General features: G+C 38.2%; 2 protein-coding genes across 7 annotated transcripts; one reads left to right on the forward strand and one right to left on the reverse strand.

Annotated features, from left to right (window-relative positions):
* Positions 1-17,738: 17,738 nt before the first annotated feature.
* On the reverse strand, positions 17,739-43,851 carry LOC114288865 (F-box protein At5g49610). Of its 6 annotated transcripts, none has more exons than XM_082872023.1 (5): positions 43,707-43,851; positions 42,752-43,240; positions 42,497-42,645; positions 37,411-37,501; positions 17,739-19,050 (listed from the first exon to the last, which is right to left on the reverse strand). In XM_082872023.1, exon 5 carries the CDS (start codon positions 19,016-19,018, stop codon positions 17,933-17,935), a length of 1,086 nt encoding a protein of 361 aa, XP_082728149.1. In that variant the 5' UTR covers positions 19,019-19,050; positions 37,411-37,501; positions 42,497-42,645; positions 42,752-43,240; positions 43,707-43,851; the 3' UTR covers positions 17,739-17,932. The 6 variants fall into 6 exon arrangements, with proteins under 6 accessions (XP_082728149.1, XP_028088281.1, XP_082728154.1 ...); XM_028232480.2 differs by lacking the exon at positions 42,752-43,240 and adding an exon at positions 41,367-42,125 and having other exon boundaries at positions 43,707-43,830; XM_082872028.1 differs by having other exon boundaries at positions 43,133-43,240; positions 43,707-43,825.
* On the forward strand, positions 30,423-37,350 carry LOC145790784 (uncharacterized). Its single transcript, XM_082869476.1, has 3 exons — positions 30,423-30,609; positions 30,919-31,909; positions 37,282-37,350. Exons 2-3 carry the CDS (start codon positions 30,929-30,931, stop codon positions 37,348-37,350), a joined length of 1,050 nt encoding a protein of 349 aa, XP_082725602.1. The 5' UTR covers positions 30,423-30,609; positions 30,919-30,928.
* Positions 43,852-72,089: the final 28,238 nt, after the last annotated feature.

Genomic DNA, 72,089 nt, shown 5'->3' on the forward strand with positions numbered 1-72,089 from the left:
GGGCTCTACCGGGGCATCATTAGGATTGGTCGGGGCTTCGGAGAGTAGTAATGGAGGCGGTAGGCGAGCAGTGGTTTGGCGCCAGTGGGTTTTTCCATAAAGTATGGACGGCGGAAGCTAAACCTCATTGGAGTCGAGTGGGTACGTCCCTTGGGCTTTGATGAGGGCGGTGATAAGGTTGGCAAAAGGGAGGGCCCATGTAGAACTGCCCCGGGTGTCGCGCACTTTGACTTCATTAAGGATTCAGTGCATTTTGTTGTAGATCAAAGTAGGGATGTCAACCCAAAACCCGAAGCCAAATCGGTGCAAGGCACAGAGGAAGTCCCCTCGCCGCTCTTCCTTCTGACCAAGAAGGATGACATTCTTTTTCAGTACCACATCAAGGAAGAGAAGGCAGCATGGTAAGTTAGCCTGCCAGATGCTAGTATAGTTGTCATCATCCTGTCGCCCCTCATAAAATTCAATGACCAGTGCCGGAATGGTGAGTTCCCGAGTCAATACCGGGAACTGTTCTGCATTGATAGTGTCCATAGAATAGTGGAGGACCTTGTCGTGTGACGGCTAACTCCACCCCGTCAACAAGGGACAAAAATGCTTCCGGGGCCTCGTCACTGGTGTACATATTTTGATAAAATACTCGCACAATGCGAGCATACGCCGGTTCAGTGACGGTACAGACGCCCAAGAGGCCTCAGTCTTCAAGTTGCCGGACACTCCAAGCAATGGATTGATGGCGTCGGAAGTATTCCACATCAAAGGATGTATCACAGGCAACTGGTTTGTTGGCCCAAGCGTATAGCGATCCCGGGTTTACCCTTGTTGTACAGTGATCCGGACATGTGTCCGTGGGTGTTGGTAGTTGATTAATATCTTGTTTACATCCTTTTTTATTTCGTATTTGTGTTATAGGATGTGTTGGGCAGGTTTGTTACAGGTTGGTTGAGTTTAGAAACCAAAACTAGTTGCCCAGATTTTGACCTGTCCGCTCGAGCGGGGGTTTTGGCACTCGAGCGGGAATTGCACCCATCCAGTATTTCCTGTGCAGTGTTGGACGCTCGAGCGTGGGATTGGCCGCTCGAGCGGGATTGTGTGAGTGACGCTCGAGCGGGGAGTTGGAAGCTCGAGCGGAGACCTGGTTCTGTAAAAGTTCTGGGAGTGTGCATCCGCCGCTCGAGCGGGATGGTTGACGCTCGAGCGGGAGTCTGTGAGTGACGCTCGAGCGGGGTGTTTGACGCTCGAGCGGGGCGACTGGGTTTAAGTTCCGAGTTTTGACTTTTCAAATCACTTTTTCACTTTCTCTTTTCTCTCCTACTTTTCCAAAAACACCATTGTTGAGCCTCTCACTCTAGAACTCTACCTTCTCTCTAGGTTTTGATCTAGTAGGAGTGATTTGCTCATCTTTGGCCTTTACAAAAAAGTTGTTGATCGTCGAGGGCTACATTTTAATCTGAAAATTTCGGGATTTGGAGCGCGTTGGGTTTTGTCATCTTCTCCCTTGGAGCTCTGAATTTGAGGTAGGGATATCCTACTCCTCTCTATGGATTTTGTCTTTAAATTTTGGTATTTTGAGATGTTGGGGTTGGTTTGGTAATTTTTGTGAAAGTTTGGGGCTTTTGTGTTATTTTGCAAAAGTTGGGGGTTTTACTTATAATAAACCTAGATGCATGTTTGGCATAGAGAAATGGAATAAATGTTGAATCATTGATAAAAATGGGACCTAAGGGTTGAGATGTTAATTATGGAAGTTGACCTAATTACATTGTTTGATTAATTGGGATAATTAATTGTGAGAAATGAGGAAATGAAATGGAATTGTTGAGATTGGGAATGCATGGGGTTAAAGGGTGTAGTTGAATTGTTTATCACACACCGAATTGAAATGTTGATTGAATATCCATTTGTGCATTTATTTTCTGTTTAGAAATAATTGTTTTGGGCTATCGGTGGAGGATAGTCGTGATTGTTGTAGACAATGCATGATGATTAGGCAAACTGTAACTAATCACTGGAATGTGTCATTGAGATTGACGATTGAAAGAATACATTAAATTTATGTATTGTGTGATGATGTGTATAATTGTTGTTTATATGCATTGTGTTGTGTTGGAGAAGATAGGAGATGTACTCCACGGTTTAGGGGAAGATAGGGGATGTACCTCTAAACTGGATGTTGTTGGGAGGAGATAGGGGGTGGACTCCGTAGATAGAGCTCATATGCTTATCTAGTAATGTATTGACAGAGCTCATATGCTTGTCATTGGAAGTGTGATAGTGCTCATATGCATATCTGTGGAAGTTATGATATAGCTTGTATGCTTGTCTGTTGTTGTGTGATATAGCTAGTATGCTTATCTAATATGAAATGGGAAGTGTTTGATATGAGTTATTGTCTCATATGAGTTGTTTGGCCAGGTTCTGAGCCATGGTTGTAATTTGAGAATTGAAAAGGAATTGGAAAATGAGTTGTAATATGGACTTGTACATCATGAAAATGTAAAGTGTGATAAGGGAAAGTATCAGTGTCGACCATCTATCAACTGCTAATCTTTTAGTCATTGTTCATATTTGGTTTAGTATGTCTCTACTGGGCTGTGGCTCACCCTATATGGGAATATCATTTTCAGGTACAGGTAGCATGCCACCTCCAAGGACATAGCTTGGGAGGCTAGAGGCGGACACACTTTTGTCGTTTCATTTTGATGTATTACATGTATATTCAAGCCAAGGGCTTAATGTGTAAACGAATTAGCACTCTTTTGTTGTAACCAAGTGTTAACTTGGAAAGCTGTAAGCCCTTAGGGCATTTGCTTTTGTTGTTAACATGTAATACTTTTGTAAGAAACTACTCTGATGAATAGAAGAATGTAGTTATTTCATATGTCAATGAATGTCTTATTTGATGGGTTTAATGTTATTATTTTGAGGGCGTTACAAAGCGTCCGTTGGCACATCCCTATACGCAATGTTGGCATTGCGAGGCCGTTTGGGTGCTCGACGGGATAATGAAGACATATCTATACAAAATAATTCAACCAACACAACCAAAAATGTGAAACCATTATATCAGCACTCATCAAATACACATGTATGCACAAATTACTCAAAACCTCATTGTCATCACACCACCGGAAATTCTTTTTTAAAAAATTATTTATTTATTTATTTATTTATTTATTTATTTATTTATTTATTTTTAGTATGTTATTAAATTAACTACAGAAAATTAACTTACACTAAGTTAGCATGAGGCAAAATTTACAAACACACATATGAACTACAATCAATAAATAATCAGAAAATAAAATAAAATAATTTAAGTTAGTAGAAGTAAATAAAATCAAATCAAATCAAATAAAAATTCAGAAAATAAAAATAAAAATAAAAACTAAACATTTAAACGACAATTAAATCACTAAATAAAAATAAAATTACATCACTAACTAAACAATTAAACAAAAATAAAAATAAAAACAATCCACTACCCAATTAAACAAACAAGAACCACTAACTAAATAATTTAAACCAAACAACTACAGTAAATAAAAATAAATTAAATTATTATTATTATTAGTACCTTTATTTTTGAGTTTTTTTTTTTTGGGGCCGCACGTGCGTCGGAGAGGGCTGCATGTGTGGTGGATCTATTTGTCGCCCAGAATTTTTTTTTTTTTTTTTTTTTAAGGATGAACCATATATCATGATTTGAACAAAAATAAAAAAAAAAAACAAAACTCTACTTATCTACTCCTACACTCACAAATCTAAACAAAAAGGAAAGTTTACCTTGAAAAAGTGGAGAAAGATGGAGAAAGAATGATGATTCACCGGAAAAAATGGTGGTCGCCGGAGATTCGATGAAAGGAGAGGAAATAGGGCGCCGACGATGAGATGGTAGTGAGGACAAATGAGGAAGAAGTTAGGTATGGTGGGGTTGGATGGAGTTGGTGGGTGTGTGGGGTTGAGAGAGATAGAGAAGAAGAAGAAGAAGAAGAAAGGTGGAGATAGAGAGAGAGAATAGTTGGGAAAGTGAGGGGATCAACAAAGGGATGCTAGGGTTTTGTCAATAAAATTATTATTATTATTATTATTATTATTATTATTATTATTATTATTATTATTTATTTTTGAAAATAAACTTACATAACATAAATAAATAAATAAAAATAAAAAAATTGCGAATTTTTTTTAAATTTTTTTTATTTTTTTATATGTAAATAAAAATAAATAAAGAAATAAAATTGTACATTTATTGTTTTTAAATTTTTTTTTTGAAATAAGTAAATAAATAAATAAAACAAAATCTGCAGGATTTTAATTTTTTTTTTTTTTTTTTTTTTTTGGAAACAGGCTGCTCGTGCGCCCATCTGGGCTGCACGAGCGTTGAATTACGGACGCACTAGCTGCAGAATTTGTAGAGACCCTAATTTTTGTAATTACCATTAAATCCCTAACCTTGAGTTTATTTCAATAAAGCCCTTGAATTTTTGCTTAATTGCGTTTTAAACCCTAGAATTGGGAAGCATCGCGGATTAATTTAAGTAAATCCTAATCGATCCCGTAGATTAATAATCACCTTTAAAATCCTATTATTAACTATTAGACCCTATAATTATAGATTAATCACTTCAAAATCTTAATTCCCGGTAATCTCGTTTTTGCTCTATTTCTCGCCTTTGTTTGCGCTTTAATTTAACAGGACCCAAATTTATTCTAACTATTTTCTAATGTTAGTATATTGTATACTAAATATCAAGGTTTTACAAATTTAGACTTGGTCCCTATATACTTCTATTTTATTTCATTCCAAACCTTAATTGTAGTACTTTTTTAATTAATTTACTTATGCCTATTATTTTATGTTTATAAATACAATATCTTATATATATATATATATATATATATTTCTTGGAGCCCCAGTAGTTGGCCATGTGATGGATGAAAGGGCCTTGATGGCAACTTTGACAAATTACACTTATAGAACATGGCCCTAAGAAACCTTCCAATCCTTTCTCTATATATATGCACACTTCTCCCCCTCAATTTAGACATTTTCAGCCATGCACTAGAGGAGTGAGAGAGTGTGATCTTGGAAAAAAAAAATAGAGAGGGAGGGAGAGAGAGAGAGAGAGAGAGAGAAGAGAAGAGAAGAAAAAGAAGAATTGTGTTGAGTCTTGTACAACAAAAGTAAACATACATCACCTCTTCTCTCAAGTTCTTTTACCACTTGTTTTTCCCCTCCTAATACATGCTCTTTGTATATATATGTTGTAGTCTAGGCCTACACTCTTGTATAAATGTGTATTAATCAAGAAATGGTATGCTTCTCTTTCTTTCTTAAATTTTCAACAATAAATCTTTTCCCTCTCTTGAATTTATTTTCCTATCAAAACTCCATAAACTCGAAATCTATTTTTATGGTATAATATTTGGTATGACTAGAGTATGTGATAATTTTGGTAGGACCAAAGGATGTATTTTTATAACCTAAACAATTTTTCTAAGTTTGTTACTCACAGAACCAGAAAAACAGTCAACTTTCTCTATTTTTATAAAATTCCAAAAAAATAATCTTGAGTTCACTTTTATGAAAAAATATTAATCTTGGTGTTATATTTTAACTAAAATTTGTTTGAACTCAAGAGAGTGAGGGGTTCGAGAGAAAAACCGATTTGTGTAACTGTCAATGAATCTGGACAGATCTTGGCAATTCTGAATTATCTTAAAATCTAAAATACCTATCGTACTTTCGTAAATTGATTTTGAAACTAGACTTGTTTATCTACAAACTCACATGAGGCCAAGTACTTAGGGCCAATAAAAGTATTTTTTTCATAATTATTTTCAAACTGGTTCAAATCTGGAAATCTGGAAATTTGTGTTAATATGCTCTTATTTGGTTTGCAACTCTTATATTCTATGCTTCTTGAATGTTGTAGTCTCGATATATAATATATGATAAGTTGTGAATTTGTTTTACTATAAATAAATTGCTTATTGTTTAGATTGGATTCGTAATTATACTGACCATGCTTTGCTATAACTGAGAACATAATGCACTTAATAAAGGGGAAATCAAATGGGATGGTAATGGGTTGCGATCATTGTATTAAATTTTATGAAATAATGAACAATGGATTCAAGATTATGATATAGTGGAATGTGTTCCATTTTTGTGAAGTCTTGCGCAAGTGTGTTTTCGAACCCTAACATGGCACGGGAGGTATTCTGGCTGCTTAACGGAAATGGAAGGCATGAGGGTGGTAGTGAGGTCTCACACAAGGAGAGTATCCTTGGAAGCTCGTTCCCTTAGAGCAGATCGTGATGTCACCACTCGGGTATGTAACCTAGGTGCGTGGGCATCATTGGTAATTGTGCGGTAAGCGACGCACTGGTGGTTATGCGATAAGCGACGCACTGGTATTGTATTAACCAAAAGGGAGTCAGAATTGCCTGTGGCTAGTGTTAGTGGTTGGGTAAGAACGGCATTCCGCGGGGAGTTGCCTAGAACTAACTAAAATTGACTATTATTCATGAGAACTGAAATTTAATTATAAGCTCTGCTTAATTATTGTTTTCGCTGTATGTTATGATCATGCCGTTATGTTACTTGTGTATTTGGAATGGGAAAAGGATCGGGGTGTGTGTGTGTTTACTGGGCATTCCAAGCTCATGGCGTTTTATGCCAGGTGAAGGCGAGTTTTACACGGAGAACAGAACCCCTAAAAGCTTTGCGGAACCATGGCTGCCTTAGAGATTAGATTGTATATTTCCTGTATTTGGGATAATCTTTTTGTACCAAGGAACTAATCTGTATTTAAAGACTTGAAGAATTTTATCTGTAACTATTATTAATATTTTCTCTTAGTGTAATTATTTATATTTTGTGCTAAAAATGATGTGTATCCGCTAGTTAAACCCCAGTGTATCGTTATATTATATTATCAAAATTTCGGACGTCACAGAATTGGGCCGCTCCTGCGGCTCGAAAGCATAATGCTTTTGGGCTTGGCCGCTCATGCGCCCATGCCCTTCCACTCGTGCAGTGTAAATTTTTTTTTTTTTTTTATTAGACTGGACCGCTCATGCGCCATTTGGGCCGTTCGAGCGCCTAATTTTGGGCCACTCCAGCGGCGGAATTCGGCCACTCCTACAGCTCGAAAGCAGTAGCCAATTGGCTTGGGCCGCTCATGCGCCCAGGCACACCGCTCGTGCAGTCCATTTTGGAGGATCCGCTCGTGCGCCCATTTGGGCCGCTCATGCAATCTGTCGCCCTTTTTTTTTGTTTTTTTTTTTAAAGAAGTAGGTACAGCCCAATTTTTTTATTATTATTATTTTTTTATTTTTATTTTAAATAAAAACCCAATCACCATCCAAATAAAAATCTAAACAATTTCTACCTTCAATGCACATTTGAAATAAATAAAAATAATAAAATAAATAATAATAATAATAATAATAAATAAATAAATAAAAATAGAACATCTAAAATATTAAAATGCGCAGCAAAAGTATAATTTTCACGCGAAAACCACAGGTACTACTTTTCTCCCTAACAGTGTGTGTAACTTTCCCTATTCTCCAACAGGGTGACAGACTAGGTTGATTCGGTATCCAGAATCGAGGCACATAGAGCTAACTCGACCTATGGGCTGCCATACAGAGTTCAAGCCGAGGTGGTTTTGAAACAATCTCCACACCCCTGGATATTTAAATCAGACTCTAGTCTCGAAAATTTCAAACCTTTGCGTTCTAAGCTTTGCCATTCGAACTCTAGTTTTCACCGTCTAAGTTGGTCTCCTAGGAACTCACAACAAACATAATTTGGTGGCTATACCAGACCGTCAAATGCCGTTCGAGCACGGCTAACACCAAAGGAATTACACCTTAAGAGGATTTAAACTCTTCCAGACGCAAATAAAGCACGACAAGAATAAAGAAAAATAGAGTAGAGTAGAAGGGAAAGAAAAGAGAACAAGACATCAATCTCTCAATCATAGTAAAAAGGGTCCATCAAAGCAATGGACTCAATCATATCCCCATTCCCAATCCCCTCTATATATGGCTTCAGTCTTTGGCCATTCACTTTGAAAGTGTGGCCATTTTTTGGATCTTGCACCTCAACGGTGCCATGAATAAATGCCTCTACAACCATAAAGGGACCATTCCATCTTGATCTAAGCTAACCCGGAAAGCGTCTCAATTTTGAGTTAAAAAGCCACACTTTTTGGCCGGGTTCAAAGGATTTTCTGTAGGAATGGCAACGGGGCGGGGCGGGGCCGGGGATCACCCTCCCCGTCCCCGATCCCCGATGATGGAAACTCCCCCCCGTCCCCGATCCCGACCCCGACGGGGAGCTCATCACTGCCCCCGCCCCCGCCCCTTAACGGGGATCGGGTTTCCCAGACCCCAAAAAGTCCCCGACCAAAAGAAAAAAAAAATAAAAATAAAAAATTAGTTCCATGATTTCTTCAAACTACAACAACAACAATTAAACAGATCTGTCATCAACAACAACAACAATTATTAACAATGTTGTTCATCACCATTAACAATCTCATGAGCTCAAAAATTTAAGATGTAAAAATGTAAATAAAAAAAAAATTCAGATCTAACAGATCTGTTTTCATCTCCATTAACAATCTGATGAGCTCAAAAAAAAAAATAGATCTAACATATATATATATATATATATTCAGATCAGATCAGATCATATATATATTGTTCATCACCAGATCAGATCACACACACACACACACACACAGATCCAACACACACACACAGATCTAACACTGATCACCGTGGTGGGAGGAGGGAGAAGACGTCGGAGATGGGAGGAGGAAGAAGGCGTCGGAGATAGGAGGAGGAGACCGGAGGAGGGATGGGAGGAGCCGCCGCCGCCACTGCCGACGCCATGACCGTGAGTGAGAAGCACCTGATGGGAGGAGCCGTGATGGGAGATGGGAGGAGGAGATCGTCGTAATGGGAGGAGATCGTCGTGATGGGAGGAGTCGCCGACGCCACTGCCGACGCCATGACCATGAGTAGCACCTGTAGAGAGAGAGAGACAGTTTGTGTATGTGTGTGAGGAGTGTGTTTAGCCAAGCCCTAACACATACACATATATTATATATATAAACGGGGGTAACTTAGTAATTTCCTGTCAGGGGAACCGGGGCCGGGAATCAGGGCCGGGGTCGGGCCGGGTCTGGGACTGAAACATGCATCCCCGTCCCCGGCCCGAATGTCATCGGGGATTAAAATTTTAATACCATCCCCGGCCCGTCGGGGGTATTTTTCAGGAAATAACCATTCAATTCAGGGTCGGGAGATCAGGTCCCCGTCGGGCCGGGTTCCGATTGTCATCTCTAATTTTCTGTTAATGTACTTGTCATGGAATTCCTTAGTCCGAGCTTTAAAAATTCTCGAACTCTCATATGTGTCATTTCGAATTTCCCCCAACTCATTGCAATTTTCAGTTAAGCCCAACCGCGGCCATATCAAAGTTAAACTTCTTTATGGCCCACAATGCTCGATGCCTAAATTCAACTGGGAGATGGCAAACTTTGCCAAACACCGCCCCATATGGTGACATCCCAATGGATGTCTTATAAGCAATGCGGTAGGCCCATAATGCATCAATCAAAGGTTGTGACCAATATTTCCTATCTGGCCTCACCGTTTTCTCTATTATGTGCTTTACCTCCCTATTTGAGACTTCCACTTGGCCACTAGTTTGAGGGTGGTATGGAGTGCCAACTTTATGAATGATAGAGTATTTTTTAACTACCGAGTCAAAGAACCGGTTACAAAAATGTGTACCCTGATCACTTATTATGGCTCTAGGAAACCCAAAATGACTAAAGATGTTTTCACGCAAAAAATTGATTACTACTTTATGATCGTTTGTTCGGGTAGCTATCGTCTCCACCCATTTAGACACATAATCCAATGCCAAGAGAATATACTCAAATCCGAATGACGATGGGAAAGGTCCCATAAAATCAATCCCCCAAACATCAAAGATCTCTACTACAAGAATAAGGGACATTGGCATCATGTCACGCCAAGATATCGAACCAATTTGCTAACAGCACAAACAAGTTCTACAAAATTGATGGGCATCTTTAAAAATTGTAGGCCAATAAAACCCACTTTGTAAAATCTTAGTCGTCGTTTATGCCCACTAAAATGACCGCCACATGTAGAAGAATAACAAAATGTAAGAATGCTATGCACCTCACTTTCAAGCACACACCGTCGAATCACTTGATCGAAGCAATATTTAAACAACTCCGGATCCTCCCAAAAATAATACCTGACCTGTGAAAAGAATCTGTCTTTCTCTTGCTTAGACCAATTTTGAGGAATTTGCCCAATGGCCAAATAATTCACAATATATGCAAACCACGGGGGGCTCGCTCATGACACCACAAGGAGTTGTTCGTCCGGAAACGAATCATGCAAAATAAGGTCACTAGTATACTCAACAAGGATTCAGGAGAGGTGATCTGCCACCACATTCTCAGATCCTTTCTTATCTCGGATCTCTAGGTCAAATTCCTGAAGCAACAAAATCCATCTAATTAACCTAGGTTTGGTCTCTTTCTTTGATAGTTAATACCGCAAAGCGGCATGATCAGTGAAGACTATAATCTTGGAACCTAGGAGATAGGACCGAAATTTATCTAAGGCAAAGACCACAGCTAGCAACTCTTTCTCGGTGCTACTGTAATTCAATTGTGCATCCGAGAGAGTGCGACTAGCATAGTATATAGCATATGGTGCCCCATTGACCCTTTGGCCCAACACAGCCCCGACAGCATAATCTAAGGCATCACACATGATTTCAAAGGGAAGTGACCAATCTGGTGATTTCATGATTGGGGCGGTGGTAAGGGCCATGCTTAGTGTTTCAAAAGCCTTTAAGCATGCCTCATCAAAGATAAAAGGTGTGTCCTTAGTAAGTAAACTGCACAAATGACATGATATTTTACTAAAGTCTTTGATGAACCTACGGTAAAAACCTGCATGCCCTAGAAAAGACCTAATTTGATGCACAGAATTTGGTGGAGAAAAGCTTGCAATGAGGTCAACCTTAGCTTTGTCAACCTCTATGCCTCAAGGGGACACAATGTGTCCCAACACTATACCATCATGAACCATAAAATGGCTCTTTTCCCAACTCAAAATCACACAATGAATAAGGACTTTGGTTAAGTTCTAGAGATATTCCTCGAAAGACGACCTAAGCACAGAGAAGTCATCCATGAAAACCTCTAAAAATTTCTCCACCATGTCAGAGAAAATGGCCATTATACACCGTTGAAAAGTCCCTGGTGCATTACATAGCCCAAAGGGCATACGCCTGTAAGCAAAAGTGCCAAAAGGGCAAGTGAAAGTGGTCTTTTCCTAGTCAGCGGGGTACACTGGGACTTGATTATACCCCGAGTAGCCATCAAGAAAACAATAGAAATTCTGCCCTGCTAACCGCTCTAGGATCTGGTTAATAAAAGGTAAGGGAAAATGACCCTTCCTAGTCGTGAAACTCAGTCTCCTATAATCAATGCACACTCGCCACCCAGTAGTGGTTCGTGTCGAGACTAACTCTCCTCTCTCATTCTCAACAACAGTGATGCCCAATTTCTTGGGCACCACTTGTGTGGGACTTACCTACTTGCTATCCGAGATGGGGTATATAATACTCGCATCTAAGAATTTCAATACCTCTTTTTTCACTACCTCTTTCATATTGAGATTAAGCCTCTGTTGCATTTCACGAGAAGGTTTGATGTCCTCCTCTAGGTGCATATAATGCATGCATACGGAGGGATCTATCCGTTTCAAATCAGCCACCGACCACCCTATAGCACTCCGATGTGCCACGAGAACACTCATTAACTGACTCTCTTGCTCTGCAATCAAGTCAGATGCAATGATGACTGGTAAAGTATCCTAGGGCCCTAAAAATGCATACTTGAGTGTGGCCAAGAGTGACTTCAACTCAAGTGTAGGTGGTGTGACCAAAGATGGTGTGGTAGGCTCTCTCAACAGAGGAGGAAGTGACTCAAACCGGGCTTTCCATGGAAGAAAATTCGGTGTAGAAGAAGCATTAAGTAAAGCGTTCACCTCCTCAACCGACCCGTCGATATCAAAATTCTCAAAACCCAAATGAGCTAAACAAGCCTTTAGACGGTCCTCTACAAGAATGGAGGGTAAAGCTTCCTCCACAATGCCATCCACAACATCCACAAATAAGCACTCTTCTCTCTCATGGGGTTGGTGGGATGCTTGGAAAACATTAAGTTTCACTTGCATGTTCCCAAATGAAACTTCCATAATCCCGGTACAACAATTTATGCACGCATTGGCCGTAGCCAAGAAAGGTCGACCTAAGATCACCGGGATTTGCTTCGTAGAACTAGCTACCGGTTCCATATCTAAGACCAAAAAGTTAACAGGAAAGTAAAACCTATCGACCTTCACTAGCACATCCTCAATCATGCCACGTGGCACTTTGAGGGACCGGTCAGCCAACTGGAGTGTAACAGTAGTGGGCTTTAACTCGCCAAGTCTAAATTCTTCGTTCACTGAGTAAGGCAATAAATTGACACTAGCCCCTAAATCTAATAATGCCCTATCAATGAAATGGTCCCCTATAATGCATGCAATGGTTGGGGCACCTGGGTCTTTAAACTTAGGGGGTGTGTCATTCAACAAGATAGAGCTTTTGCTCTGTAAGTATGACCTTCTAGGACACGTGTGTCGTAGATTTACACTTTTGCGTACAAAGGTCCTTCAGAAATTTAGCATAGGAGGGTACTTGCTTAATCGCCTCCAACAAGGGGAGGTTGATTTTTACCTGTTTAAAGACCTCTATCATTGCTTCTCATGGATACTGCCTTCTTATTGAAAGGGGATGGTGTATCAAGGCATTGGGGAAATGGTGCCTCAGGCTCATGTGAAGTGCTAGGGACTAAGTCATCCCTCTTAGGTGTTTCCCCCTCACCCTTTCTCTCATTGGGTAGACCACTGTGGTCACCATTTTTAACCTTAGTTGTATCAGATGCAACTGGTTGAGGCTCTAACTCCCTCCCAATTCTCAAGGTAATTACCGCTTGCACCTGCTCATGGTGCTTTCCATTCCCACCCTACCCTTTTGCCCTGTATTGACCCTTAGGGTTAGCCACTGTTTGACTTGGTAATTTTCCCTCCCTTTCCTATTCATGTTGTTAGCCATTTGACCTAATGGGGCCTCTAGCTTGGCAATGGAGTGAGTATGGGAGTGAACTACTGGTTCTAACCCCTTAAGTTCTGAGAGAACTTCTAACACTAGAGTCTCAAAGGCAGAGTTGCCTTGAGGAACAGGTGGGGGTTGTGGTTGCCGGTAAGGTTGTGGGGGTCCATAAGGTTGTAGTGGTTGGTAGGAAGATTGGTTGGCAAAATTATTAAAATTCTGCCTTGGTGGTGGAGGGTTGTAAGAAGTGCCTTGTGAAGGAGGTCTCCATGAAAAATTAGGGTGATTTTTCCATCTCGGATTGTATGTGTTGGAGTATGGGTCATTACCCGGGTTGGAGAATCCTTGAGCCGCATTTACATGCTCTTGGACTAACTCTGGAAATTATGATACCGGAGGGCACTCACTCAAGTCATGAGCAAGGCTCGCACAAATAACACATGCCTCGTGAAATTAAGGTTGATCTTGCTGTGTAGGGGCATGTCTCGCAGCTAATAATTAGTCCATTTTGTGGGACAATGCCTCTATTTGTTGGGCTAACTCTAGGTTTTTCCCGACCTCATAAATGCCCCCTCTCTTCGGGGCTCCAACTACTGGTTGCCGGACTTGCCGAGCTACGGAGGCATGGTGAAGGGAATTATCACTTAAGTTCTCAAATAATTGCCATGCCTCGGCATTATTTTTGGACATGAATGTCCCACCACAAGAGGAATCCACCATTTGGCGGTGAGGCTCAGTTAAGCCATAGTAAAAGGTCTGCACAAGTTGCCAATCAGGCATTTGGTTGTGGGGACACTGTTGGAGAAGGTCACGAAGTCTTTCCTACGTCTCATGAAATTGCTCGCCATCAATTTGAGCAAAATTGGTGATGGCTCGCCTAAGTCGGTTAGTTTTACCGATAAGAAAGTACTTCTCCAAGAACCGTTGCTGTAATTGGTCCCAAGTTGTGATTGAATTAGCAGGTAAGGAGTTCAGCTAGTGTTTGGCTTTGTCCTTTAATGAGAATAGGAACAATCGCAACATTAAGGCCTCATTTGTAAAATTCTAGATCCTCACTGTAGAGCAAATTTTTAGAAATATGATGGTGATGTATATGCAGTAGGTGTGAAATAATCCTTAAGGGGTTGGGCCCATTCGGAACATTTGGATTTTCCATCTCTAATGGCTCAAAGTATGGATATGAATATTCAAGCTTAGGAACACGGGCAAAAGCTCTAAGTTTCCAAAGAGTCCTTTCTAGTTCAAGGTCCAAACTCCACAATTCAGGGCGACAAGAATGGCGCCCGTGCATACACAACTCACACACACTAAATTCCAACTCTGTGCACTAAGTTATGTAAGCAAAAATACCAAAATAGAGAATACTCACAGCGATTGAACGAAAACGCTTTACTCGTCTTGTGGATACTTGACGTGTAGACGTTGTCTCCAACCTCCAAGTGAGATTTGTCTTTCTTTATAGCACTTTGGTGCTTTGTTTGCAAGTCTTTGCTTCGTTTTTAGCACTTTAGTGCTACGGTCTTTTTTTTTCTTTTTTTTTTTTAGGGTGCAGTTGCGCTCCGCTTGCACTTCGGTGATAGCTCCACTTTCAAACGCTCTACACACTTAGGAACACAAAAACATAAAATCCTAAACTAAAAATTAAAATAAAAATATAACTTTAACTTAATTAATTTCGCCAGAAGTCCCCGGCAACGGTGCCAAAATTTGATAGGTCGTTACACATACCAAAATTAAACACTAAACTATACCAAATTTTTTTATAATAATGGCAAGTCCAGGTATCGATCCACATGGACAATTGTGAAATTAAACTAATTTAAATACTAGATTCCTAAATCAATTTTGTATTTAAATTGATTCATTTATTTCAGATTTAAATTACTTTAAACAACTGACAGAATAATCTAAAATTTACACGTATTTAAATTTTACATGCATATTTATCATAATTATTTCAAACCAATAGAAGAGTTAAATAATCTCTCCCATTGGATATAACAAAACAAGCCTCATCATTACATTTCATAAAAATACCTATTTATCAAAATTATTTTCATCATCAAAGTTATTATTATGAATTTTAAATATGAATCATTTACTTCAAAATTTAAATTTTTTTTTTTCTAAGTTGGTAACATTGTTGGAATTTTACCCAAAAAAAAAATGAGCAATAACTATAGAAAAGAAGTGGACACATTGATTTATGAAGAATAAGTCTACAAATATAAAAATTGATCAGAGATTCAGTGGCAGACGCAAAAAATTTGTTAATAGAGGGCCAAACTTTGCCAAGCGAGAGCCAAACTATGGTGGTGTTTGGCAAGTGTTATTTTAATTTTTTTTAAGTTAAAATCTATAAAAATAAAATAAAATAGGCTAAAATAGCTAAGAGCATCCACAGTGGAGCTGCTAACGATAGTGTTAGTGTCAGTTGTTAAGTTTTAACAAGTAATGTTTGTTGTTTGGTGCTGCAATAGATCCGTTAACGTGTGTTAGTGGTGTGTGTTAGTGTCAGGTGTTAATTTGTTTGTTATCTGCAGCGAGCGTTTTAGCTAGCAGAGGAGTGCGTTTTTTGGTCTTACTGGTTGACCGGCCGGATGTCCTGCCAGTTGACCGTTCAACGGCAAATTTATTTTATTTTTTTTTAAACTTGTTGGAAAAAAATTTTTGACTTGAAATTTAATTTTGGACTTGAAATTTTTTATTAAACTAAATTATTTATTTATTTTATTTATTATATACACATATATATATATATATATATATATATTTAATACACCTTAAAACACTCCTTAACACATCCATTGCACCATCACTCACTCTCCAAAATTAACAAACTCTTAACACATCTTAACAAACATTTTTTCGCTCCACTTTTATTACTTTTTGTCATATAACATACCTTAATACACTCTTTTAGCCATCCCATTGTGGATGTCTTAATAAGATAAAATGTCACATCAAACCCATAATTATTTTACTTTTTCTCTCACAAACATCACAACCAACTATAAAAAAATCTAATCATCTTCCCAAACACAAAAATTTTATCCTATTAAAATAGTGAAAAACTAAAATAGCCTACTAAAATAGTAACTTTCCAAACACCCATTATGTATAATAAAAATTGATAAAAAAAAAAAATTATTTTATCACATTATTACAAAAATTTTGCATGTATGTCATACTATGTATACAAATTAAATATCATTCTTAAATTTGCAAATAATATTTTCAGTCGACAGATATATACAAAACAAAACATGATTATAAATTTCTGTTACGCTTTATACAAAATATAAGATCAAAAAAACAACAACATAAAAGTACTTTCCACATTAAGCATAATCACATGGAAACATAGTAGAGTTATGCATAGTAACCTCATTTCCAAATGGTGACAGGATTGAATATTGTGTTCATTGAAACAATTTCCAAACTCATTTTAATCACAAATCTGTATAAGATTTACGTGGACTCATACAAATCAATAACTGTGAATTCATGACGTTCACATGACATAATCACATCACTATCGTTGATAATTGCTCTATTTTCATGCTTGTTTTGAGTGCCAATTTTTTATTAAAATTTTTATTTGACAAAATTAATTTGCAATTTATTTAGTTTAAGCAATAATATTTTAAGAAGTTAAAAGTATTTGATATAAAAAATAAAAATAAAAAATCAGTTTTCAGATTATTTGCTTTTTTAGTTCAAAAAATTCAAATATAACTTTAAAATGTTAACCTAGTTCCAACCAAAAAAATTAAAAGGTGTTATTTTGAGTTGAGTTTGACATATACAAGTATATATTATAAAATAAGCTTCTTTTTTTTAAAGCTTCAAATCAGTTTTTTTCAAAAAAAAGAAAAGCTATATATCCATTTATTGATGACATGTCCATGATTTGGGCCTATTTTGGGCTTTCTTTCCCTTCTTATTTTCTCTTTTTTTTTTGCTAGGCTCACAAGCTAGGCCGACAGACTACCTCTAACGGGCCAATAGACTGGGCCTGACTTCAACCCTTGGGCACATACCCAGCCCAACCCAAGCCTTATTCAAGTTGACCCAGCTCGCTCGAGTTAAGGACCCGAACCAGGTAAAAGCCTAGCAAGTCAGGTGGGCATCGGCTGGGCCACGGGCTTTTGGCCTAATGATGGACACATTAAACTTCACACATGAACAAGGATCCACAACTATGAATGCAAATTTTCCATCAGATACCAAATTCAACATCAAAATATAGTTGCAATAAATAAAAAAAAATGTGACACGATCTCTATGAAACATTGAACTTCAATCCCTACAAATAGATCTCATTCAGCTGAGAACACATTTTTAAAATAAAATTCCAAAAATAACCTTTTCACCTCTGAAATAACAAAGCTGCGGCACGGTGATGCGAGAAACACAACAGATCATATAGATAATAGCTTAGGCCTACTCATGCAACCAATTGTTGCCCAAAAATTGTCAATGCAAATGAAGCTAGCCAAGCTTTATAAAATCCAGTCTCAAATATAAGCATATTGTCATATAACTATCAAAATCCCAACATCTCAGAACAAGTTTGCACGACAAACGATAACGGAAAACAAAGGGGCAAATGAAGGTTTTGTCATAACAAGAAACACAAACACAATCCGATAACTGTCACACACTAAAAAAGAAAGGACTTACCTCCAGGCACTATCACGGCATCCTATATGAAACTAGGGTGTTGGTGTGAACATGAGTGTAGAAGCGAGGACCACAGATGCTTAAGTTCAAAACACGCGTCTCATTTTTCTTGACATCATAAGCCATATAAATATCACCCTCCATTGTCAAGCCCTCCAAAACAAGCATTTCACCATCGTTCAGCCATCCAATAGGAAAGTACAGACCCTGAGGAGCATCAATGTTGATCTCATAGACTTTATCCCATTCTCCCCTGAGCCAGTCTTTCAAAACATATATTTCAAATTGCAAACTGAGTGGAGCTGTTACAAAACCAGAAAGATAATTTCCCATCTTCGTATAAGCACAAGTCTCTAACAATCCACTTGGTGGAATAGGTACTTTGCGAATAGTTTCATCATCCACGTCCATCGCAAGAAAGTAAACGATTCCATCCTCTTCTTCAAAATCATAGTCGGTCCAATAAATCACCCCACTAACAGAAACCGGAAAATTGTCCAACTCCATATTACGCATAAATGTCTGCTCACTACTGATTCTTCTCCAAGAATTATCAATACCAATTGTCAACACAACCCAATGATATTCTCTACTGAGATCTTCATAGGAATGAACTACTTTGTATTGCCTGGTAGAACGACCACGTGCAATACAGCTACAATAGTACAGAGGATTCGGAGGCTCATTGAGAGAAGGAAGCCTTGTTTTTTCCATGGTAACAGGATTCACAACATACAAAATTGTAATATCGATTAGGTCAATAAACAAAGCAATACCATCATAACTGGCTATCATTCTTCCAGGAAATTCATGTTTGTAATAAGTCAAACTGAAACTGAACTCGCCACCTTTTGTCTCAAGGAAACAGGAACTCCCGGGAGAACCGATAACTTCAATGAAAATACCCGTCTTCGATTGTCGGAGGTGTGCCTCAATGAAAAAAGGATCATTAACTAAATATTCCCAACGCATGCAGACAGACCTCACAGATTCGTGAAGCAGTTGAGCAGGAAGCCTTGAAAGGATGTTAATGATCAGTTCTTGAGGAAGATATGTTATGGTGTTGCTTCGCTCTTCAATTTGATTGTCCACCAACATCTCTAATTCTTCGGAAAGATAAATTTCTTTCTCTGGATTAGCACAAAGAAAAACCATGAAGCCAATCTTGTCATAGCAATGTCACAAAAAGTATTACTCAAAATATAAATATGGCATCTACTCATACTGAAGATAAAACAAGGCAAGTCAATGAAGATTGTTTGGCCACACACAATGCAGCTTGATTAATGCACCAGTAGCATGAAGTAAATTTATAAAGTTAAACATGCTAAAATGATAATAAGTAGGCCAAATTTAGGACGAAATGGAAGTGGGACAAATGTGAAGAACACTCATATGAGCTCTGTTACCAAACTGATGTAGGCAGTGCAAAAAGCTCCTCATTTAGGGCTGATTATGATTTGTCTTATTGTAGAGTTTTATGGTGTCCGTGGATATAAGAAATGCATATGGTTTTGAGGCCACAATAATGCATAAAGAACCGAAGTTTTGATGTTCTCAAAATACAGTACTCATAATAGTAACTTCATATGGTTTTGGACTTTTTCATGTGCCATGGTCGAATGTGTAAGATTTCTGAATAAAGTCGGCATATTCAATTTGTTTGTTTACATTATATAGCTCTAAATCTATGACTGAAAAAAGGAAACACAACAATCTTGCCTAATACGTGCCTAATTCCTAATATATACAATGCCATATATACACACAATGCCATATATACACAATACAACAATCTTGCCTAATACGTGCCTAATTCCTAATATACACAATGCCATATATACACAATATATTCTCACACCCCTGCTCAAACTTAAGGTGTTTTAGCAGAAAACACTGAGAGTTTGCTAAGAAGAAATTAAAACCGAGCGGTAGTGTGAGTCTTGGTAAAGAAGTCCGCAAGTTGCAAAGCCAAGGAGACAAAAGGAAGCGAGATAGAGCCAGACTGCAGATACTATCGAACAAAGTGACAATCAATCTCAATGTGTTTGGTCTGTTCATGGAAAACAGTATTGTGGGCAATCTGAATAGCACTGCGGTTGTCACAATAGAAAGAGGTCAGAGAAGACTGAGGAACGCCCAAGTCAGAGAGAAGACAACGAAGCCAGACAACTTCAGTAGTAGCATGAGTCATAGCACGATACTCAATTTCGGCAGTAGAGCGAGCAACAACAGTTTGTTTCTTACTTTTCCAAGAGATCAAGGAATCGCCAAGAAACATACAAAAACCAAACATGGACTTATGATTAGTAACATCACCGGCCCAATTAGAATCATCATAGGCCACTAAATCCAGAGAGGAAGTAGAGGATAACAGGAAATCTTGAAATATAGTACCTTGGAGATAGCGAAAAATCCGAACCAAGGCAGCCCAATGTGTGGAGCGAGGAGCAGAGACAAACTGGCTAACCACATGAACAGTATAGGCAAGATCAGGACTACTAACCATCAGATAGACTAAGCAACCCATGAGCTCTCGATATAAAGTAGGATCGTCCAAAAGAACACCATCAGTAGTGTTGAGCTTTACATTAAGCTCAATTGCGGTATCAGAAATCTTAGTGTCAATAAGACCGGCACGATGAATAACCTCATTGACATACTTGGCCTGAGAGAGAAAGTAGCCCTTAGGAGAATAAGCTACCTCAAAACTAAGGAAATACCGCAATGGGCTCAAATCTTTCATTTCAAAGGTGCGGAAAAGATGCTGCTTAATCTCAGATATAGCAGAAAAGTCAGAACCAATGATGATCATATCATCTACATACAGTAACAACACAACAAATCCAGCAAAGGTACGGAGAAGAAATAAAACAGAGTCCTAGGCACAAGAATGAAACCCAAGCTCAGTAACAGTAATCTGAAAGCGATCATACCAAGCACGAGGAGATTACTTTAGACCATACAGAGCACGCCAAAGGCGAAAAAACTATCTAGAGGAATGGCGAAGGCCAAGAGGAGGACGCATGTAAACCTCCTTAGTGAGATGGCCATTAAGAAAAGCATTCTTAACATCCATCTAATAAAAAGGCCAAAAATGAACAGCAGCAATAGAGATCAAAGTACGGACAGTAGTGATCTAGGCAACAGAAGCGAAGGTCTCCTGATAATCAATACCATACTCCTGTGAGAAACCTTTGGCAACTAGACGAGCTTTGTAGCGCTCAAGAGAACCATCAGAATGAGTCTTGACTTTATAGACCCATTTGCAACCAACCAGATTATTACCAGTAGGCAAAGAAACCAACTCCAAAGTACTAGTGTTCTGTAAAGCAGACAACTCATCCTCCATAGCTTGAACCCAATGAGTATATTGACAGATCTCCTTGTAAAACTGAGGTTCTCAAAAAGAGTGAATAGCAGACAAAAAAGTACGATAGGAAGCAGAAAAACATGTATTAGACCAACCCAACCTGTTTGGAGGACGACGCTCATGAGGAGGATAGCGGTGTGCAGCAGGATCAGAGTCGTCAGAAGTAGAAGGAGCAGCAACAAGAGTAGAGACAACTGGTGGTGGGGGAGCCTTGCGATGAGAATAAACTAACAACGGAGGAGAAGAAGCAGTCGAAGGAGAATGAGCCATAGGTGACGTAGACGGAGAAGTAGGAATGGCCTCAGGAGGAACAGTGGCGATATACTCATCTGATAGGACCGCAGAAGGAAATGGGTCAATGAGAACCAAATCCTCTTTGGAAAAGGGAACAGTGAGAGGGGGAAGCTAAAAGTAAGACAGACATTCAAGAAAGGCAACATGACGAGAGACGTAGAGGCGACGAGAGACAGGGTCGTAACAGTGGTAGCCTTTCTAAGTAAGACTGTAGTCCAAAAAGACACACAAGACAGACCGGGCACTGAGTTTGGTCCAATCTTTACAGGGAAGGAAGACAAAACAAGCAGACCCAAAGGCACGTAGGAGGGAATAATTAAGAGGTTGGGAATACAGAGCCTTATAAGGGGAGTGACCGGAGAGTAGGGGAGTCGGCATGCAATTAAGGAGGAAAGCAGCGGTAAGAACTGCCTCACCCTAGAATGGTACCGGAACAGAGGCAGAAAGAAGAAGAGATCGAGCTGTCTCAAGGAGATTACGGTGTTTACGCTCAGCATGACCATTTTGGGCAGGGGTATTAGTATAGGAGGTTTGGTGAATGGTGCCCAATGTAGCCACATACTCATAGAATTTAGTTTTAAAGTATTCCCCACCCAAGTCAGACCAAAGTACTTTAATTGTTGCCCCAAACTGTGTAGTGATCATAAACTGAAAGGTACGATATATCTGGTAGAAGCCAGATTTATGAGCCGTAAGATAAACCCACGTATAGCGGATACAATCATCAACAAATGACACAGTACGCAGAACCCCCTTTAGTGAAAACAGGAGAAGGTCCCCAGACATCAGTATAGACAAAAGAAAAAGGGGAAGTAAAAATAGAAGTACTGTTATTAAAAGGTAAAGCTGTCATTTTAGCAAGTTTACATCCTCGACACTCATTAATTTGACTAGTAGAAACTTTACCTAACAATCTTGATTGGGCTAAAAACCGCAAGCGGTCAACAGACAAATGACCTAAGCGAGAATGCCATAAATAAAACTGACTCGACTGAGAATCTAATTGAAAAGATGAAAGTGCAACAGGAGAGGTAGACAAAGGAACATGTAGGCTTTCCACTACATAGAGATCTCCAACTCTACGGTCGGTCCCAATCTGCTTCTTGGACACCTGATCTTGCACACAACAGACAGAAGAAAAAAAGATAACATCAAAACCAAAAGCATTAAGCTGACTGATAGAAAGCAAGCTGACAGACAGCTGAGGAACATAAAAAACAGAGGAAATAGTAACAGCAGACAGGGCAGAGGGTAAAACAGACCCAATAGATAGGACGGACATACTAGACCCATTAGTAGTATTAATAGTAACAGAAACGGGATGAGGGATATAGTTTTGGAGTAAGGAAAGGTAAGGAGTCATATGATGAGAGGCACCATAATCAAAAAACCAGACAAAGGAAGGAATACCTGAAGAGGACCCAAGCAAACCTGAATGAAAAGAGGTGAGAGCAGAGGTAGAGGAAGATGGCTGAGAGGTGGACCAGAGATGCTGAAGTTGGGCAATCTGGACACTCAAGGAAGTCAAGTCAGGATCAGAAGCCGGAGCAGATGCAGTATAAATAGCAAGAGGGCGAAAAGTACTCGGAACAGGACCTCGGAACTGTGGCTAAGACAGCTGAGAAGACTGAGCAGACTGACGGCCCTTCTTGGGACAATTGTTCTTCCAATGGCCCTTCTGATGGCAAAAGGCACACTCATCAGAGGCTAGTGGCCCCTTCTTGGACTTCGCATGGCCCTGAAGCTAATAAGATGGTGGGGCTGACAACAGAGGAGGTTGAGTAGGAGCCAAGAAGACAGATGGAGACAGAATCTGACTAGCCGTTTTAAGGCGGGTTTCCTTGGAGAGGAGCTCACGAACAATAGCATCCACAGAGGGGAGAGGAGACCGATGAAGGATGCCACCACGGATAGCTTCATACTGAGGGAAGAGAGCTGCTAAGAATTGCACTAAACGACCTTGCTCTCGAAACTCAACATAAGCGTCTAGTGCCTTTAGGTTAGATATTTCCATTAGAGCCAACTGATCCCAGAGACCTATCATCTCAATGTAGAAGTCCTGAATAGATTGATCCCGCTGACGAGCACTCTGAATGGTTGTTTCCAACTCATACCGTTTGGCAAAGTTGGACTACTAATACACACCCAATAAATAATCCCACACCTCCTTGGCGCAACTGTATTTGGAAAACATCATTCCAATACGGTCATCCACAGAATTATGAAACCAGGTCAGAATTTGGACATTATCACAGGAAGTCATATATCCTTCTTGCTTCAAATCCGATAGACAAGGAATAGAACTAGAAACATAGCCCTATTTTTTTTTACCAAGAAGGAGATTCTTCATAACACTGGCCCAATAGGCATAATTGGCACCAGTGAGTTTACATCTAATTGCTTGAATTTTGGTATTCATCATTGTAATAAACCAAACGGGCCAAACTGTAACTAAGTTTTAACACCAAATAGCAGTGCTTAAAGACACTGTGGGAGTCAGAAAAAAATATATATCAACTTATTGGGTTAACTCAAACAAGGCCTACAATGGGTCCAGCCCAAGCAAATATTACACCCCCCCATCTATATAAAGGGGGGCATCCCAGAAGAGGGGGTAGGCCTCATCTCTCTCTGCTCCACACAGCACACAAACACTCTTCATTTTTATACATTCATTCTTTCAATCAAATGACTAACTTTACCATCGAAGTGTCTCCAGTAGGCAACCCCGATTGGATGGCGTCGATCATGCTCATCATTGCAGATATACAAGAACAGAATTCATCTCTTCGTTGGATCTCTACAATCCATGTGAGAAGATATTTCACGGTCTCACAATTGGCACCATCTGTGGGAATCGTCTGCAAGAATTCAACGAAGGAGATAATAAACACCACACTCAAGATACTCAAATCATCCTTACCCGTTACTAGAAACAAGACCCACAGTTAATCCTGCCTTTTTCCTCTTTGTTTAAATTTATCTTTGAAGTTCAATCTTGCTGTCTATATGCATATACATATATATAGAGATATATATGTATATATTTATGCTCACAGATTTAGTCCAAACTCTTGTTTAATATCTATCTTGGCATTCTCTCTAGAAGAGTAATCGGCACATATTAGTTGAATTTACTTTTGCATTTTCATGTTCTCTCTCTAAAAATGAGTTTCACACTTTTCTCGGTAACAGCATCTTTTCGGCATTACAAACGGGATTGCTCGGCCAAATTCATATGTAGTCTACCATATATTTATTTATTCTTTGTTTCTCAACACTTACCTTGCAGTTGATTGTTAACGTAGATGTGTACCTATGTTAAAAACAAAAGTTGGTCTTCACTTTTTCTCTCTCTAGACGAAACTGACATAAATAGGGCCATGAGTTATTATAAAACAATTTTTAAGATTTTTACTTCCTTATTTGTGCTAATTTGAGGCAATCTCTCTCTCTCTCTCTCTCTCTCTCTCTCTATATATATATATATATATATATATGTATACATAAGAATTCATTTCTCATGAACGGCTCATCTTGATGCCAACCAAAATCTCGGCAAAACTGAAGAAGTTGCTTGCGTAAAGAAGTCTTGCCGACAGCTGGGTTGACACTAAAATCACAAGTATTCCAACAAAGGTTGTTCGGCAAACCAACAATGGAGCTATTCGGCAGCTCTTCCACCTTTCTCGACATCACTACACCCCAAGCTACCCATCGTTACAACACAACTCGACATCTCGACAACCCAATCTAGCTGCGACGAACCTTGCAGAAGGCTACTCGGCATGACCACGTATGGACCTTTGCACTACTCGACAACCATTCCGCATTAACCGGTTGTTCCAATGACCTGTCCCCATTTATTAATTCGGCACTCAAACCATGTACGACGCCCTTCTAAACAACAATGCCGAGAAGACAACACCGAACACGCACCGCCAAGCGCACATAGAACTGGCACTCACACATCCTATCCGTTTAGCAATGTCGCCATCTAGCAAGACTTATCTCTAGAAAAGGAATTATCAGCTGATTGTCACATTCGCACAATGCAGTCTGTTCTCCGAATCTTCGCACCATAACGTTGTCATCAAGCTAATCGGCAATGATAATCAAGAACGCGTGTATATCATCATGTCGGCTACAACCACAATGCTGAGAAAAAAATTTAAGTCTCTTTGGGGTCATCTTGGAAACATACTCCACAACATTTGTCATCTTCTCGGAACAAAAACTACCACCTTTTCGGCAAAAATCTCATGATCTCGTTCCCAGGAGTGCATCCACCTTCCTCGGTGCTACCATCTCCACATAACACTAACATCTCGGCTTCAAGTTTGTCACGGTGATTAAAGGCATCTTGTTACGATGAAATTTTTGCGGCTGTAACAATCTAATTTTGAGCATACCAGTGTGAAGTACTCATTGAGACGAGTCTAACATAACAAACCGCGTCGAAATCGAAGCTAAAACAAAGCCGTACAAGCCAATTGAAATTTGCCAAGAAAATCACATATTTTGCCGAAGTAGACAACCCAAGAGTTGACAAAACGTAAGAAATTATTCGGTGGATTGCAACTAAGTTACATCCTGTAATAACCGAACAATTAAGTTCAAATACATAATGTACAAAATATGGACACAAGGCATATCATGGCAGAGTGGTTCAGTGTTAATCCTTTATCATGAGAGCGCGGGTTCAATTCTTGCCAGCAATACTAATTTTCTTTTATTTTTTGCAATAGAAGAGCAATTATCGGGTGAATCGCAGAGCACCAGTCTCCACTGATTTGAGCCTTCAAAATCATTTTGGCCATAACTACGCCATCAGGAGTCCGAGTACAGCGATCCCATAGCCGTTTCCAACTATTTGGAGCATTCTGAACACATCTGTACGATCTGATTTTGAAAATTTCATACCCAAAATTAGTAGATTTTATATGCAGTGCCACATATCGCAGCTCAAACAACACTTTTGCCGCCAAACCTGTCATTTAAGCAATGCCGAATTCAACAGCTTTGGCGTCTTCCCACCACTATAACAACCCGCATCATCCGGCAATTTTGGCTCAAGTTTATTCTGAATTCCTTCCGAATAACCGTTGTCATTCGAAAACAATGAGGCAACTATACTTTGTTCTCGGCTAACTTCTCAGCAATGTTGGCCAACGTCCAATCAGAATTTCTTCCGAATAACTAACGTCATTCGCAAGCACTGGAGCAATGGCGATCCAATGTTACATGTTCACAACAATAGAAGCAATTTTCCAACTAAATTCCATGACAGTTCAATGTGGTGATGGTATAATTTAATTGGCTTAATGCTCATCGCTAAACTCCACTCACTCGGCCCTTTCAATTCGGCAACTTGGCAGTTCAATCTCCGTTTAGCCACGTCAAAACCTACTGCGCAAAAACCTATGCGTCATTCATACACCTGCAACTGAGTCACTATTGTTCTCGGCAACCCATTGTCTCGGTCGAACTTTATGTCGTCCATTCCCCCAATAATCTAGTCAGCCGAGTATCAACATCAATTCCAGAGTCACATTGGAGTCCAATTCAACCAATTTTGTGCCTACTATTAGGATCAACGACCTGGAACATTCGGGCGCTACAAGATTGCTCCATAGTCACATCATATCTGATCGGCATGCAATTTCAGCAACAGGATCGTGGGGCTAGGAAAAAATCCTTCGTCCTTCCCGATCATTTATTTCGTTACCTTGGCCATTTATTGCCAACTGGGACATCTTAGTCCATTTTCCGCTTGCCACTTGGGGCATATCAACCGTTTATCATCTCGGCACCTCTGCTATGCATGCATACTCGGCCCACTTGGTACAAGCATTACAAAGACAATTACTTGAGTTACAAACTCCCACTCCTTCTCACACAGCTCCAAGCAAGCGACAGTTTTGGGGCAATAAACTCATGCTACACATTCGGCTACACACTCGACAATTCTTTGCATATTTTTGCGGCTGATATATCTGTATTATTTGGTACAAGCAGTCATTGACACGGATTATTATCCTTACAATGTCTACAATTGATCACCGCCTGACACCAACAAACGCCTCCATATTTTGGAGCTCTCCGTACTCAGCACATAGAAATATCTCTAGCTTGGCACAAAAGTCTATATTTTGAAACAATTTTCGCACTCAGCAATACACTCCACCCTCGCCAGGGGGTTACAATTGTTAGCATATTATATTAAGTGATAGCATATGATATTCGCCGAAAGGCACACTAGGGTCTGTCTGTAATCACTGTAATCATTTTATGCACTCAGGGATAGCACTCAGGGATCATCTTGTAAATTGCATTTCTTGTAAACCCTAATCTTCTTTTATAAATAGGGGATGATATTCTATCATTCCCCAAGCTGGTTACCCAAGCTTCATGGTATCAGAGCTACACCTCTAGGGTTAGGGTTCAAAACCGTACCTAGTTGGATCATCTGCTTCGTCGATCTTCAGCCACCGTCGTCACTCCGCTTCGTCTTCATCAGCCGCTTCGTCTTCATCAGCCGATTGGATCATGTAGAAATTTAATGTATAAAAAGAAATAGAGAATTGTATTATTGATTGATATTGATATGTTATATTACAAATCAGAGTGGCTCATTATATAGGAGAGAGTTTGGGTAGTAGGTGAGGAGTAGGTGAGGGTAAATTGGTGGTAGGTGTAGTAGGTGTGGTAGTAGGTGGTGGTAGGTGTAGGTAAATTCTAACAGCCCCCCGCAAACTCAAGGAGGATAGAAACTAACCAACTTGAGTTTGGAGAGAGGAACAAAACAAGAAAAATACATAAAAAAAAAAAGGATAGGTGACACTGTATGGTCGTGTCAGACCATTGGTGAAGACACTGTATGGTGGTGTCATAACGTTGTAGAGGACACTGTATGGTGGTGTCATAACGTTGTAGATGACACTGTATGGGGGTGTCATAACGTGGTAGAGGACACTGTATGGTGGTGTCAGACCGATGTAGAAGACAGTTTATGGGGTCATGTCGGACCGTTGTAGAAGACAGTTTATGGGGTCATGTCGGACCGTTGTAGCAGATAATGTGGTGACAGTTGTTGTGACAGTTTACGGAGTCTTGCTGGACCCTTGTAGAAACTAACCGGAATCAATGTCGGGACAGTTTACAGAGTCTTGTCGGACCCTTGTAGAAACTAGCCGGTATCTATGTCGGGACAGTTTACAGAGTCTTGTCGGACCCTTGTAGAAACTAACCGGAATCTATGTCGGGACAGTTTATAGGGTCATGTCGGACCGTTGTAAAAGTTGCACCCTCAAAAGGTGTGCCCAATTTTTCAAAAGGCGTGCCATCAAAAGGCGTGCCCACTTTATCAAACGATGTGCCATGAAAAGGCGTGCCAGTTTGTCGGGCGTCAAGAGGCGCGCGATGCGCGTGGCTGCCTCGGCTATAAGACAGAGGCTGAGGCTGAGGCAAAAACACCTGTGAGAGATATTCTGAGAGAGATTTCTGAGAGAGATTCTGTATAACACTCTGTTGCCCAAAAAATGGCTTCGTCTTCGTCTTCCCGTGGACTGCTCACCCTCTTTCCCGACCTCAACGAGTCAACAAGAGAGAGAACTGGTGCGGTGGCACTGGAACCTCAACCAAGCGCCCCGGAGTTTACTCCGTTGAACTTTCCGATGCGGTCTGTGGAGCAAAGAATGGCAGTGCAGTCGGATGTGGAGGCCAACCAGTATACTTTGAAGGCATGCGTGGAAAGCATGACGGCGGTCACAAACTTGTCGAACCGGCTGCAGAGTAGGACAAATGAGGTGCAGCAGTTAACCTCCCAGCTGGCTCTGCTCCAACGCATGTATAAGGATGCGCGAGCAGAGATAAGTGTGTTGAAAGCAGAAAATAAGGAGATGAAGCGGAAGGCCACCGTGATGTTCCGATTTGGAGGTCCGCCATATGCTGTAGTGGAGGAGCAGGGTGGAGTGATCGTGCCCAGTGGAGTGGGAAACACGGAGGCAACACCGTCAAGGGCCTCCCAGGACGGAGGCAAGAAGAAGAGACCGGCGGCAGAGTAGAGAAGAAAAATCCCGCCTGTGGATGTGGTTGTTTGTTTGTGTTTGGTTGTTTTTTATTTTTTTATTTTTTTTTTATTATTTTTTTTATTTTTTTTTTTGTGTAAAATTGTGATCGGGATTGATCCTGAGATGAATAAAATATGGGTGTTGTGCAAATTTATAAATTGTTTTGTTTTTTTTTTTTTTTTTTTATTTTTTTTTATTTTAATGGAAAAACTATATGTCAAAATAAAGTTGGGGTGACGCCCAACAAAATGTATTGTTCAATCTTCTCTTTTTTTTTTTTTTTTTTTTTTTTTTTTTTTTTTTGCTGTGTCCTTAGTTGCCCCGCTCTGATGTCGTTGTAAGCTGGGTGTGTTTGTTTGATGGACTTGGTATGCTGGGTTGGTGAAGTGGCGTTGAAGAATTCTGAAGAAGAAATTTGGGCAATTTGGGTTTGTCTGGCGGGGTGGTGAAGAAGAGTGAAGGTATGTGTAGAAAATTCTAGTGGACTAGGTTGAGGTCTGGCGGGCGGCTAAGGCGAGGTTGCCGCCCGCCGGTGAAGCGAGAAATAGTAAGGTCTTAACCTTGCTCTGATACCATGTAGAAATTTAATGTATAAAAAGAAATAGAGAATTGTATTATTGATTGATATTGATATGTTATATTACAAATCAGAGTGGCTCATTATATAGGAGAGAGTTTGGGTAGTAGGTGAGGAGTAGGTGAGGGTAAATTGGTGGTAGGTGTAGTAGGTGTGGTAGTAGGTGGTGGTAGGTGTAGGTAAATTCTAACAGATCATCTGCTTCGTCTTCGTTGATCTCCTGCTTCGTCGATCTCCTCAGGTCCTCAGCTCGTCTTCGTCTTCTCCTCAGCTCGTCGATCTCATCGCCCTCGTCGTCCTCAGCTCCTCTGTCGTCTCCGTCACTCGTCGCCCTCAGCTTCGTCACTCGTCGTCCCTCGTCGTCCTCACTGTGGTATGATACTCTAGTATATCTATAAATATATATATATATACTGATATATATATATATTTATATATAAATATATGTATATATCCTGATATCTACATAAATCAATAAAAAAAAAAAAAAAACAAACAAAAACAAAAACAAAAACAAAAAAAAAAAAAACAAAAAAAATCAATAAAAATCAATAAAAAAAAAAAAAAAAAACAAAAATGGTTTCTTAATTTTGTTATATCTTTATAGTGGTCATTATGCCTGTTATATCACTACCACCTTCCAGGTTTGTGATTGCCCCTAGTTGTGTTGCGGGTTTGGTAGTATTGTATCCATGACAGATTCCACCAGTGTGTCCCCTTCTTCTCAAACACCAAAGAGTGAGAGTCCCATTCTACCTACTGCCATGATTGAGAATCCCAACCCTAGTCTGAAAATCACCACCTCTCTATTTAATGGTCAGAACTACCTAGCATGGTCCCAAAGTTTGACTATGTTTTTGAAGAGCAGAGGGAAGATGGGATATGTTGATGGCAGGATACAGGCCCCTAGTACCACTGACTCAAGTTATGAACAATGGGAGATTACCAACTCTTTAATTATGAGTTGGCTTATCCATTCGATGGTTCCAGAACTTGGTGAGGGCTACTTGTCTATGGAGACTGCCCAGGATGTTTGGGAGGCTGTGGTTGTTACCTATTCCCGCAAAGGGAATTTTTCACAGGCATTTGAGTTGCGCCGCTCTATTGAGAGCACACTTCAGGGGGAGCAAACTGTTCTTCAGTACTTCACTTTCCTCACCAACGGCTGGAAACGCCTTGATCACCTGGAAGACTATAAGCCCGTTTGCCTTACTGATTCTGTCGGGTACAAGAAGTTCATCGCACGGGAACGGGTCTTTAAATTTTTGGCCGGCCTCAATGTGGAGTATGATCCAGTTAGGGGTCGAGTTCTGAGTATGGATACTCTTCCTTCACTTCAGGAGGCATTTTCCTATGTACAAAATGAGGAGAGTCGCCGGTCTGCTATGATGTCCCCTGTCTCTACTGACCGTTCCGCATTACTGTCTACTCCTCGAGATGGCCTCAGCCTGCCTCATCCGTCTGCTGCTAAGGAGTCTGTATTTTGTGATTATTGCAAGAAGCCGCGGCATACTCGTGAGACGTGTTGGAAGCTTCATGGGACTCCATCCGGGGGTCGCAGTGATCGGTCTGGTTCTCGAGGAGGTCGGTCAGGTCAATCTAGGGGACGTGGTTCCTATTCCCGGGCTCATCAGTCTAGTGCTGTTGATACCCTTGATACTACTTCTACTTCTGTTACCCAAGCTTCTGACACTGAGCTGGAGGATGCTTTGCGCCAATTGTTGGACCGCCGATCTTCTACTGCTCTCAGTACCGCTTCCTCATCCTTTGCCCGCTCAGGTAACTTAGCATCTTCTCCTTGTGCTTTCCTGTGTCATACATCTTTGCCTTGGATTATTGATTCTGGTGCCTCAGATCATATGTCTGGCTCCGCTGATCTTTTCTCTGTCTATAAGCCCTCTTCAGGTCAGGACAAAGTTAGGATTGCCGATGGAATTGTTTCTTCCATTTCTGGCAAAGGTTTAGTCCAAGTCACTCCTACCATACATCTATCTTCTGTTCTCCATGTTCCCAAGTTTTCTGTTAATCTATTATCCTTAAGTCGTCTTACCCAGGATTTGAATTGTCGTGTGACGTTTTTTCCTGATCATTGTCTTTTTCAGGACCTTGTCACGGGGAGGACGATTGGCAGTGGTAGTGCAGCAAATGGTCTCTACTTCCTAGATCAACCGGACAAACTTGCTTATTCTTCCACCACGTCTTCTACTACCCCCGCTGATGTATGGCTGTGGCATCGGCGTCTTGGGCATCCCTCCTTTCATTTACTTAAGCATTTATTTCCTTCTAGTTTCGCAAATCATCATGTGTCTGACTTTCTTTGTGAGTCTTGTCAACTTGGAAAACAACATAGAGCTTCTTTTGCTCCCAGTTTGAATAAAAGCTTTGTTCCTTTTTCATTAATACATTCTGATGTTTGGGGTCCCTCTCGTGTTCTGTCTGTGAAAGGTCATCGCTGGTTTGTTACATTTATTGATGATTTTTCTCGTGCTACTTGGGTGTATCTCCTGAAAGATAAAAGTGAGGTTTTCTCTGTGTTTCGCACTTTTCATAAGATGATTTGTACTCAGTTTGGGGCCACTATCAAAATCTTTCGTTCTGATAATGGCGGGGAATACATCGATTCTGGGTTAGGACAATATTTCTCTACTCATGGCATTATCCATCAGACCTCTTGCACCAATACCCCTCAACAAAATGGGGTGGCCGAACGCAAGAATCGGCATCTTCTTGACATGGCTCGGTGCATGTGTTTTTTTATGCATGTGCCTCGACCCTATTGGGGCGACGCTGTTCTCACCGCTGCCCATCTTATTAATCGTCTCCCTACCCAGGTCTTGGCCAAACAGGCTCCGTTTCACGTCCTCCTCGGTTCTCAGTCCTTGTTTTCTATTCCTCCTAAAATATTTGGTTGTGTCTGTTTTGTCCATAATCACTCTCCCTCTCGTGGTAAGTTGGACCCTCGCTCCCTCAAGTGTGTTTTCCTTGGTTACTCTCCTACTCAAAAGGGGTATAAATGTTACCACCCTTCGTCTCGTAAGTGGTTTGTGTCCATGGATGTCACTTTCTTTGAATCCCAGTCCTATTTCTTGTCCTCTCCGGTGTCACCGTCCTCATTTCCGGGGGAGCCTTGGTGTGAAGTGAGTCCTGTGCCTCCTATGGTGGAACCAGTTGTTCTTGCACCACCCTCTCCTACTGTGCTTCCTATGGTGGAACCAGTTGTTCTTGAACCCCCCTCTTCTACTGGGACTATAGAACCCACTGTCACCAAGAATACGGACGGGCATGTTTATGTCCGGGACATAGACAGAAAACAAGTTAACTGGATACACGGGACTGTTTCTGCTACCCCACTGCCATCTCCTGCTTCTGATGAGAGTCGAGGTAACTTTGAATCTCTCGAGTCCATTGATCTTGATGTTCCTATTGCCAAGAGGAAGGGTGTGAGATCTTGTACTCAACATCCTATCTCACAGTTTGTATCATACTCTCATTTGTCATCCTCATATAGAGCGTTTGTGTCCAATATTTCCTCTGTTAGCATTCCTAACCATTTTCAGGATGCTCTTGCTACCTCTGAATGGAAACTAGCCATGATTGAGGAAATGAAAGCACTTAGGAAGAATGGCACTTGGGAATTGACTGAGTTACCTCCGGGCAAACGACCTGTGGGATGTAAATGGGTATATACTGTGAAACACAAAGCAGATGGGTCTATTGAGCGTTATAAGGCAAGACTTGTGGCAAAAGGGTTTACTCAGACATATGGCATTGATTATCAGGAGACCTTCGCACCCGTGGCTAAAATGAATTCAGTCAGAATACTTCTCTCTCTAGCAGCTAATCTAGATTGGCCGCTTTATCAGTTTGATGTCAAGAATGCTTTTCTCCATGGTGACCTCGAAGAAGAAATATATATGGACATTCCTCCGGGTTTTGAGGATCATCAAACAGAAGGCAAAGTATGCAAACTTCGGAAGTCATTATATGGTCTCAAACAGTCTCCAAGGGCTTGGTTTGAGAAATTCACTCAGGCTATAATTAAATATGGCTTCAAACAAAGTCAGGCAGATCACACATTGTTTGTGAAACATTCCTCACACGGTAAGACTACAGCACTTATTGTTTATGTAGATGACATAGTTCTTACAGGCAATGATAGTGGAGAAATACCTCTGTTGAAGAAATATTTAGCTAAAGAGTTTGAAATCAAAGACTTGGGCAGCTTGAAGTATTTTCTGGGCATTGAAGTTGCTCGCTCTAAGGATGGGATATTTATCTCACAGAGAAAATATGTGCTTGACCTGTTGAAGGAAATTGGGATGCTTGGCTGCAAGGCATGTGCCACCCCCCTGGAACCCAATCAGAAATTAGGGGATGATGAAGGAGGAGAAGTTGTGGATAGGGGGAGCTATCAACGATTAGTGGGTAAGCTCATTTACCTCTCTCACTCCCGTCCTGATATTGCTGTTGCTGTCAGTATAGTTAGTCAGTTTATGCATGCTCCTCATCAGATTCACCTTGAGGCTGTAATGAGAATCTTGAGGTATTTGAAGTCTGCTCCTGGTAAGGGTCTGTATTTTTCAAAGTATGATCATCTTCGTGTAGAAGCCTATACAGATGCTGACTGGGCTGGGTCAGTAACTGATAGGAGATCAACTTCAGGGTATTGCACATTTGTTGGCGGCAACCTAGTTACTTGGAGGAGTAAGAAACAGAATGTGGTTGCCAGGTCAAGCGCAGAAGCTGAGTTTAGAGCTATGGCACAAGGTGTGTGTGAACTTTTATGGATCAAATTATTGTTGCGTGATCTAGGTATTGATCAGACGGACTCCATGCGGTTATACTGTGACAATAAGGCCGCCATCAACATCGCTCACAATCCAGTTCAACATGACAGGACAAAACATGTTGAGATTGATCGCCACTTCATTAAGGAGAAACTCAATAGTGGTATCATTTGTACTCCCTTTGTCCAGTCTGGTGAACAACTTGCTGACATTCTCACCAAGGGAATTGGGAATAAACCATTTCATGACATCGTAGGCAAGCTGGGCATGAGAGATATCTTCGCACCAGCTTGAGGGGGAGTGTTAGCATATTATATTAAGTGATAGCATATGATATTCGCCGAAAGGCACACTAGGGTCTGTCTGTAATCACTGTAATCATTTTATGCACTCTGGGATAGCACTCAGGGATCATCTTGTAAATTGCATTTCTTGTAAACCCTAATCTTCTTTTATAAATAGGGGATGATATTCTATCATTCCCCAAGCTGGTTACCCAAGCTTCAACAATACTGCAGCCTACACCCTTGCCCGGGGGTTATAATACTGCGGCCCACACCCTCGTCCGGGAGTTATAATACCGTGGCCATCGTTACAGAGATATCTAATGTAGACTCACTTATGATATAGTTTGTTTAGAACTCACCCCTCCCTTATATACATATAGTTATACATATATTTGTACATTCATCCATACATACATGCATTCATCCAGTCATTCATTCATGTTACTCATTTTCAAATATATCATTTGTCACGAGACCTAACATCTATTTGAACAGCATAACTCGGCGATAAAAACTCTCATTTCTTCTACCGCAGACAATGAAAGTTTTGGGGCAATTGTGGTAGCCAGAAAAAAATATATATCAGCTTATTGGGGTTAACTCAAACAAGGCCTACAATGGGTCCAGCTCAAACAAATATGACACCCCTCCATCTATATAAAAGGGGGCATCCCAGAAGAGGGGGTAGGCCTCATCTCTCTCTGCTCCACACAGCACACAAATACTCTTCATTTTTATACATTCATTCTTTCAATCAAATGACTAACTTTATCATCGGAGTGTCTCCGGTAGGCTAAGAAGCATGGACACGGACACGTGACACGACACGAGTACGACACGGACACGCCGACACGTTAATTTTCAAAAAATGCAGGACACGACACGATGAGGACACGCATGAAATATATAATTTTATATATTTTTATATGTTATATATATATGAATATATCATTCAAAGATAATAAAAAATGCAATATGACACTAATTCTTATAAATTTATATGGTTTTTATTTTATTATTGTATCTTAAGTTATTTTGTTCAAACTTATAATTAGTTTTACGTATGTCTAATCGTTAGACACGTGTGTTTAAACGATTGACACGTGTGTCCTTCAAGTGTCCAAAGAGTGTCCAAGTCTTTAAACAATAGGATACGTTTTGAAGAGTGTCGGACACGTGTCCTGAGAGTGTCCAAAGAGTGTCGGTGTCCGACACGTTCCCGACACGGATACGTCACCTTCCTAGAAGTGTCCGTGCTTCTTAGCCGGTAGGCAACCCCGGTTAGGTGGCGCCAATCATGCTCATCATTGCAGATATACAGGGACAGAGTTCATCTCTTCGTTGGATCTCTACAATTCATGTAAGAGGATATTTCATGGTCTCACAGACACGATCTCACACAGAGAGAGACACACACACACACACAGCGTAACAAGACAAACCAACAAACTATAGCGGAACTAGAGAGAACCAGAGAGGGAGATAGATCGCGAATCAATCGCGATGCTGAAGCAGATTGAGAGAGGCGACCGCGTGAGAGGTGACGACGACCGCTAAAGCGACGACGAAGGCTGCTAAGAAGCAGCGACGACAGCTGAGAGAGGCGACGGTGCTAGGGTTCATGAAGACTGATCGTGACCTTAGGTTTTCGAATACGGCTCTAATACCATGTAAGATTTCTGAATAAAGTCTGTATATTCAATTTGTTTGTTTACATTATATAGCCCTAAATCTATGACTGAAAAAAGGAAATACAACAATCTTGCCTAATACATGCCTAATTCCTAATATACACAATGCCATATATACACACAATGCCATATATACAAAATACAACAATCTTGCCTATTAAGTGCCTAATTCCTAATATACACACTGCCATATATACACACAATGCCATATATACACTATATTCACACAGAATGATCATTGGAGGGATTGGTTTCACTTGTAATATCAGAATGGTATCAGAAAGCAGAGACACTGGGGCAAAGGTTGGCACTCCCAAGAGAAGATGAGAAAGGAGAAAGACGAATGTGAGCACGAGAGAGAGGTTCCATTGCCAGGCACAATTAATATAATGAGAATTTTGGTGTTTACCTGGGGCATAATGATGGTGGCTAATGTAAGCAGATGGATTGCATCTTCTGCAGAGAAATTCACAAAAGACCTTGGCTTTCACTGCAACCTCCTGAGTTAATAAAATGAACACATCAACTATAGGAAACATATCAATCAAACTGAAACAAGAATAAATGAATTTTGCAAAGAAAATCAAGGACACGAATGTAACTAAAAGATAGATGATAGCTTCTGAAATTGCACCTGAATGTGCAAATCAAGTTAAGGAACCATCCTAAATTTGCTAAGTCAAGCAAACGAAAATTGTCAACATGCCAACCACATATAACATTTGAGATAAATTTATTAAGGCACTGACCTGGATAGAAACCCTGAACGTTGTTTCCATATAGAAGCTCCAAAAACTAATTTTAAAAGAAGTTTGCATATCTATGAAAGTTCTCTTTACTACTATTGTTTCTCAAAGTATCTCTCTCCCCCTTATTGAATCTAACATGGCTACCTCAAATTTTGATCAACATGAAATCCAAATGGGCTCTAACATGTGTCTGATTATTTTTATTAATTTAGATATCACCCTTTATTTTTAGATGTTTCAAATGTTACACTATAACCACTTCCCTTATTTAGTGTCTTTCTTTAGCATCATGTAGAACACACGTGCACAACAATTTTCCTGGACCAAACCAAAAATGAAAACCCCAAAATGTTGTTGCAGCCAGTGAAGTCAGCGCAACAAAGATTTTATTTTATTTTATTTTTTATCAGCAAAAGAAAAAAACTTTATTGATGAAGCACAAGCATACAAATACTACGACCAACATCAATAAAGGGAGGCAAAGTGCAAAGAGTATCAAAGCAAAGCATAACCATCCCAACTATGTTGGCACCGAAATGCAAGCCCAATCATTTTCTAGCACTATACCAAGTTGGTGAGAAGCCAACCCACAAAAAACAAAGGCCAAAGGAAAAAAAAAAAAAACAAAAGTGAGACTCAGCCAAACCCAACAACAATGACAAAACAAAACAGGCCCTATCCTAATAAGCTTCCCTTCCTATGCAAGGACAGCCATACTTCATCCCAACCTCAGCAGCAAACCAAGGAAACATTACTTAGGACACCTACTAATCATGAAAAAGCACACCATTAGCATTATAATACTGAAATTGAAGAAGGTGACACTAGGCAAAATATAATTTCCCAACCAATAATACAACAAACTACTAATGGGACAACACTCAGAAAGAACTTACTGTGAGGTGTACATTAGAAATAACTAAAATAGAACATCCACATGATGATGATAGTATCAAGATGCAAGACAGACAAAAACATGCTTCCTCAATGAAAAACTAGATAGCCATCAGTTAAAATAGCAGCTGCATTATCAGCTTACCTATCAGGAAAAAAGACGGATAATTACAGCTCCAAAACAATGACAACAGAAATTAGTTTTTGATCAGCAAAGCGTAAATATCTTTCTCCTGGCACTGTCAGATGAATATACTTAAACTAGTATGGCAGTTAGACTTTGCTGAGGGGAAGTGGAGATATTTCATTCTCTGTTTCAGGTCTCTACTTGTAAAGGGGGAGGGAAGACAACAGGAATTGATATGTGACTCAAAAATGCTCTAAAAATGTTGCAGCTCTATAAGTCAATATTAAATTGAGGAACCACTGATATCAGCTAGGAGAAAAGGTGCAAAAATGAGGAAGGTAGCTGTGTTGGGTAAGACTTCATGGGATAATGGTGAACATGAAGCATGTTTTGTTTTTGAAACTGCCCTGCAAGTAAAGATCCAGACTAGCAAATTTTTCACTTGCACCAAAATTTGCTCTCAACGTCAGATGTTTTCTGCCATATGAAGTGGATAAAGTAAAATATGTTCATGTTAGTAACACTGGAGGACTCTAAAAGAGGTTCACACTCAAATCAGAAGATCAGCTTGCAAAAGGATCCTAGACAAAAGAAGAATAAGTGTACAGAAAAAGACGGGAACTAGCAAAGAGGGCTCAAAATCTACAAAAGAGGAAGGGTGCAGAGTTGAGGAAATCAAATAATTCCTTTGGAGGAAGTACTATTCGAACATATTGGCAGTTGAAGGAAACATGATTTCTAGGAAGACGCATATTAGTCGTGGTGATTGAAACTATTGCATGCGTTATTTTCTGATGTTTGGTAGCATAACAAGTATGGAAAAAGAGCGAGCAACATAGGCACTCCTCATTCTTGAATTGATGGCTGCAAGTGAAAGGGTATAAGGAAAAATGATTCTAGCCAGTGCTAATTTAGCTGTCATTGATGGAATTGCTGCATCAACAAGCTAATTCTTCTAGTGAGCTAGCAATGTCTAGTGCTTTAAATTAGAGTAGTGGAATGGAATCACAGAGAACCACAAATACAGCTTCCACCAAACATTTCAAATATCTCAATTCCTTTTGACAAACCTTGTGACACAAGGAAAGTGGCTAGAAGAAAGCAGAGCTTCATCCAACTCCTAAGCACATTATTTCAAATTCAATACAGATGCTGATGCTGATCAGCATCATAAATGTTGCAAGTGTTGGTGATGACTAATAGGGACTTTAAGGGAAATGTGGTGGTAAAGCTGCAAGAAACCAAATAACTTTTTAGACCATCCCCTGGGGGAGGCAAGGCAATACTAACAGGCTGTTTGTTGCAGTCATGGCTCGCCCACACAGCCTCTGCAGAGTGGCACTCCAAGTCTTGGTAACATCATGGTAACCTAGGATGGGAGCAAGCTATGTTACTTGGAACGTGGATCATTCCAGTTCATGGAACGGGAATGGGAACGCAATACGCTACATGCTTTAAATTGTGGTACAATAGGGGTAGACTTGTATAGGTTTACGCTACAAGAATTTAAAGTACTTCTAGTCTAGTGTAATTTTATTTTAACATAACAACTAGACAACCAGTAAAATGTAGGTTTTTTTCCCCCTAATTAATCATGTAGCAACATTATGATCCATTTTTGACGTTTTGTCATATCAAAACTTCACTCATCTTAAAATTTAGTTCATTAAATTTGATAAAAGAAAATATATTGGGAAAAAAAAAATTTTTGGGATCGCCATGGATTGCTAAATTTATCATTTTGGACTGAAAGTGTAGCATGTAATCAGAATGTGCGTTCCAAAACGTAAATTGTTAAGGTATCAGTGTTTTTATGGCAACACTGGAACGGCAACTAGGGACTCAGGTAAGGATTATTGGTGGATATACGACTTGGAGGTTGGACCTACAAAGGGTAGAAAGCCAAAGTAGAAGAAAAACAAAAGCAATCAAAGCATAGAATTGAAGATCAAAGCATTAAAGAGATCGCGTGCAAAAGAGAAAAGAAGTGTGATGAGCGAAAATCTTATGCATTTATCTCCAATTCTCCATCCTTTTTAACTTAATTCCTTCTTTATAATATGAAAATAGCTTGATTAACATGGATTAACGTTGTGTAATTAATAGAATTGATGGTTAATTTATGGGTCTATTATAGAATTCCTCTATGTGCTTCATAGCCCAGTATTCTTTCAACCCAAAACCCTAACTTGTTGACTCCTAATCAACCCAGCCCCCAAAACCCTAACTTGTTGACTCCTAATCAACCCCAGCACCCATTTCCCTAGAATTTGGGCTTTAATTCCACAATAAAACCCCTAAAAATAGCCATTGTTCAGAGAATTCTAGCAACATGCGCTAAAAATCTAGCAACCTCTCCCTTTGAAAATCAAGCCAATTCTCACCCGTTTTATGTCTATATATAGATAGATAGATAGATTATATAATTAAATGTAAGTATTCTTTCACAAATAGAAACTCAATTTTACTGCTGTTTACAGTCGAAGAGAAAGAGACCCTCATCACTTGATCGAAGATAGGACAAAGAAAAAACATAAAGAACATACCTACAGACTCTGACTTAAATTATGAAAAATTAGGGCTTTAGGTTTTTACCTTCCATGCACGCTTGAAGAAATCAGCCAACATTTCCATCGCAAGAAGGGAAACAACAGTAAAAGAAAAAAATTAGAAAGTACAAGACTCTTGAAGAAAAATTGCAACTTTTACCAATCTAAGCACAAGATGGGAAGGCGGAAGGGTAGCCCAGGTCAGAACTGAAAAGGAAAACATATAAAGAAGTAGAAAAAGAAAAGCTAGTCCGAAAAAAAAGCCTCCCACAGAAAGTAACGGCTATTATCCTCTATATCGATATTACGAGAAACTGACTAGCTATTAATTTGAATTGGATTCTGATAATCTCTGTCTTTATTTCAATATGAATTGAACCATTCCCACATACACAAGTGTATGGCCTAAACAAAGGCCCCATCTTCCTAATCATCTCTAAAGCATGGCAAAATTTCCCGACCCAATTGTATTTGATCAAATCCAATTCTAATAAAATAGGTTTGGAAGAGCATTGATAAAGTAAGATAGTATAGGGTAGATAGGTCAAAATTGTCAGGGGTGGGGTAAAGTATGAAATTGTATCACTAAAGTAGTTGACTTTAAAATCAAGAATTCACGCGTAAAACCCCAAAATTCCTGATCTATTGCCATCCCTTAATATTCACAACTCTGGCCAACATTAAAGTATATAAAACAATGTCAAAAAAGTAATCTCAGTTCCTTTCTTCGATGATAGATTCTTGAATGATCATGTTGGCAAGCTAAGCTCAAGAGCTCAATAACAATTTGGTTCTTTTGCAACGCCTGAAAAAATAATTCTAGTTTTCATTACATCAATGCAAAATTAATTCTTAAGTGAGACAATTACATTGAGATGTAGTGCTTTATCTTGACATACTATAACAAGCTACTACTATATTGATGAGTATGCTAAATTTATCAAGAATGGAAAAATTAATTCACATTAAACTATATTTAACTAAGCAAACATTTCAGAATTATCTTTAATACTAGCTGTGGCTTCTGTATCTCCAACAATCAATTAATGACAAAAACCCTAAAGCGGTTTGTGCGTATACCATGCTAGCTGAATGCACTCTAACCTAACTTTATTTTTCATATGAAGATAATATATCATGAAAAGGATCACATGGAACATGACATAATTACTTTACCTCCACAAAGAGCTGTCACTTAGAGCAAAGTGGCACCTTCCTAACAGCTTAAGTTTTGGGACTGGTGGTCTGGTCTAGAACTGGTCGCACCCCGTGTCATCTTCCTCTTAGTTGATGCCATTGAAGTCATTTCAGCCCTTTTCAGTAACCTGGACAGATTTTTGACATAATCACTATCACAGCTGAAACTTACTACCCAAAATGGTAATTTATGGATTTTCTTTATCTAGGTAGCTATCTTTTCAAATTTTTTACCTGACCATGACACTTCCATAGAAGTTGTCATCGGCACTCTCTGGCATGTGAGAAGTAATATAAATAGTAATCACAATAAGCACAATACTGCAATCTTCAAAGCATGGAAAATCCCAACACGACATACTTCTTCTCTCAACTACCACTCTCTCAATCACTAGAATTGCCTCTCCTCAGACCCAATCCACCTCAACACTCCTACACCAGATAACATGTTCTAGCACTACCCTACAAAGACTACTAACTCATCTACATAATTCCATTCAAAACAACTAATTGGTTATGGTAATCGAAAGAAACTATAAGAATAAAAAGCTGGTTATAAAATGCTATGAGGCTACTATAAAGAGAAATTGCAAATTATGAATTACTCAAAAGTACCATTCCATTTCAAAATTTAAAAGTTGGTTATAAAATGCTTTCCTTCAATAGGAAACTTTGTGATGCACCCTCGTATCCAAAGAAAACCACCACGAATGACATTGGAAACTGCAGAATGAAATCCAAAAGAACCCCCTCCAGGGGATTATGATTATATATCCTCATAGAATTTGATAGTAACAAAATTATAAATAAATAATCTTGAACTATTACAGGTATGTGAAGGCACCATCCAAATAAATCTCTCAACAAATTTTAAATACACAACAAACACAACAGCTTATAGAGACAAACAGAGTCACATACAAACAAGAACAGAATTTCAAAACTAAAAAATTTCACACATACCCAAATAAGAATGGACAATTTCATTCAAAAGCAGTAATCAATTAAAAAATTAAAAATAAAATAAAATTTAATCTATGAGACTCAATTGGGTGATTAAACAAAGATGGTTTCAAAATTCAAAAAACCCAGCAACAATATTACTGTTTAGAACAAGACCCTAAACTCGATTGTGATCAAATTGATATGAGAAATTGACAAAAAGTCGAATGGAAGAGTTTTGGGTTACCTGCGGTGGCGGTGGCGGTGGGGGTGGCGGCGCCGGAAGATCGTATTCGCCGGAAAAGTCATCTCGGAGGATCCGATAATCTTGTCCGAAATATCAACGACTATAATTTCATTCTGCTTTACCTACCTAAGCCTATTGTAAGAACAAAGCCCATGGGCTCTCCTATTGGACTTTATTCAGGCCCAGGCCTATTGGGTTTTGGATTAAAAGTCTAATCCAAACCCCAACTCATATGTCTATCCTAAGGCCCATACATTTTCACAAAATTAAAAATATATATAACTTAATAACATAATTTTACATTTTAATAAATAAAGTTATTTTTTTATTTTTTATGATTTAACATACAATTTTAATGGTTGTGATGCACTAATTTTGTATTATTTTGTAAATGATTTTTGAATTTAACAAAAAGAACTTTAATTAAAAGCCCAATTACCCCAATATGGGTCAAGCCTGTCCCAAAGCACACAAACCCATGTTTTTTCAGTCCATGGGTAGGTCTTCAACTTTAAAAATGTAGAATAGGCCTGAGCCCAATAGGTGGCCTGGCCCAAGCCCAACCAATTGACTAATCAAAACCTATGGGTCTGGCCCATCATTGACCCATAAAATTTTCTTTGGCAAAATTACAAGTGGAGTTTATATTTTGGTTCAAGTCACAGGTTTCTTTTTGCACCAAAACATAAGATTACTTGCACGCTTATATTTTTGCAGTTATTTTCTCTTTTTATGCTTAATTTCAAAAACAAAATAAAAAATAAAAATAAAGTAATGCTATGTTGCTTTTTTCTTATATATCATATATGAAAAAATAAAAATATATAAAGAGAAAAAGAAAAAGGAGAGAGTGTCCTCAAATGTGTGCCAAAGACAATTTAGCTTCTGAAAAAGGGCATGGGCTTTTTGAGTTGGATGGGATGTGAAGCCAATTCATTAAGACCAATAGTCAATAAAGAAAGACTTATCAATAATACTTTCATACCTAACATCCTAAGTCCCCAAACATTATCAATTAGGATATTATAAACATGCTTATTTGTTTAATATAATTTCAACATAACCCCACTTTCTTGTGTAGTTTGAATGGGGGACCAAATGTAATTAGAAGCATAATCAAATTGCCCTCCGAAACCTAGCAAGTAGACTCGTGTTCTAAACCATTAAATATTTTGTTAATCGAAATGATAAACAAGTCTATAAAGTATGATTAGATTGTTGGCTTTGTCTATTAAGAAGTTAAAGAATGATCAAATCACATGCTAAAGCTTTGAGAATTTTTGTTTAGGTTAAAAAGCCTTTAAACATCTCACCAATGTTTAATAAAATCAATTTTGATTTATGGAGACCGTATCACGTGCAATAGTAGAAAGACGTATAATAAACTAAAACCATGTTAAGTGTTGAAAAAATGGTTAATATAGGCATATTTTGGACCAATTTTGAGCCCAAAATTAAATGGGTCCCGAACGTCTTTTGAGGCGGGTTCGAAGAGATGAAGTGTTCCTTGCCACATGGCAAGTCACACGGTGAAGACGGTTCGTCAAAACCATTTATGAGTGAATGGGAACATGACGTCGTTTCCGGGTTCGTGGAATTGAACATTTAAGTTTTGAATGTGGGTGTCCTTGAGAGGCTTGTCCCACATTGAAACTTGAAGAGAGTTTTGTTGACTTTATAAGCTCTAGCCTACAATATTTGGGTTGGACCCCAAGGGGCACCCCAAGTTTGTAGAAATAGGGAGTTATAGACAAAGTGAACCTTAGCTAAACCACCACACGCGCGCTGTCGTCCGGCCGAGCCGAGCGCAGGTGTGGGTCGGTTCTTGTATTAGTTTTTTGGAGAAAATTCATTTATTTTTTAAAAAATAATATTGCAAGAATTTAATTCAAATTTGAATTCTAAATTTTTTGTCCAAAATTTAAGACAACTTCTGTCCAAAATTTCTCAACATATTTAAACTGATTTTCAATTATTTAACTTTCACAAACTGCTTAGCAGTTCCGGGTATAACTGTCCAGCAGTTTATCTGTTGAAACAGTTTGGAAATCTGTTTGAATTCAAACAGCACCTGTTCAATTCAAATACCCATCTGTTCAGTTCAAATTTTTTCACCTGCTCGGCTCTATATATACCAGCACTATCCAGCACGTTTTCAAATCTGAAAAAATCAGTCTGAATTTGGTCTCTTTGCTGTCCATTTGCTCTACTGCATTTATTTTTCATTTATTAGTTTTAGAATAATATCAAGAGAGTATAGAACACAAGGTTTGGTTCGCCGTAAAAATTTGTGTGGAGTGCTACTACAAGTTTTTTAAGATCATTGTATCCTGGGAGATAGACGCCACTCAACCGTAAGTACCGTGACAGGGCGAATCTATCTTAAGGACAGAGTATCACACACTCAACTTGGTCTTATAATTTTTATTTGGTTCGACAAAATAAATCTGGTATGTTATTTATTTATTTTGTTTGAATTTATTTCTAGTTATTTTATTTATACAGAAGATTGTTCCAACAATCTTAAGACAGATTCGAATTATTCTGTTTACAGAATTTTTCGTTTGTTTTCCTTTTTCATTCTTCGTAAATAATTTCGGAAGAAAATTATTTTCTGTGGATTTACAAAATAATATTCTGGTTGAAAAAATAAATAATAATTATATGCTATTTGACAGATAATAGTAATATACTGTCTCTTTTCTTTGACAACAACTAGTAGTACGATACTGGTGTCATTAACAATTCAGAATATATTTTTTGTGGAATTTTTTCAGAAATCAATTTTGGGTTTTAGAAATTATTTTCTGAGTTTTCATTACTTAAAATTCTGTTTTAGTATTTTAATTATTGAAGTGCTACAGAAATTAATTTTCTGTGTGGAATTAATTTGGTTGAATAAAATTTTATTTTATTTCCAAATTAATTGAAAAAAGTAAAAGTTATATTCTTATTTCTTTTATTTTACAAAATTTAATTTCCTGTGTGAAATTAATTTGATTGAATAAAATTTTATTTTATTTCCAAATTAATTGGAAAATAAAAGTTACATTCTTATTTCTTTTATTTTTACAGAATTTAATTTTATGCATTTGGTTTAATTTTCTGTGTAGTGTAAATTCTAATTATAGTTTTGTTTTATAAATTAGAATTGATGGCAACTGAAACTAATGCCCAAACAAGTACTACTGTGGTGGCTGCAATTGCACCAACCCCCTCTCCTGTGATGACAGTACCAATAAATCATGGAGAGAAGCCAGAGAAGTTCTCAGGAACAGACTTTAAAAGATGGCAACAGAAAATGTTGTTCTATCTTATAACTCTGAACCTGACTCGTTTCCTCCGTGAAGATGCTTCTATCCTGAAAGAGGATGAAACCGACCAGCAAGTGGTTGATACGGTTGATGCTTAGAAACATGCTGATTTCCTTTGCCGGAACTACATCTTGAACGGACTTGACAACACATTATACAACGTCTATAGTCCAATCAAGCCAGCAAAGGAACTTTGGGAATCGTTGGAGAAAAAGTACAAAACGGAAGATGCCGGCTCAAAGAAATTTGTGGTTGGCAAATTCTTGAATTTTGTAATGGTTTATTCAAAAACTGTGATCAGCCAAGCTCAAGATTTCCAACTCATTCTGCATGACATTCACGTAGAAGGCATGTCTCTCAGTGAATCCTTCCAAGTTGCAGCCTTAATTGAAAAATTACCAAAAGGCTGGAAGGAATTCAAGAACTTCCTCAAACACAAGCGCAAAGAAATTTCTATGGACAAATTAATTGTACGTTTGAGAATTGAGAAGGACAACCGCAATTTTGAAAAAAAGGCTGGTAAGCATCCTATGGAGTCTAAGGCAAATGTAGTGGAACATGCTTCAAAAACTAAGAAACGAAAGTCTTCTGGAGAAAGTTCATCACAAAGCTCTAAAGGGGGGATAATAAAAAGTACAAGTTTAATGGTAAATGTTACATCTGTGACAAAGAGGGACATCGGGCCAAAGATTGCAGTAGTAAAGGCAAAAGCAAAAGAAGAACAAGCAAGAATCCTGCTCAAGCCCATATGACCGAAGTGGACAATATTTTCAATGGTGTCGAAGACATCAATCTTTCTGCAGTTGTTTCCTAAGCAAATCTTATCGGAAATACTAAAGAATGGTGGGTGGACATTGGTGCTACTCGCCATATCTGTGCCGACAAAAAGATGTTCACATCTTATTCTACAGTGGACAATGGTGAACAACTTTTTATGAGCAACTCCTTAACTTCCAAAGTTGAAGGACAAGGAAAGATTGTACTTAAGATGACATCTAGAAAGGAACTCACTCTCAACAATGTGCTGCATGTACCGGACATTCGCAAGAATTTAGTTTCCGGATCTTTGTTGAGTAAGAATGGGTTTAGGCTAGTTTTTAAAAGTGACAAGTTTGTACTTACCAAAAACGGGATGTATGTAGGAAAAGGTTACATGTCTGATGGCCTTTTCAAATTAAATGTAATGACCGTTGTACCCTCAGTTATTAATAATACATCTTCTTCTTACTTGCTTGAGTCTTCAAATTTATTGCATGGTAGACTAGGACATGTTAATTATGGATCTTCGCGTAAATTAATTAATATGGAATGTTTACCTAAATTTGACATTGATTCAAATCATAAATGTGAAATTTGTGTTGAGGCAAAATTTTTTAAAACTCCTTTTCATTTAATTGAAAGAAGTATAGAACCACTAGAATTAATTCATAATGACATTTGTGATTTTAAATCAATTCAAACCAGAGGTGGGAAAAAATATTTTATCACTTTTATAGATGACTATACTAGATATAGTTATGTTTATTTAATTCGAACCAAGGATGAAACTTTGAAAACTTTCATTCAATATAAGAATGAAGTTGAAAATCAACTTGGTAAGAAAATCAAGAAAATTAGAAGTGATAGAGGTGGTGAATATGAATCACCTTTTGGTGAGCTTTGTAAAGAACATGAAATAATTCATCAAACTACTGCTCCTTACTCACCTCAGCAAAATGAAATTGCTAAAAGAAAAAATAGGACTTTAAAAGAAATGATGAATGTCATGTTAATCAGTTATGGATTACCTCAGAACTTGTGGGGGGAAGCAATACTTTCTGCTAATTATATTTTAAATAAAGTATCCCGAAAGAAAGTGAATCAAACACCTTATGAAATGTGGCATGGTAGAGTATCATCCTACAAATACTTAAAAGTATGGGGGTGTTTGGCTAAAGTGGTTATTCCTAGTCCTAAAAAGACTAAGATATGTCCTAAGACCATTGATTGCATTTTCATTGGTTATGCCAAGAATAGTAGTGCATATCGGTTTTTGATTCATAAATCAGAACATTTCGAAATATATGTAAATACTATTATTGAATCTCGAAATGCATATTTCTTTGAACATGTATTTCCAAATAAGATTGGACAAGAGACTAGTAACAATAAAAGATCTCATGATGCCATTACTAGTCAGGATCAAGAACATGATCAAGAACAAGAGTTAGACCAAAATGAGGAAGAAGAACCTAGGCGTAGTAAACGTGCTAGAACCTCAAAATCCTTTGGTCTAGATTTTCTAACATTTTTGTTAGAAAATGAGCCTTTAACTTTTAAAGAAGCTATGTCTAGTCCTGAAGCTCCTTTATGGAAAGAAGCTGTCAACAGTGAAGTTAAATCCATCTTGCAAAATAACATTGGGAATTGGTGAATTTGCCACCACTCTTGGGTACAAGTGGATTTTCAAAAGAAAATTGAAAGCGGATGGATCAATAGACAAATACAAGGCAAGACTTGTAGTCAAAGGTTTTAGACAAAAAAAAGGTCTAGATTACTTTGACACATACTCACCGGTTACTAGAATAACATCCATTAGAATACTAATTGCCATTGCATCTCTATACAATCTAGAAATTCATCAAATGGATGTTAAAACCGCTTTCTTAAATGGTGAGTTAAATGAAGAAATTTACATGGAACAACCAGAAGGGTTTTCTGTGCCAGGGAAAAAAAAGAAAGTGTGTAAATTGGTTAAATCATTATATGGTTTAAAACAAGCGCCAAAGCAATGGCATGAGAAATTTGACAAGGCAATGATGTCAAATGGATTTAAAATTAATGAGTGTGACAAATGTGTTTATATTAAAAACACAGACAAAGATTATGTCATTGTATGTCTTTATGTAGATGATATGCTCATCATTGGTAGTAATAATGATATGATTAAAACTACCAAGAAAATGTTGAATAAACATTTTAGCATGAAAGACATGGGCATTGCTGATGTAATTCTTGGTATGAAAATTACCAAAACATCAGAAGAATATGCTTTGTCACAATCTCATTACATTGAGAAAATACTTGACAAATTTAGTAAAGATGATGATCATCTTGCTAGAACACCTGTAGATGTTAATTTGTATCTTTCTAAAAATGTACAGGAAAGTATTTCTCAATTAGAGTATGCCCAAATTATTGGAAGCTTAATGTACTTGATGAACTGCACTCGCCCAGATATAGCTTATGCAGTAAGTAAATTAAGTAGATATACGAGTAATCCGGGAGTAGAACACTGGAAAGCAATTATAAGGGTTCTAAGGTATCTCCGATTTACTCGTAATATTGATCTGAGTTATACTAGATATCCAGCAGTACTTGAAGGATACTGTGATGCAAATTGGATATCGGATACTAGAGACTCAAAGTCCACTAGTGGGTATGTCTTTACTCTTGGTGGGACGGCTGTATCTTGAAAATCTTCCAAACAAACTTGTATTGCTAGGTCTACTATAGAATCTGAATTCATAACTTTAGACAAAGCAAGGGAAGAGGCAGAATGGCTTCGCCACTTCCTTGAAGATATTCCAATATGGCCAAAACCAGTGCCTGCTATATGCATACATTGCGATAGTCAATCAGCTATAGGTAGAGCACAGAGTCATATATATAACGGTAAGTCACGACACATTCGTCGTCGACATAACACCGTGAGACAACTACTTTCTAATAGAATTATTTCCATAGAATATGTTAAGTCTAAAGACAACATAACGGATCCACTAACCAAAGGGTTAACAAGACAGTTAGTTGAGAATTCATCGAGGGGAACGGGACTTAAGCCTATTAAATAAAAGTTACCACAATGGCAACCCAACCTAGTTGACTGGAGATCCCAAGATCTAGGTTCAAAGGGACAACCGAGTTGTGATTGACTCAGAAGGATCACTGGGGAGTCTAACTCCTACCCATTTCTTTGATGAAATAGTTGTCACGACCCAAACCCGGCCCTATGGGTTTAGCACCGTAACCGACCAGTAATCCAAGATTACCGAAGGCCTGCTTAACAGTAGTACAGTAAAACAGAGTACAGGGCCTGGCGGAAGTCAATACAGTAATTAAACAATGCCCAATGAGCTGTGACAGTCTGTATGCAAAAGGACTTTCCAAACATATTTACATTCAGTGGAAAGGTATACACAATATATATAATCATTCAGAATAGGGACCCAATCCCTATGTAACGGTACAGTAAACATTCAGTCTGTACAATCCATTTGGTTATTACAAAACAGCAAGACAGTACAGAAGGGGGAGTCCTAAAACACCCCTAAGCCTTAGCATGATAGGCTTGGAACCTCGCAGTGAGGCACGGTAGTTGGCTTGACAAAACTGGAGTAACCCTGACGCTCCTAGCCGCGGTCTGGTGCCTGTAAACCTACATATATATATAAGCAGTGAGCTAAAGCCCAGTGAATAACATAATGCATAAAGAGGTTAAGAATGAATGTCCTTACAGTATGAAAACAGTTCATTAAATCAGTATTTCAGTCGTTCAGTCAGTACAGTCATATGTGGTACATCCATTAGCATAACAGTACAGTAAACAGTAGGTCTTAAAAGACCGAACAGTAAATGATGGCCATCAGCCAGTAAACAGTAGTGGTTCCAACAAGGAAACCGACAGAGATCTCTGTAACAGTAACAGTAGTTGCTAAGGATGCCACAATACAGTTCAGAATATAGGACATACATTCATTCAATTAATAGTATCAGTTCAGAAAACAGTACAGTTTAATTGTTCAGAAGATAATCATTTTGAACATATCATTACACAGTTGTTACTCACAGAGTTTGGCTACAGTATGCTAGAGCGTGCCTCCCCAGTCGCCAACCCTACACAGTTAGCAGATTGAACACACTAAGCTACACAGCTGGGAAAGATAATAACTTAATCCCTAATTTGCCTTGGTGTGTTCTACATCTATATCCTCAATAAGATGTCTTAAACTAAGCCTAAGAATGCCTAGAATGGGATGAGGATGCAAAGATGTACTTTTAAATGCATTTTCAGATTTTTCAGAAAACAGAGGTCACGCTCGAGCATAGGTCACTCCACTCGAGCGGACATGCAGACAAAAGTACCCGCTCGAGCGGTAAATCCCCCGCTCGAGCGTACTGCAAAAGTACTGGATGGGTGAAATCTCCGCTCGACGGACGCTCGACGCCCGCTCGAGCTTGAGACACAAGACTCCGCTCGAGCACCCAGTCCTCCGCTCGAGCAGATTGTAAAACAGTGCAGAGATACTGGATGCTCGGATTCCACGCGCGAGCGTCACCTTCCCCCGCTCGAGCGGGAGTGCAAAATCTGGAAATTCCAGATTGCACCTCCAAGCTCAAACTCAAGCTCAAATGCATCAAAACCGATCCTCTTGGGCCCATTTTCTGGAAAACTCTTATAAACTCATAGTTAAACATGATTCAAAACTCAATTTAAGAAATCAAAGCCCAAGGGTGTTTAATCAAACCCAATTTCAAACCAATTTTTCAAGAACAATCCTCAAACATGACATGCATGATCTTCAAATAACTTTCAAGCTTCAAAACATGCTCTAATGAGCCAATTGATTCACAAACATGATGAAAACATGGCCTACACTCAAAACATGGACATGCATGTGACGATTTGCCAAGAACTCAACTCAAAATCCAACAATACTAATATGCATGCAAGGAATGAGCATCATTTCAACAACAATGAACCAAAACATGACTTAGTTCTACCATGAAGCATGAATCACGCAAGAACTAGCTCAATGACAACAATAAGGAGATGAGTTTCCCACCTTAGTCTTGTACTCAAGGTTTAGGAGCTCAAATATGAAATCTATACTTCAATCCTCTCAATCCAAGCAAGATCAAGCAAAAAAGATAAAGACACTCTCACTCCATCTCTCAAGTCGGTGGTATGCTCAAAATGAGCTGAGCAAAAGTGTTTTAATTCAATGTATAAGGCTCAAAAGTGCATAGATAATGGCCACTAAGTGGTCTAATTGTAATTAAGTCAAACTTTGCAATGAACCCAATATTTAATCTAATTTAATCATACTAAATCAAATTTCAGGTAAATACACCATAAAATCACATTAATTATGAGGGTCGAGAAACCTCAATCAATTCTCGGATTCAGCCACCGATAGGGCCTTCAATTAACAGTTAAAAGCATAAAAAGGTGAACAGATAATCAAACAATCAAACAGATAAATGCACAAGTAAACAGACATACTCAGTCAATTCAGTTCTAGATTTCAGTCAGTCAGTTCAGTATTGCAATCAGTTCGCTTATCAGTCATAATCAGTTCAGTTTAACGGTAATCAGTGGTTATGCGGTAAACAATGGTGAGGGTTATTACAGTCTCCCCTCCTTAAAAAGAGTTTAGTCCTCTAAACTCGAGTTACCTTCATTCTGGAAGAAAATAGGATTCAGTGGAAATAGTTCAGGATATCTTTTGGCCATGTCATCTTCCCTTTCCCAAGTGGCATACACGCCACCATGGTTTTGCCAGTCGACTTTCACTAGCGGGATCTCTTTGTTTCTCAACTTCTTGATCCGTCTGTTTACAATCTGTATGGGTCATTCCTCGTAATTGTAGTCATCACTTAGCACCACACGACTAGGCTCTATCACATGAAAAGGATCCCGGAGGTAGTCCCTCAACATAGAAATGTAGAAGACGTTATGCATATGCTCCAGTTCGGGAGGAAGCGCAACTCGATACGCCACCGGATTGATTTTCTCAATAATCTCATATGGTCCGACGTATCTCGGTGCTAACTTGCCTTTGCCTCCAAAACGAGTCTGGCCTTTCATTGGTGTCACTTTCACAAATACGTGATCACCCACTTCATACTCTCTGTCTCGTCTTCTGACATCAGCATAACTCTTCTGTCTGCTCTGCGCAGTTTTCAGTCTCTGTTGTATCAGTTTCACTTTCTCAGTCGTTTCATATACAATCTCGGGCCCAAGCAAAGGCCCATCTCCAACTTCTGCCCAACAAATCGGAGATCTACATTTTCTGCCATACAATGCCTCGAAAGGCGCCATGCCAATACTCGGGTGATAGCTGTTGTTGTAAGCAAATCCAGCTAAGGACAAATGACTTTCCCAGTTTCCCTAAAAATCAAGGACACACATTCTCAGTAAATCCTCCAGAGTCTGGATGGTCCTTTCTGACTGGTCATCTGTCTGAGGATGATAGGCACTACTCAGTCTCAGTTCAGTACCCAGTGCAGTCTGTAGGCTTTGCAAAACTTCGATGTAAATTTCGAGTCTCTGTCAGAAACAATGGACACAGGCACTCCATGCAGTCTAACAATTTCATCAATATAGAGTATAGCCAATTTGTCCGCATTATAAATTGTCTTTAGTCAGTCTATCAACAATAACCCAAATCGAGTCCATACCTTTACTGGAGCGAGGCAATCCCACTATAAAATCCATGGTGATATACTCTCATTTCCACTCCGGCATCGGTAAGGGCTGCAATAAGCCTACGGGTCGTTGATGTTCGGCTTTAACTTGTTGGCAATGAAGACATTTCGATACAAAATCAGCAATTTCTTTCTTCATTCCCGGCCACCAAAAATTCAGTTTCAGGTCTTGGTACATTTTCGTATTCCCCGGATGGATAGAAAATCTTAAGTTGTGGCCCTCTTGCAGAACTCTTCTTTTCAGTTCAGTATCATTTGGTACACACAGTCTTTCTTGAAATTTCAGTACATTATTCTCGAATTTGAATCCCGGTCTCGGTTTAGATTCTCTTTCTCCGATGATCTTTTTCAAGAAGTCATCTAGTTGCTGTTTCTCTTTAATCTCTTCAATCAGTGCCGGTTAAGCAGAAATAGCAGCTAAGGTTCCACCTTGTTCTCGCAAAATAATTTCAATTTCAGATTTTTCAAGGTCACAAAGCAACTCTCTCTGCCCGGTAAGCAAACAGGCTAAGTTTCCAATCGATTTCCGGCTCAGTGCATCGGCAACGGTGTTGGCTTTTCCCAGATGGTACAAAATCTGTAGGTCATAGTCCTTTATCAGTTCTAGCCATCTCCGCTGTCTCATGTTCAGTTCTTTCTGTGTGAAGAAATACTTTAAACTCTTATGGTCGATATATACTTCACATGTCGCCCCATACAGATAGTGACGCCAGATTTTTAGTGCAAATACTACTGCAGCAAGTTCCAGATCATGGGTCGGGTAGTTCTTTTCATGCGGTCTCAGTTGTCGGGAAGCATAGGCAATTACTCTCCCATTCTGCATTAAAACACATCCCAAACCCTTATGAGAAGCATCACTAAATACAGTATAACCATCCGTACCTGAAGGTAAGGTAAGAACCGGTGCAGTCACAAGTCGAGTTTTCAACTCCTGGAAGGCAGATTCCCGCTGATCAGTCCAGTCAAATGATATCCCCTTCTGAGTCAGTTGAGTCAACGGTAAAGCAATTTTGGAGAAATCTCTGACAAATCTTCTGTAATATCCAGCCAAACCCAAAAAGCTTCGGACTTCAGTCATGTTGGTTGGTCTAGGCCAGTTCACTACAGCTTCGATTTTCTGCGGATCAACATAAATTCCATCTTTGCTAACAACATGCCCCAAAAACATAACATGGTCAAGCCAAAATTCACATTTAGACAGTTTGGCATACAGTTTCTGTTCTCTTAGGGTTTGTAGGGCAAGTCTTAGATGATGTTCATGTTCTTCTATACTTTTGGAGTAAATCAGTATGTCATCAATAAATACAACAATAAAGTCATCAAGGTACAGTTTAAAGATTCTGTTCATGAGGTCCATAAATGCAGCTGGTGCGTTCGTGACTCCAAAAGGCATAACTAAAAATTCGTAATGTCCATACCTTGTTCTAAAAGTAGTTTTATCAATGTCATCTGATTTAACTTTCAACTGATGGTATCCGGATCTGAGATCAATCTTCGAAAATACTTTAGCACCCTGTAACTGATCAAACAGGTCATCAATACGCGGTAATGGATATTTATTCTTTACAGTTACCTTATTCAGTTCACGATAGTCAATGCACAGTCTCAGTGAGCCGTCTTTCTTCTTTACAAACAAAACAGGTGCGCCCCCACGGTGAGGTACTAGGTCTGATGAACTTTTTGTCTAACAGTTCTTGCAGTTGTACTTTCAGTTCTTTCAGTTCAGTTGGAGCCATTCGGTAAGGAGCTTTAGAAACTGGCTGTGTTCCGGGAATCACATCAATGGTAAATTCAATCTCCCTGTCAATCAAATCTCCAGGAAGATTATCTGGGAAAACGTCTGGGAATTCTTTGACTAGACACAGTCAATACAGAACACAGATATCCCTTACAGCCCTTTCTAATCAATTTTACAGCTTTCACAAATGAAATCAGATACGGGGGAGGTACTACTCCAACCCCATTAAACGCAAATTCAGGTAGACCAGGCGGATGGAAAACTACTTGTTTCGCTACATAGTCTATGGTGGCATGATATTTCGTTAACTAGTCCATCTCCAATATTACATCAAAATGATCAATGTTCAATGGCAGTAAATCGATAAACAGATGTGCATCTCCAACAATAATTTCACAAGCAGGGTACATGTATGCATAGGTCATAGATCCCCCAACAGGTGATGATACAGCTAACAGATAATTCATAGGTTCTAAGGGTCTATTTAATTCACGCGAAAAAGCATGCGACACATAAGAATGCGTAGACCCCGAATCAATCAGTACATAAGCATTCTGAGTACAAATAGAGAGAATACCTGACACAACGGTCTCAATATTCTGGACGTCTCCCGGTACTAGGGCGAACACTCGGCCCTGCCTCATAGGCTCTTTCCCGGTAGCTTTGGAGTTCGGTTTTAGTGTAACAGTTGATGCCGCTACGCTTGGTGTAGCTTTACTACTAGCTTGTGGAGCAAAGGGACAGTCTTTAACCATGTGGCCCACCTTGCCACACCTATAACAGGCTCCTGATATCTTGTAACAGACTCCCTTGTGATTTTTACCACACTCAGAACAGGGCGGTATTGTATGGTTTCCTTGACTAGACGTAGTCGTTGACCCCGTATTCTGTTTCTTGTTCAATGGACTATGCTTGCCTCTCTTAAACTTAAAACTCTGCCTTTTACCCCGCCATTCAGGCAATGGCGTTTCAGTTTTCAGTGCTTTAATGTTTGATTCAGCCATCAAGGCTCTGTCAAGAACATTTACATAATTCGGTAGTTTCAGAACATTTATTCGGTCAAGAATTGCAACATTAAGGCCGCCTTCAAATTTTCTGGCCTTCTTATACTCAGTATCCACCATATGCGGTGCATATCTAGCAAGCTCGGTGAATTTCGTCTCATATTCAGCAACGGACATTGTGCCCTGTCTTAGTTGTTCAAACTCAGTTACTTTTCTGTCCCTAACACACTGGGGGAAGTACTTTTCAAAGAAGGCTCCCTTGAATTGAGGCCAAGTCAAAACGGTATTTTCATCACGGATGAGCATCCACCACCTTCTAGCTTCTTCTTGCAATGTAAAGGTGGCTAACAGTACCTTGTGTGCTTCAGAGTATGGGAAAACTTCAAACAATTTTTCAGTCTCCAGAACCCATGCTTCAGCTTTCAACGGTTCTAGGCCTCCCTGAAAGGACGGCGGTTTCATTTTGCTAAACTTATGGGTCAGTGCAATTATGTCCCCATCATTAGCATTCATATTTTGTACAATCACATTCACATTTTGTTCCGGCTATACCGGAGGAGGAGGAGGTAGGGGCTGTTGGTTCAGTTGTTGATCCAGTCTCACAGTTATCAGTTCCATCATTTGCTCCAGTCTGGCCATTCTGACCTCAGAGGAAAAGGATTCAGTTTCATTTGCAGTGTTTGCGTTATCCATTTCACTATAAGCGGTTATAACAGTTTTAAACATAAGCAGTCATTTGTTTAACAGTTTAACACGTTAGCATATATTCAGTCATAACATAACTACACACTTATCATGCTCATGAGATGCCCTAATTACTTTTCTAGGACACCCTATAGCTCATTTGGACATGTGTGTGCTGTATAACTCGTGGTAAGTATCGCTCTGATACCACTCTGTCACGACCCAAACCCGACCCTATAGGTTTAGCACCGTAACCAGCCAGTAATCCGAGATTATCGAAAGCCTGCTTAACAGTAGTACAGTAAAATAGAGTACAGGGTCTGGCGGAAGCCAATACAATAATTAAACAATACCCAATGAGCTGTGACAGTCTATATGCAAAAGGACTTTCCAAACATATTTACATTCAGTGGAAAGGTATACGCAATATATACAATCATTCAGAATAGGGACCCAATCCCTATGTAACGGTACAGTAAACATTCAGTCTATACAATCCATTTGGTTATTACAAAATAGCAAGACAGTACAGAAGGGGGAGTCCTAAAACACCCCTAAGCCTTAGCATGATAGGCTTGGAACCTCGCAGTGAGGTACGGTAGTTGGCTTGACAAAACTGGAGTAACCCTGACGCTCCTAGCCACGGTTTGGTGCCTGTACACCTACATATATATATGAGCAGTGAGCTAAAGCCCAGTGAATAACATAATGCATAAAGAGGTTAAGAATGAATGTCCTTACAGTATGAAAACAGTTCATTAAATCAGTATTTCAGTCGTTCAGTCAGTACAGTCATATGTGGTACATCCATTAGCATAACAGTACAGTAAACAGTAGGTCTTAAAAGACCGAACAGTAAATGATGGCCATCAGTCAGTAAACAGTAGTGGTTCTAACAAGGGAACCGACAGAGATCTCTATAACAGTAACAGTAATAGTAGTTGCTAAGGATGTCACAATATAGTTCAAAATATAGGACATACATTCATTCAATTAATAGTATTAGTTCAGAAAACAGTACAATTCAATTGTTCAGAAGATAATCATTTTGAACATATCTTTACACAGTTGTTACTCACAGAGTTTGGCTACAGTATGCTAGAGCGTGCCTCCCCAGTCGCCAACCCTACACAGTTAACAGATTGAACACACTAAGCTACACAGCTGGGAAAGATAATAACTTAGTCCTTAATTTGCCTTGATGTGTTCTATATCTATATCCTCAATAAGATGTCTTAAACTAGGCCTAAGAATGCCTAGAATGGGATGAGGATGCAAAGATGTACTTTTAAAAGCATTTTCAGATTTTTCAGAAAACTAAGGTCACGCTCGAGCATAGGTCACTCCGCTCGAGCGGACATGCAGACAAAAGTACCCGCTCGAGCGGTAAATCCCCCGCTCGAGCGTACTGCAAAAGTACTGGATGGGTGAAATCTCCGCTCGACGGACGCTCAACGCCCGCTCGAGCTTGAGACACAAGACTCCGCTCGAGCACCCAGTCCTCCGCTCGAGTAGATTGTAAAACAGTGCAGAGATACTAGATGCTCGGATTCCACGCTCGAGCGTCACCTTCCCCCGCTCGAGCGGGAGTGCAAAATCTAGAAATTCCAGATTGCATCTCCAAGCTCAAACTCAAGCTCAAATGCATCAAAACCGATCCTCTTGGGCCCATTTTCTGGAAAAATCTTATAAACTCATAGTTAAACATGATTCAAAACTCAATTTGAGAAATCAAAGCCCAAGGGTGTTTAATCAAACCCAATTTCAAACCAATTTTTCAAGAACAATCCTCAAACATGACATGCATGATCTTCAAATAACTTTCAAGCTTCAAAACATGCTCTAATGAGCCAATTGATTCACAAACATGATGAAAACATGGCCTACACTCAAAACATGGACATGCATGTGACGATTTGCCAAGAACTCAACTCAAAATCCAACAATACTAACATGCATGCAAGGAATGAGCTTCATTTCAACAACAATGAACCAAAACATGACTTAGTTCTACCATGAAGCATGAATCATGCAAGAACTAACTCAATGACAACAATAAGGAGATGAGTTTCCTACCTTAGTCTTGTATTCAAGGTTTAGGAGCTCAAATATGAAATCTATACTTCAATACTCTCAATCCAAGCAAAATCAAGCAAAAGAGATGAAGACACTCTCACTCCCTCTCTCAAGTCGGTGGTATGCTCAAAATAAGCTGAGAAAAAGTGTTTTAATTCAATGTATAAGGCTCAAAAGTGCATAGATAATGGCCACTAAGTGGTCTAATTGTAATTAAGTCAAACTTTGCAATGAACCTAATATTTAATCTAATTTAATCATACTAAATCAAATTTCAGGTAAATACACCATAAAATCACATTAATTATGAGGGTCGAGAAACCTCAATCAATTCCCGGATTCGGCCGCCGATAGGGCCTTCAATTAACAGTTAAAAGCATAAAAAGGTGAACAGATAATCAAACAATCAAACAGATAAATGCACAAGTAAACAGCTATTCTCAGTCAATTCAGTTCTAGATTTCAGTCAGTCAGTTCAGTATTGCAATCAGTTCGCTTATCAGTCATAATCAGTTCAGTTTAACGATAATCAGTGGTTATGCGGTAAACAATGGTGAGGGTTATTACAATAGTGATGTCTGCAACGTTTGAGGTTAAGTAAAATTTTAATGATTCTTATATGTAGGAAAACCTAGTAGAGTATGGCAGGATACTCTTCATGAGAATCACCTATGTAAGTGTGAACTGGACCAGTTCTATAAGATTTGTGAAGGACTACAAGTCTTTAGAGCACTCATGATAGACTAGGTTGTTCAGAGCCAAAATGAACACAATAGTGAGAACTAAACTGAGTCTGGAAATATACTGTATGAGTTCTATTGTCTTGGTTTACACAAACGGCTGAATAGTTCAAGACATCATGCTCACTGGTTAGCTAGTAAATCCGATAGTGTCTCACAAGGGAAGGTTTAAAGCCAAAAGCTACCTATCCTTTGCAGAATATTTCCAATTTCTATACTCTCTGTATATAGATCATGTTGTTGCATTTTCTCTCCGTCAAATTCCATTCATGTAGGGGATTGTTGGAAAAATGGTTAATATAGGCATATTTTGGGCCGACTTTGAGCCCAAAATTGAGTGGGCCCCGAACGTCTTTTGGGGCGGGTCCGAAGAGGTGAAGTGTTCCTTGCCACATGGCAAGTCACACGGTGAAAACGGTTCATCAAAACCATTTATGAGTGAATTGGAACATAACGTCGTTTTCGGGTTCGTGGAATTGAACATTTAAGTTTTGAATGCGGGTTTCCTTGAGAGGCTTGTCCCACATTGAAACTTGAAGAGAGTTTTGTTGAGTTTATAAGCTCTAGCCTACAATACTTGGGTTGGGCCCCAAGGGGCACCCCAAGTTTGTAGAAGGAGGGAGTTATGGACAAAGTGAACCTTAGCCCAAACCACCACACGCGCGCCGCCGCCGTCGTACGTCCGGTCGAGCCATGCCGAGCGCGGGTGTGGGTTGTGGGTTGTGGGTCGGTTCTTGTATTAATTTTTTAGACAAAATTCATTTGATTTTTTTTCAAAATAATATTGCGAGAATTTAATTCAAATTTGAATTCTAAATTTTTTGTCCAAAATTTAAGACAACTTCTGTTCGAAATTTCTCAACAAATTTAAACTGGTTTTCAATTATTTAACTTCCAGAAACTGCCCAGCAGTTCCGGGTATAACTGTCCAATAGTTTATCTGTTGAAACAGTTTGGAAATCTATTTGAATTCAAACAGCACCTGTTCAATTCAAATACCCATCTGTTCAGTTCAAATTTCTGCACCTGTTTGGCTCTATATATACCAGCACTGTCCAACATGTTTTCGAATCTGAAAAAATCAATCTGAATTTGGTCTCTTTGCTGTCCATTTGCTCTACTGCATTTATTCTTCATTTATTAGTTTTAGAATAATATTAAGAGAGTATAGAACACAAGGTTTGATTCGCCGTAAAAATTTGTGTGGAGTGCTATTACAAGTTTTTTAAGATCATTGTATCCTGGGAGATAGACGCCACTCAACCGTAAGCATCGTAGCGGGGCGAATCTGTCTTAAGGATAGAGCATCACGCACTTGACTTGGTTTTGTAATTTTTATTTGGTTCGACAAAATAAATCCGGTATGTTATTTATTTATTTTGTTTGAATTTATTTCTAGTTATTTTATTTACACAGAAGATTGTTCCAACATTAAGTGTACAAGTGTCGGTCAGCCATGTTTTGTTAGGTAAGTTGGTAGCTCTTTAATCTAAGAAAGATTAAAAATGATAGTTCAACATATTCATAGTTAGGTATGTTATGTGTTTTGTCAAATTTATATGGTTATTAATATTTTTACGTGTATTTAGATTAAGTTATACCTTGAAATTTACTATGAACACAATGGATATTATTTTTGTTAATATTTATGTAGAAATACTATTCATTGCAAAAATTCAAGTCATACATTAATTTGTGTTTAGCATTGACTGGTGAGTGGGACTTACCATGCGTAAGCCAACCAACGCTGAGAAATCAGCCTGAGTTTTTTCGATAAAAATCATTTTCCAAATCTACGTGCTATACTATTAGGCCATGTTTGTTTGGGCGGATTAGATTAGGTTGGATTAGCATTTCTATGACTCATAGTTCTAGGAGTACGAATCTTTTTAATTGTGTATCCTATCTTATGTTTGGATTGAGTTATGATTATAAGGAGGGATTAATAATCCAGGCTTTAACTTAGTCCTCCAATTTATATCTCACCACCATCTGTAGGATTGAATAGTCCATCATATATGGGATACCATATCCGAATGAATTATTAGTCCGTACTTTATTTGTTTAACCAAATATTTGATTAATAATTTTATTAGACTATTAGTTCAATCTCAAACTCATGTTCACCCAAACAAACATGACCTTAGAGTGTTACCAACTTTTTAGTTAATGTTTTATCAAATACCTATTAAAAACTTTGTTGCCTACTCATTATTCCATCTCCACTGCCAAACCTATACTTTTTTGATAACTCAAGTGTCTGTGTCAGCTTGCACGCACCTTGACTAATTCTTAAGAGACCAATCCCACCGTCCACTAACGGAGGCCCATTTAAAACTAGAGCAAAGCTTTATATGGACTGGCCCAACACAATGATTAATAACACCTAAGGAGGTATTTGCTTTGGAAGGATTGGTCATGGGATTGGACTATTAGTCCGGATGGCCTAATAGTCCGTTGTTTGTTTTAAAAGTTTTGCTCCGGACTATTAATCCCATATTTGTGGGACTATGGTATCCCATGGGGGGGTAGAAACTATGGGATAACTCATTCCATGGGATTAGCTAATAAAATTACATTTTTGTCCTTTGGTATTTAATTATGTATTATATTTAGTAAAATTTAATAAAATTTAAATGTCTCAATTTAAAAATAAAATAATTTTATTTAATTTTTATTTTTGTTTTATTTATTTAATTTTTTAAAATAATTTTTTATAGATATTTTATTGATGTTTTATTTTAAAATTTTGTTTATATTTGATTTAATTTCATTTTTTAAATTTTAATAGATGTCTTATTTTATTTTATTTCATTAATTATTATTATTATTTAAAATTTCATTAAAAAATAACATATATTTTTATTGATATTTAATTTATTTAATTTTTTAAAAATAAATTTATTTAATTTTGCAAAAAATAAAATAAAATAAATTTTTATTTAATCCAATGAAAAATAATTAAAATATTAAAGCTATGTTTAATATTGCTATTACTTAGTAAATAATTGAAAAGGATAAAATAGTCATTTGAGCATTTATCTTTCTCCATAATAACCAAAACAAACATTGGATTCACTAAAAATAGTCCAATTCAAATATCTAATCCCATGACTAAACAAACATAAGATACAAATCCAATCCAACCAAATAGTCCGGGGACAATATATCCCAGGACTAATAATCCGATAGATTACAATCTCCTCTTATCCAGTCCGTCCAAACAAACACCTCCTAAAAGATTTTGAACCTGAAATCTAGAGAATAACAAACTCTTAAGTCCCAAGCCTACATCAGTAAGCCAAACCTATACTTAACTATGATTTGGTTGCTTTCATTTCCACTTCATACATATATGAATGCATAGTTTTGATTTCAATTTTTTGAATTTCATTGTTTTTTAATTGAATTTATTTTTATTTTTTTGTTTTTAGTAACCTAAAATGTACCTAAATATTTGTAGAAAATCGATAAATACACAATAATACAAAAATGTATTTTTCTTTTTTTTTTTGTATTTTTATATTTACTGATTTTTTTAAAAAAAATTATAAATATTATAGTTTTAATTGTATTTATATTAAATGTGTCTAAAAAGTAAAAAAAAAAAATTACTTAAAATATTACAAAATTCACTAAAAATAAATAAAAAATATGAAAAATAAAAAAATATATTTTTAAAAAATTAAATTCAAAAAATTGAAACCAAACCTATTTCAAAAATAAAAGGGGTCACAATCTCAATAATTTATATTAGTTCACCAATTAAGGGGTGATTTAAGAAAAATAGGAAAACAAACTTTCTTATTCTAAAGCAATACGAAACAAACATAACTCGTTTTGGTTTTGATTCCTCAGCGTGTAGGAGTGATATACGAAGCAAATAGGTTGAGTTCGGTTAGGGATGGCAATTTGAACCCGGCCCGACGGGGACCCGACCCCCCGACCCCGATTAGAATAGTTTTTCCCCGAAAAATACCCCCGTGGGGACGGGGATGGTATTCAAAATTAAATCCCCGATCAATTTCGGGCCGGGGACGGTGATAAGTTTTCCTTCCCCGGCCCCGGCCCGGCCCCGCCCCGCAATTTCCCCGAAACTTCCCTGTATGTGTATATATGTGCATATTATATTATATCTATCTATATAATATTATTATATGTACTTTAGGTTGCTGTGTAGGTTATATATAATATTATTATATGTGTTTTAGGTTGCTGTGTAGGTTATATGATATTATATTATATTGATATATCTATCATAATTCTCTCTCTTGTTTTCCCTCTCTCTCAGACTCTCATCGCTTGATTCGCTTCACTCGCTCATCCCTCTCACTGCTCTGAAATTATCTCCTCTCTCTCACCTCGCTGTTGATCGCACCATCCATCTCCACCGTGATGTCTTCGACTTCGTCCTTTCTCTCAGCCGCCGGAGTTGCTCAACCACACAATCTAGATCCACCACCACCGGCCGTGAGATCAGATCTGATCCGTGTGTGCAAGACCCAGATCCACCACCACCACCGCCCTACCTCATCTCTCTTTCTGTGATTTGATCCGTGTTTTTTTGTTTTAAGTTGATGATTTTTGTTGTTGATGATGATGAAACATAATAAAAAAAAAAATTTACTGATTTAAGTTTTGTTCATCAAACATAATTTTTTTTTTTAATTTGTTTTCATTACACACATATTTGTTGTTCTACATATTTGATTTGTTTCATTATACACAAATTTAATTTGTTTGCATTATATACATCTATTTTTAACCTTCATACTTAATCTGATTTACGCATATATGATGATGATGATGATGATGATGAACATTGTTGTTGTTGATGAATATATAAGATCTATTGTTTTTTTTTTTTTTTTTTCGACCGGGGAATTTTCGGGGTCGGGGAAACCCGATCCCCGTTAGGGGACGGGGACGGGGGCGGTGATAAGCTCCCCGTCGGGGATCGGGGCCGGGGACGGGGAAATTTCTACCATCGGGGATCGGGGACGGGGAGTATGATCCCCGGCCCCGCCCCGGCCCGTTGCCATTCCTAAGTTCGGTTCATGTTTAGCTTGTTAAAAACTTATTTGAGTTTGGTTTATTAAATAAATAAGTTAAATTTGAACATATTTTAAAACTCGTTAAGATTTTTTAATTAAACTTCAATAATCAATTACTCATTTAGCTCGGTTCAATGAATCTAAAATTACATAAAATATCAAACTACTCGAGTTTGGGTTAATAAAAATTCATTTGAGATCGGATCAAAAATTTAACAAATTAAATTTAAACAAATTTCAAAACTCGTTAAAATTAACAAATCAAACTTAAACAATCAACTATTTAACTCGTTTAATTCGTTTACTACTAAGGCCTCATTTGTTTTCAGATGTAGAATAGAAGGGATTAATAGCAAGCGAATTGTTAACGAGTGGATTGATAGTGAAAGAATTAAGTAAAATTGTGTTTGTTTTGATGATAATTATTAGTGTAGGAATTGTTAAATTATTTTTATATAAAATAATAAAACAAATAAAAAAATATAAAAAAATTAAACATTAATGTTTAAAAAAAATTCCCAATATCTAAAAAATATAAAAAATTCTAATCATTTCACTATTTTTCTAATACCACCTTCACCTCCTCCATCCCAATCCCCCTTCCAACCTCCATCTATAATCCAACCTCCATCTATAATCCCTCCTCCATCTTAATCCCTTTCCCAACTCTACAAACAAATATAACACTAAATAATTTCACCTCCATCTCAATCCCCTCTCATCCATTACACCCCAAACAAATGGGTCTGATAGTAATGGGTGGTAACTAACACTAATTAAGGCCATAATTGAAGGTCATTTTTGTTATAACTAAAATCACCACAATGAGTCATATCGAATACCACTTTGAAACATAATAAAAAAATTAGAATGAAATGTAACTAATTTTGATTTTTAAATTTGTTAGCCCAATCACTATAATGGCCTATAGTCAAACACCACAATAATTTATAATTAACATTCATTTAAATCATAAATTATGTGATATATATTATGTATTGTAACATGCTAATATGAATGGCAACGGGCCGGGCCAGGCTGGGGACAGGGATTACAGTCCTCGTCCCCGATCCCCGATGGTATAAATTTCCCCATCCCCAACCTCGAACCCCTACGGGAAACCTATCACAGTCCTCGTCCCCGTCCCCATCCCCTATCGGGGATCGGGTTTCCCCAACCCTGAAAAATCCCTGGACCAAAAAAAAAAACAAAAAAAACCAAATTGTAGCAACAAGTTAGCAACAACATCATCAACAACAACATTATCAACATCATCATCAAACAACATCATTAACATCACAAAGAGATATAGATCTGAGAGAGATATTTAAAAACAACATTATCAACCAACATCAACAACAACATTGTCAGCATCATCATCAAACAACATCATCAACATCACACAAAGATATAGATTTGACAGAGATATCTGAGCACAGAGAGAGAGAGAGAGAGATTGCGAGTGAGATCCAAGCCGCATGAGGCACGACAAGATCTGGCGACACGACGGGCATGAGGAGCGAATTCAAGCCACATGGGGCAGATCGGAGACTTGGTGGCCCCGCTGAGTTTGGCGTTGGCGGTCGAGATCTAAGTTTGCAAATCTAAGTTCAACGATGATAGGAGAAGGGAGAGGTAGACAACGGAGGAAGAGAGAGAGAGAAGGACAGCGGAGAGAGAAAGGGAGATCGGTTGTGAGGGAGAGGAGGACAACGGTGGAGTAAGGCTTTTAGAGAGAGAGAGAGAGAGAGAGAGAGAAACAAAGAGAGAGATAAGGGGCCGTGTGAGTTGTGTCTCTATTTTTTGGGTTTGGTTTATATATATATATAGAGAGAGAGGGGTATGATAGTAATTTCACTTCAGGGAGAAACGGGGACGGGGACGGGCCGAGTCCGGGTGTGAAAGCTATCCTCGTCCCAACCCGAAACTGATCGGGAATTCAATTTCAAATACCATCCCCCTTCCCGGGAGGTATTTTTCGGGAAAAAACCATTCTAATCAGGGTCGGGGGGTCAGGTCCCTGTCGGGCCGGGTTCAAATTGTCATCCTTTCATACTAACCTAATTTAATGCTTCAAACAAATTGACAAGGTGAAGACTTAGGTGGTTGAGCCAACTCTTTACAACTTATAATTTGATAACAAATTGTTGAGGTTTTGCAGATGGATGCAAGGGCGATGGCCTTTCTAGTCATCCCTTGGATCCGCCAATATACAGAATCCAACACTGAATATGTATATATATATATATATATAAATATGAAATGATATTATTTATTTATTTATTTGTGGATAAGATAGAGGTCTAAGTCAAGGAACAAACTAAAAAGCTCTCTAATCATGAGTCTCTTAAACAAGAAGCTAATTCGGTGAGGTGATGGCACCTCCACTATTTTCAATTGCACGTCTCCTTGTATGGCCTCCCTAACTATTTGATCTACACATCCATTTATCTCCCAAGCAGTATAACTGAGCTTACATTCCTAATTTTTGTCCAAGACCCTCCGTATTTGCAAGACCAGATTGGGAGATGGCATACCTGAGTTTTTGGAAGTTGTTGCACAGGGTAGAACATGCACCAGATAGAGCATGTATGGACACACATATAATGAGCTGTTGTCGTTTGATGAAGACAACAAACCACACCGTCGCCTTCGTTTGACAATGATTTTTTTAGTTAGTTTTTTATTTTTTTGACTTTTTTAACCTGGGACTTTTTTGTTCGTTTGGTATTCTTGATTGACTTTTTTGACTTTTTAGCTTTGGAATGGTGAATTTTTTTTTTGTTTTTTTGTGATTTTTTGATTTTTTTTTATTATTTTGTGATTATTTAGCCAAAAATGATAACCAAACATCACCTCACCTCCTTAGAACTCACAGGTGAAGCAGAACAGTCATCAGAAGAAACTTTTATGGGGTGTTTGTTTTGAGAGATGGGGAGGGGACTATTAATCCCTTGGTATTAGTAGTCCTCTTGGAAGGGGGATTTGTAAGGAGGAGATAGTGATGGTATTAGAAAAATAATGAGGGAATTAGAATTTTTTTATTTTTTATATATTGGAAAAAAAAATTAAATATTAATGTTTAATTTTTTATATTTTTTTATTTGTTTTATTATTTTATATAAAAATAATTTAACAATTTCTCACTATCAATCCCCTCACTAGCAATCTCTTCACTATTAATCTCCTCATTATAAATCTCCTCCATTTTATCTCTAAAAACAAACGAGACCTTAAGACTTCAAGCTGCAGGTGTTTTGTTTTTTTGTTCCGGAAAATGCATGAGACCCCCAGTGGGGGTACTGGGGGTCTCTCCTGATTGGTCCAAAATAATTTTTTTTTTTTTTTTTTTTTTTTTTTTGGTTTTCCTTCCATTGCCAGCCCCCCACGTGGAGGTGGGGGTGCTGGGGGTCCTTCCCTGCTGGGGGTCTCCAGCAGGGCTCTTTTTGTTCCCATCTTCACACTTCAACCATAACACGACTATCAACTTCGAATATTATTTACTCATCCTCGTGGCTTGCATGGCAAAGATGAAGATTAGTTATAAAAATAACAAAAAAAAAAAATTTGAAAACAAAAGAATTGATATATTCAGCTTGTTTGGTTTTAGTTTTCAAAAAATATTTTTTAAAAAAATTTACTTATTACTTTTCGTATTTTTTTGTTTTCAATAAATATTTTTTAATATTTTAAGTAATTTTTTTAATTTTTAGACACACATAACATAAATACACTTAAAAGGTATAATATTTATGAAAAAAATCTTTAAAAAATTCACTAAATACCAAAAATACCAAAAAAATGAAAATTTAGTACATTTTTTGTATTTTTGTGTATTTATTTATTTTTAAAATATTTTTTTTATAAATATTTTACTATTTAGATACATCTAAGTAAGGTGCATCTAAAAAAGGAAAAAATTGCTTGAAATTTTAAAAATATTTACTAAAAACAAAAAAAAAACACAAAAAACAAAAAACTCAATTTCTGAAAAACTGAATTCAGAAAACTAAAACCAAACACACTGAATAAACGTAATTAAACAAGTAAAATTATAGAGAATTTATATAGAGTAATGTGAGTTCGTATTTATTCATTTTTAATGAACAGATCGAGCAAAATTGATTTATTATTTTAAAAATGTTATTGTCACAATATTTTGGTTTTTTTTGTATAAAAATATTTTTTGCAAATAGAAATTTCATACGGAATAACTCATTAGAATAATAGGAAAATTAGTCTAAGGTCCATCTTCCATTTTTAGTAATGGAAGAGATCCACAAAATTATTTTTGATGTGTAAGGTCCCTAAACATATATCAGAGAAATTTGACTTTTTGTCTCTCCTCCTCTCCTCTGCTGCTACCTTTCAACCACAACCACATGTAGCCCCCCAAAGAAGATGTACGCGTTCGGAGACTTGTATACCGACACGGGCAACATAGGCTCGTATAGCTTCAGAAACTGGATTGGGAGTTGATCGAGGTCAAGATCAAAAGCTGGCTCCACGCCATGAAGATCGCTGTGAAGGTGCTATGACTCTGTGACCACGTCTTCTGCGACCATGTCGAAATTGATCGAGGTCGAAATTGCTTAACGATGCAGAGAAGAATGCAGAGAATACTAACAAACCTCGAAAAAAGAAAGATTCTTGTTAAATTAAACATAACATTGCATGTCTGGAATTGGGTTATATAGTTGAAATTAATATATCAAATTCGAACTCATGTAATTAACTAGGACACAAACTAACCTTGAGACTAACAAACCAATCGCTAAGCAATTTCCAGAACTCGTTGCAAAGTTCAAGAAACTATCTCCAGAGAATTTTTGAATTTTTGTTGTTGAATTTTTGTGTTTGAGGTAAAACTGCTTTTGGAAATTTGAGAGAAATTCTCTCCAGAGAAATTCTGGACTTTCCAAAGAATTTCTCTGGGTTCAACCCAAAGAAAATTCAAATTTCTCTGGGTTTATTTTGACTATTTTCTCTGGGCTCAAATTCAAATTTCTCTAGGTTCATTTATAAACTAGAAAAAATTTAAATTTCTCTTGATTCATTTTAACTAATTTTCTCAAGATCGTAAAGACGCATTGTTTTATGAAATCTAGAAAAATTCCCGAATACATCTTCAAAAAACCAATCATCACATAAATTTATTCCAACAACTATTAATAAGTTAAAACAAACCAAAAATCAAATCTGAACAAGACTGGAATTACCCACTACAATATTCATCATTGATCAAATGACCCACAAATTTATAAACTAAAAAGTTCTACAAAAATTTAGAGAAATTTTCTCTAGGGTTTTTGTGAATTTCTCTGAACTGAGAGAATTTCTCTGGATTGAAATGAGTCCAGAGAAATTCTGGTAAGATTTTCTTTGTAAAATCAAATTTTCTCTGATATAAATTAAATTTTTGATTGAATTTCTCTGATTTGAACCGGAAAAATTCTCTCGTTTGGAAACAGACACTCACTATTATAGAAAGTAGATTGATATATATATGTGGTTGGAAGGTGACCATTTATTGCCATTTATGTGTGGAGACTTCTCAGACTTCCAAAGTGCATTTATTTTAGTTCTCTCAACTCTTACAAATACTCTATTCTAGAAAGTATACTACTGCAATCATTAAACACTATTAAGATACTTATAGTTGATGTCTAAAGTAACTGATAATTCAGTGCTTCAAAAGTATTAATCAAAGTAGAAGATTTTTTTGTATTCAAATTATACAAGACAATAGTTATTTTGGATCTTGATGTATTGGATTCAACAGAATTGTTGTTTTGAACTGTCATAATTATGTTATAGTAGTTGGGTACTTCAATGGAGATGTCAGTGAAGTTGTTAAATTTTGCCATTGCTATCAAACGTTTGATGTATTTTATAGATGTCAGTGATTAAAAAGATGAGATGATGAGTTTTGGCATTTTGCACTATAAATGGCATGCAAAAATTAGAAAAGATCCAGAGAATTTCTCTGGGATTGAAATTTCTCTAGATCGATATTGAGGGACCTTAGACATCATGAAAATATTTGATGTCCTTTATGCTATAAAATCTTAATATCATGGACCTTAAAAAAAATACCCCTAGAATAATAAGGGAACAGTTTTTTCTGAAATAATTAATCGCTTTGATGAATTTTTTGTTTTGAAATGAATAGGTACAAATTTATAACATGTTAATTATTCGGTTTAGATTTTCTAAATAATATTTCATTACTCAAATCATTACTCAAAAAAAATAAATAAATACTAGTATTAGAAAAAGGGTGAGGCTAATTGACTATATTAA

The sequence above is a fragment of the Camellia sinensis genome, chromosome 1 (genome assembly GCF_055761805.1).
Source record: "Camellia sinensis isolate YWXY chromosome 1, ASM5576180v1, whole genome shotgun sequence".
NCBI classification, from domain to species: domain Eukaryota; kingdom Viridiplantae; phylum Streptophyta; class Magnoliopsida; order Ericales; family Theaceae; genus Camellia; species Camellia sinensis.

Bases quoted from the DNA above. Each gene is read 5' to 3' on its own strand.
- LOC145790784 (XM_082869476.1), top strand. From the start codon at position 30,929: ATGACAGATTCCACCAGTGTGTCCCCTTCTTCTCAAACACCAAAGAGT. The intron at 31,910-37,281 runs GTTACCCAAGCT...GAATGGTATCAG, and splicing joins TTGATACTACTTCTACTTCT to AAAGCAGAGACACTGGGGCA.
- LOC114288865 (XM_028232480.2), bottom strand. From the start codon at position 41,405: ATGGAAATGTTGGCTGATTTCTTCAAGCGTGCATGGAAG. The intron at 37,502-41,366 runs GTAAAAACCTAA...TTATTAACTCAG, and splicing joins TCTTCAAGCGTGCATGGAAG to GAGGTTGCAGTGAAAGCCAA. The intron at 19,051-37,410 runs GTAAACACCAAA...GTGCTAATCCAG, and splicing joins CCACCATCATTATGCCCCAG to AGAAAGAAATTTATCTTTCC.